The sequence below is a fragment of the Platichthys flesus genome, chromosome 3, assembly GCF_949316205.1.
Source record: "Platichthys flesus chromosome 3, fPlaFle2.1, whole genome shotgun sequence".
NCBI lineage: Eukaryota > Metazoa > Chordata > Actinopteri > Pleuronectiformes > Pleuronectidae > Platichthys > Platichthys flesus.
In genome coordinates this window covers 14348399-14420487 of record NC_084947.1, presented here as the reverse complement: position 1 = coordinate 14420487, position 72089 = coordinate 14348399, and the positions used below count along the sequence as shown (strand labels likewise).

The 72089-nt window shown below is 42.5% G+C and overlaps 2 protein-coding genes across 2 annotated transcripts; one reads left to right on the top strand and one right to left on the bottom strand.

Annotated features, from left to right (window-relative positions):
• Positions 1–15807: 15807 nt before the first annotated feature.
• On the top strand, positions 15808–24092 carry hapln1a (hyaluronan and proteoglycan link protein 1a). Its single transcript, XM_062379627.1, has 4 exons — positions 15808–16082; positions 20682–21026; positions 22135–22437; positions 22561–24092. Exons 1-4 carry the CDS (start codon positions 15992–15994, stop codon positions 22848–22850), a joined length of 1029 nt encoding a protein of 342 aa, XP_062235611.1. The 5' UTR covers positions 15808–15991; the 3' UTR covers positions 22851–24092.
• A 2221-nt stretch (positions 24093–26313) lies between these two features.
• LOC133933823 (versican core protein-like) lies at positions 26314–67430 on the bottom strand. The gene is made up of 12 exons (XM_062381060.1): positions 67382–67430; positions 65858–66241; positions 64606–64780; positions 64311–64438; positions 62157–62450; positions 33004–33117; positions 32750–32863; positions 31256–31414; positions 30945–31027; positions 28676–28820; positions 28371–28553; positions 26314–28264 (listed from the first exon to the last, which is right to left on the bottom strand). The coding sequence occupies exons 1-12, from the start codon at positions 67428–67430 to the stop codon at positions 28122–28124; spliced, it is 1971 nt and encodes a 656-aa protein (XP_062237044.1). The 3' UTR covers positions 26314–28121.
• Positions 67431–72089: the final 4659 nt, after the last annotated feature.

The following is a 72089-nucleotide window of genomic DNA, read 5'->3' as shown; positions in this document are numbered from 1 at the left end:
CAAAAGTTCAGTTCAGTGCAACATCTGCAGAGGATTTCTGTTTCTGTTGAGTCACAAGCAAAGAAAAGACAAGATTATACTGTGGATTCCAGTATGTGGCTCATCGCAGCATAGGAAGCTACAAAGACGGAAACTGCACAGGGTGTCAGCGATCACAACAATTAAAGTAAGCATCTACGCACAAACTGTGCGTAGTTACCTTGGCAATGGACTGAGGCCATTATTGCGCAGGGGGAGAGAGAGGCAACGAGCCAGGAGAACTGTTGTTGGATTGTGAGTTTTGTTTTCTTAGAACACATCAGAACCACTACAAACTGTGTATGACTGAACTGGATCTAAAAGCAGTGTTTGTACTGTTGTGTTTCTGAAAGCCCATCAGCTAAATATTCCCACAGTACATTATCAGATAAAGACCACTCTCAGGTGTCCCCCTGGAAGCCATAGACGCTTGAGGAAGCATATGGGACCCCTCAAAAATAAGTGGTACCAAATGTTTTTTCCCCGTTTTTTCCCCCAACAATGGGGTCAGTGTTGAGTGGAATCATTTGCAGCAGCGCAACAGAGCAGTGGTTGTTTATAAAAAAACACGGCTACAGCCAACAAATCTTAAAAAGCTAAAAGAGCCAGCCTCCCATCATCAATTAGTTGGCATCAATGGGCTTTCAAGACACTTCAAACACGGGATATGATGTAGAGAAACTAATAAATGTCTGTGTCAGCAGGTTTCATTTTCTCTTCTGCACATTGACTGTTTCCATTGCAGTTCTATAAAAGGATGTAACATCGCTCTACAGGCTTAAGAGACTGGGTATCTGTCATTATTTTATAGTCCATATCCATCATATTTATCATGTTCCTATATAGTCTCTATAGCAGAAACACAAAGTTAAGTTTTTTTATATATCTATCCACGTGTTACCTGTTAAATGTCCATCTCTCCTTCTGTATTGATATAGGAGATATACATTATAGCCCTCAGAGTAGAGGCCAGGACTGTTATGTTATGTAATTTCGCCTGGGGTCGGCTGGGATCCACTTGTTACTGGCAGCAAACCAGGGCCTCCCTCAAAGAGTGCTCACGCAGAGAGTGACTCAGAAAAGGCTTACACTGTTATGACCTCAGTCTCTGCTGAATCAGCTTTATGCTACAGAAAGGATACTAGGATCCAGGGTCCTGATGTCACCTGCTGAGCAAACGGCCCTCGCTGTGGGAGGTTGGGAAGTCAATCAAATCCTACGTGTGGTCAGTGTGTGGAGTTTTTTTTGTGATCTAACCAGAGCTGGGTTGCTTTTATATCAGCATATGAAAGGTGAATGTAAATAATGTACGAGCAGAGAGCAGCCAACACGGCCACTGGCTGGTTTCCATCAAATGAGTTAACTGAGCTCTCTGTGGTGATGTGGTTGAGACTGGGACTCACATAAAGTTGCAAAAAGGACCCAGACGTGTCACTGACAACTCTGAAAAATTCTGGGATCAAGGTAAAACTGCCTGGATAGTCCAGAATGAATAAACCTGACTGAAAAGTTACCACAGCCACTTGGCATTAATACTACTTTTAACACAGGAAATTGCTCATAATGCTCAATAATTTCATACTTACATTATGGTTTGTGACGTGTTACAACAATGTTTGTGTGTCTTATGTTGTGCACTCAACTTAACACACATCATTTGAAACCAACCTTACATAATACTAACATGTGAAGAAGTTGCAAAGTCCTGGTTGGAGAATTACTCGTCGAGTGCTGACATAAGAAGTAAGACATAGAAAATAATATTTTGTTCAAAAATGCTGTAGAGACAGTGAATCATCATTTCATGATTTACTGATGCTTTTTTAACATTAGGGTCCATGTTGTTGTTTTGCCTGATGCATTGAGCTATAAGTAACCTAATCAAAATGCGTACAGAGTTTTCACATTGTGTCAGAAGCCAAGATTACATAAAAAGATGGACCACATGTCAGAGAGTTAAGGACACAGTATGTTTCACTTGTTAAACCCCATGAGACAATTCGTGATTGTTTGTTGCCCAATTATATAGTGATTTATTGATTGACAATTTGCCTCATAGGGGTCAAAAAGATTAAATATCCTCTACCCTATTCTAGTGTGGAAAACCACCTGCTCATATATACACGCTTTACAAACAGTCAGCTGTCATGATGTTTCCTTCCGTTTTTATAGCATCAAATAAATTATTAAATCCAAATTAAGCAGATGAATGAACAGGTGAACATAGATGGTTATAGAACAACCTAAAATGACAGACACCATTTGTTCAAAGTATTTGGTTTATAGTTTGTCCTTTTGATTTGCTCTACATCCCATCTGTTAACATAGAGGAGGCAGGATTCATGACTTGTACTGCAGCCAGCCACCAGATGGCGATTGGGATACTTTGGCTTCGGTCTCGGAGCTGTCATCCATCTTTATTTACACTCTGTGGTCTGCCTCAATCCCCTCAGTGCTGCTACAAACTCACAGATTCTTACCATAACTAACGATGGGAAAAAAAACGGATGACATTAACAGCTTTTAACATGGTGCCTTTCGCTGTTTCTCCCAGCTTTTTTATAACTGCATCAATAATCTATTTAACATTGAGCCTGCACAGGTCTTCCAGGACTATACGTCTAAGCTACTTTACTGCCTGCTGATGGGAAAGGCAGAGGGATAAATTGGAAACAGCTTGATGTTCGGTAGTCGATGAGCTTTACTGCCCAAAAGGGAATACAACATGAACGTGCAGTCCGGGGGAACCACAGCATGCTCTGCAGAGTATAGAACCCATAATGGAAAATAATCATATTAACATGAAGACGATTGCCTTGTTTTTTTCCATGAGGTATAGAAACGTCATCTAGAGCAGCAGAAGCTGCAGAATCTGGGTTGTTACACAAAACAGATGAAAGATCTTTAATGTGATTTTTCATTATGAACTATGTGTGCAAAAATCCAACCACCACCCATTTGAAACACAAAAAAAGTTATGGTTTCAGGCTGGGTTCCTTTGAAATGAACTGTAGAGCTCTTACAAACTGAAGATGCCAGCATCCCATACACAGAGTGCTTCACTGGTCCACATGTTTCTTTAATTTTTTGTAGTTTCTTTACCTCATGCATGACAACATAGGTGAGGGGGAACCTGAAGATGAGACTCTGCTATGTCTGTATTTTTTTTTTTTTTTTAACTAGTCAACCTAATGATGATGGTGTGTTGACCTAAGCTTCAAGAAGAGTCCTGTAAAATGCACTGATGTGTTTTTTCTTTGAGGTAAATAAAAAGCATGCACTGTGTGTATGTGGTGTGATTGCATTTTCTTACCTTTGTTGCATGCAGCCAACTGAAGCAGTTGTCTTCGAGCGGTGCAGTTAAGTGTGGTTGGAACATTTTGAGCACAGATGGAAAGAAAAGAAGTGTGATTATGGTGCAGGAGTAGATCAGTGTAGACTCTTTCTCTCCTGTAGAAACTTTCTTTAGGTCTAGCTGACTGCTGTTGCCCTCAGTGAAAGAAAAACATTAGCTAAGTATTATAAGTGAGTAACTTTCTAGGGTAATTTGTCCCTCTTTATCTATCGCTCTATATGTATCTCTATCTATGGCCGTTTACAGACATGAACTCCTGATCTTCACAATGGATTAAGGACTTTCTTCAGAGTTTGCCTTTCACGAAGAACGCAGCATGAGATTTTCTGGCAGGAGGCGTTCACAATAACCCCTCTGCAGTATTTAGGTGAAGGGGTGCAGCAGCATGCAGGATGCAAGGTGTGATGTATAAATTCCGCTGCAGAGATCATGTGATTTTGTCATCAACCCCAACTTCAGCGTTTACGACCAAAAATGCTCGAATCTCAATGTCTTTCTAAGCTAAATCCTTGTTGGTGTTCTCTGTATGGGTCCTTTTTTCATTGTGAGATATTTGTATTCTTCTTGTTTTATTAAGTTTTGCATCCAGTCTGTTGCGTGTTAAAAACGTCATCAATGCAATTTGCATTATGTTATGTCTGTATCTCTTTTCATAATGTAAACATATCTGTGTATCTTATCTATCTTGTATGTCACTTTCTGTTGTCACCATTTCACAAATGAAGGGAGTTAATCAGACAATATGATGAGTTTATTCAAGAGGGTTGGCAGGAAAAACTCCGGAGATTATCCGGAGTTCAGTGCATTTCTGAAAGGTTTGAGAAAAAGCTATCTGTGATTCTTCTCGTCTTTTCTCCCCCTCCATTGTTCTCACAGTTCTCCTATGAAGACAATATGTGGAAGCTATCCTCATGTCGCAGTGTAGATCAGGGAACGGGGAGGCAGCTACAGGCAGCTGCACATCACGGTTAAAATGGCAGCACAATCAGCCAGGCTATATTCAGAACAGCGACATATTTGAAAAAAGCTGTAAATGGTTTCAAGGGCAGGACAGGAGAAAATGAAAAGACTCTTGTATTCAAGGTGACACAAGTCATAATATCCAATTTCATCTCTCGTGCAGCCGTGCATGACCTGTGAGAATTGCAGCCCATTTTATCATCAAATGAAGTTTTATTTTGTTATATTCATCGAGTTTGGTAGGGAGAAGGAGCAATGTTATGCCTGGTGATGGAGAAGAAAGGAGGTGCATACAGGGGCGAGAGTCGCCTGGCATCAATAGGGCTGGTTTCCAAGAGTGGACGGGAAACAGACTGGGAGGAGAATGAAAGGGAATGGGCATGAAGAGAGCATCACATAATCCCGCTATAAAAGAGAGTTACTTTGCCCAGTTCTGGAAAGCTAAGGCTGAAATCTGAATTCTCTTGGATCTGATTGCAGAACAAATTCTGGATCGTAGCTTCTGTGCTTTATATTACATTGCACTCTGGGACCATATATCCCTTTCTTGTCAGTGAGAACATATCCTGAGCTTTGCACACAGTCATGCATCTGCGATCTCTGACTTGGCACCAAACGCAGTCAAAGTCAATTCCAGCTGAAGGCCATACCAGTAAAATGTTTCACTCTGGAAAGAAGCAAATGCACAACATGCCCATGGACACTGAGCAGATAACCGTGACCTGATTTTCAAATCTCCATTAAACCCATATGTTTGTTGCTGCAACTCTAATGAACCACCGTGGTGAAAAGTAGCAAGCGGGCACTATACCATTACACTGCCCATTTGAGGTTGGGGGTTGTGGGGGGGCTGACCTTCCTGTCTATACAGAAGTTTGCGCAGTTTTGAAACCTGAATTCCCACAGCCCGCCCCTGTCCCCCCGCACTGAGGCTGCTGAAAGGCCTTTTAGCAGTGTTTAGATAAGGTAAGGAAAGAAAGCTAGAGTATTTTGTTCTCTGAGTGCAGACATGAAGGTTTGTGGCTACACCCGAATCACGAGGGAAATGTAGAGATTGATAACCACAAAAAATAATAATTCCCATTTCCTGATTAGTCATTCATTTAGTGGTAGTGTGCGTGAAGATATAGCTGTAAAAGACAACAGATTGTTCTCTGTTAATACTTTAATGGTCTGTCACGTTGTGTAATACACATCAAAGTCTATGACTCATTGACCTGAAACTATCATACTTAACCTTGGAGTGTGATCACAGCCGCTCTTATTTTTTACTGCAAGCACAGCACGGTGGGACACGTGCCCCCTCAGATGCTGGGAAAAGCTCCAGCACTTTTCCATAAAAGCAGTAATGAGAGAAAGTTTGTGGAAAACAGAGACAATAACAAAACAACCGAAGAATAGGATGGAGTCTGACCGAAAATGTGACAACGAAGGTTTTTCAACTCATCTCAACAGCAGCAAAACCAACAAAGTTTCAAAGTACTGTATATTTGTGTATTCAGTACAATAAAGCCAAGCCTGAGTAGTCAAATACAAAAAAAAATAACTAACTCGCCAAGGATCTAGTTTTTAAATAATCCGTTCAGGAGTTTTGGGGTAATGCTGTTAACTATCAGACAAATAATGTATAAACTGTCCTGCTATCAGGTCTCACTTTTAAATCTTTCTCCTGTTGTGTGTTGTATTCCCCTGTTTGGTCCTTGTCTGTGTGACGGCTTGCTGGACGTGGTGCTCTGGTTATTTGCCTTTGCTGGTTCTCGCCTGTTCCTGATCAAGAAAACGTTTCACTTGTTTCCTGTGTTCCAGGCTCTGCTGGATCATCAACTCAGTGGATACACTCTTGGCCGCTTAACAGTAACTTACTTAGAAGTTCCCTTGCTGTGTTTCTGCACAGGATCAGCAAGTCAACAACACATTATCAACGCGTTCAACTTGCTCAGTATTGCCTGATATACCTCCAACCGTTCCTGATCTTTTGTTTGGACTCTCATCTGTCAGTCCGTTCGGCTCTGGAATCTGGATTTCAGATGTGATAATCAACCTATCTGCACGTTCAACATCATTCCTGTCTCTGCATTCTTGTTTTAGAACCAGGGTCGAAAACCAAATTTTAAAGAGCTTACCAACCAATACTCTTATACTGTCTTAAGACAAAAAATAACCTGTGGTAAGAGTAACCTAACTACATTTCTTTTTAAATTATTCTCACATTTTCTCAGACAGTTCAACACCAGGTCGGAATGTTTTAACGATTTACAGTGGGAACGAAGTTTCCCTGCACAGTAACATATATCCACATCTGACTAAAGGTGAGAAAAGAACAAATGAACCAGAGAAGGGAATCTCCTGAAATGATTACCCCTGCAATGTTGAGGGATTGACAGTTTACAAAACCTTTACGCCATCTGAGGATCACTTCCTGTCAAACAGAGGTCCGTTCAGCAGGATCGAGAAGAGAAGAGAAGATGGAACACATCCATCCCTCTCCCATTTCTTCCCTCTTTTCTCACTGCTTCCTGTTACACAAAGGATCCTCTGTGAGAAGAGATGTTGTGTGGCAGACGAGGGGGGAGGGGGGAAGTGGGTTGGGGGCAAAAGGGGAAACTGCATTGGACGGCCTCAGACTCTTGGCTAAACATTCAGAAATAACTATTCTGCCCTTACGGATACGTCCGTAAGGGTATAGTCAAGTATAAGAAACATACAAACTAACATAGATTCTCGTGCACAATTAGTATTGGCTAGCATCTACTTGAGGTGAATTAGCATAGCAGCGAGTTAGCTAGTCACACTGATGGCTGTGATTTCAACGTTATGATGAACTACCTTTTAATGCTTTCAGATTGACTGTGATGTATACCATCAAACAAACTGAACAGTAGAATAGAGGAACAGTAAAGAAGCATCACATTCATCAATGCACTAAATTAACACGTCGACATTTGCATTGTGTTGTAGCTTCACTGCAGGAGATGTATCACATCATCTTTATAAACTGCTGACTCAACTTTACCTCTGTTACTCGGCCGAAATGATGAGAACCGCGCGCAGTAACTCATGAGAGTACCCCCATGGCGGAGCTCATTTTCCTCACGCTGCTGGAAGTTTAATGAAAATAAACTTCCAGCCAAAGTATACTCCTATCAACAATCCAAAGTGCCCTTTTTCACTGGTCAGGACTCAATTATTAATGTAACTAAGGGCTTGTTATTATTGCAGGCCAACCTATTAAACTCATATAAATTGACTTAATCTAATAAGTTGCTCAACATTTTTAACAGCACGTTTCTCTGCACATGCATCTGCCTCACGTGCAACTGTATTATTGTATGTTGCAGTATATGTTCGATTTCCACATTCGATATCAGATAATTGAAACCTTGATTTTATTCTCGAGTTATTTTGTTTTGTGAGAGAGTCCCTGGTGACTTATTGTGTAGTTTGGCATGTATCTTTGTTTGACGTGTTGATTTTATACATGCTATAAGTGAGTGACTTCTCTAAACATCTGCAGAGGCAGCCATCACCAGAGAACCAGGGGCCTCATCGGTCTTTCCCCTGTGTTTGTCTCACCAAATGGGTTTGTGTCTTTTTTATTATAAATGAAAACTGCTCTGAGGTAATTAGTGTTCTCCCTTAAACACAGGTCACGGTGTATCTTAAAATCATTTCTCATCATTCTCCACCATCAGAGCGATCGTTCTTTTTCATTTCATTACGCTCTTGCCATATTTACCACACTATACCAGCTCGACACAGAGCTTTATATTTTCACTCTTTTAAAGTAACTTATTGTTTGCATGTTGCCACGTGTGAGTTTGGACAACATCTGTTTCCAATCTGCAATTGAGTGGTAAAAGCCCACTTTTTTTTTTTTCAATTGGAAACAGATAACTGCATTCTGTACTAGTTTATCCACTTTCATAAAAGAGCACGATAATGCTGCTTGGTTTCAAGTAAAATCCAAATATTGTGCCTGAGAACTGATTAAAGATGATGTTTGCCTTCTATTCACAATGCCAGGTGGCTGAGCAGCCCCACCCCTGTCCTTGGACAGAGCTTCGGTTGGGACCCTGAAGTCCGGATCGTGTGATATTTTATGGCTCCTCACATCAATCAAAAATGAGAAGCACATGTGGCTGTTTGGCTGTTCGTGAATTTGTCATTAATCCATCCAAACTACACTACAGCCCTTAATAACTCAATTGTCATTTGAAACTGATTTTTTCCTCTCAGTGGAAGCGGTTCAGCCCGAGCCTGGCCTTCAGCCTCACTCTGATTCAGCATTCAGCAAGTTTCTCTCTTATTTCTTCTCCAACTCTTGAAACACTATCGTAAATGGAAATTGCATTAATAAAACTTCATAGCTGTATTTTCTTTTGAGACCCAACATGCCAACATTTTTCAGCTGTAGCTCCTTTTTACCGGCAGCGTTTTTTACACCACTTACAAACCTTTCAGCGAGTCTATGACTTATAGTTTAGGAAGATTTGACGAGTAATGACGAAAACAGCCGTCAGGATCCAGTGAAGCGAGAGGAAGCCAGAAATGGTGAAGATGTTGACACACACAGGTTACACCGTTTGTGATAACTTTATATTCCTGTACTTCTTGCTGAAAAAAAGTAAATGCAGATATTTGTTTTGTTATAAACGCTGTCTTTACCAAACACACTCATTTCCCGTGGCAGCTGTAAATTCCCTGACTGTGCCCATGTGGTCCATGAATGCCTGCCAGACACGCGTGATGACAAATGTTTGCGCTTCAACGACATACTGTAATTACGTCTACGTTTCATGGCTCCCTCTTGTTTTTCTTTACACTGCTCAATCAGTATGGAATTTATTGCTTTCCCTTCAAAATGTTTAGAGACCCACTTTTGTTTCTTTAAACGACCCAGCAGTGGTTTTGCATGATACAACCCCTATGCCACAGATCAGGTTACAGCTACATTGACATTTCATTCAGAACACAATGTACTTTATTATAGTTTTTCTGATTGTGCTCGTTCGACTTACTTGTTTCTCAATGAGCTGCATTAACTACAATACCACAATACTAATCATTCTAAACCTATGTTTTCATGTGTTTTTTATGTACAACACTTCCCTACAATGCAAAATTGTTATGAAGTCATTTTGGGGCTGATAAGTGGTGCAAAGAAAAACTACATATTACATAAATTAACTGCATACAATAACACCATTGTTAAAGTTGTGTTACAGTGGCTTTTGGCCATAGTGGTATTAAATCCTACGTTACTTTACAAACACGTCAATATTTCAAATATGACCAAAATAAAAGCATATGTGATGGTTACGATGATGGACTATCTGTCACAAGCAGCTTTCAAATCCCTGCAAGATTCTGCTGGAAACTATACACAACATAGGACATATAGGAAAAAAAACATTTAAAACCTCTGAATTAATTAATTAATACAAGAATGCAAATACTAATTCAAATTAGGTTAAATTCTCCACTGCTCAGAAAGCCCACTAACATCCTGCGCTTGTCTGCAATTGGAAAGGATACTTTGATTTTCCTATGTTAAATGGAGTTTTGAACAAAACCTAACAGAGACACATTTGAGCAACCTTCATGTGACAATGAAAAAAAAAAATTCCACTACAGGCTCCAATGCAGACTGTGAAACTGCAGTACTGATTCTAACTTACCATCCAGCATGAAGTGAAGAGGGGCTGAAGCTCTGGGAAAAAAGAAGAGAAAAGACAGGTACAAGGTCTCAGCTGCCTCGTGTATTTCTTCCTTTTTTGGGGTATAAAAACAGCAATACTCTTTCATACAGGTCTTGTCTGGCGAGGAAACACCTCTTTTCATCCGTTCCCAAGAGGCCGCCATGCCAAACCTTGCAGCCAGGCAACGGGAGGTGTGGTTAGCAGCATCGTCCAGGTGATGCCCTCCTTGTAAGGCGTTTGGAGAGCAATGTGTTGGACCCCCCCCCCCTCACACTTACGTGCACAGCTTTGAAGGCGGCTTTTTCCTCTTTCCCTTTTCCCTGTTCCTGGAAATGATGGAGATCTATATTTGAGTCTTGCTCTGTATGACTAAACATGGTAATGTCCACGTGTGAGTCATGTTGTGTTGGCAACTGCATTAGTTGATGTAAAACACAAGTAAAATGAAATTGATTACACTTCCAGTATTCAGACTATGGGACATCTGTTCTGTGAGGTATGACTCAGATATACAGTACGTACGCTGCTCTGAGTCATGAGCTCGGCTCCATACGTTCAAGTTTTTACAACAGATGACACGTGCAGAAAAGTTCAAGACTAATTTCTTCCAGTACAAGCATCTTCACCAGACTTCATCAGATCTATGGCTGGGATTTAATAACACCACCGACTTCAGTGATGGGTTTCATTCATCCATAGCAATTTGTATAAACGGTTTCTGTCAGAAAAGTTGCAGTTAATTAAGTTTGCCGATGGTAAAAAATCCCCCGGCCAATATCCAGACATTCACTGGTCGACAACCGCCCTTCATTCCATGAGTTACACTGCGAGCTGACGTAACGGGGTGTGATTGTTTAGGTTGTGTTGCTGCAGCGACTCTCCCACACTCCTCTGCAGCTGTTAGGAACACAGAGCCATACACCCACATGCCACCTGGTGAGAGACAGGAGAAAAAAGAAACAGAGCGAGCAGCACAAACAAATGGAACAGCAGTATATAAATAAACAGTTTCTTCGTCACGGAGATCCTTTAGTCAGTGAAGGAATAGGATTTGGTGGTGATTGTCAAGTATGTGATGCCAGCAAAGCCTTGAAAAAAGCTACAGTTTCATGTTTGCAGGTAAATGAAAGTGTGTGTGTGGGGGGGAGACTGACTGTTTTCTTACTCCATATGCAAGAGACAGAATATTTTCTCCTGCATTATTCATTGTTTATGGTTTTGCTCAAGAACGGAAGAGGCCGAACTGGGTATATTCATTGACGATGTCAATTTAAAAAAAAAATTTTACTCAGAAGACATTGGGTGGAATGCTGACAGAGTTTGATTTGAGATTTAATTGAGATTTATTAAACACGGATTACGGACTGTAGAAATCAATGCAGAACAAGTATATTTTTAAGTTTGGTCCTTTCTGAATATCATTGCTTCACCTTCAATGATCATTTGAGTTTTTAAGGGGAAATCACAGTTTTGGCAGAATCAGCTGAAAGAGCACTGGGATCAGTGATGAATCACGGAAATTGTTACAGACCTTGTTTTTTTAATCTTGACAAAACCTCAGTATTTAATGATTGGCTCAGTCGTCATCGTTTGCTGCAGAAATTTGGAGGTTTCCCGAGGATTACCCCGACAAGGACGCCATCCAGAACTGGGCCACGAGATGCTCTCTCATGGTGTATAAATTTACTGCTAAGTGGGCTACTGAAAGAGATATGGGATGGTAGCCATGTCTTTTAAAGCACTGAAGTGGATGTGTTCAGCTGCCAGAGGAATGTCTGAAAAAACATCTTTAACTTGGATAACGCAAATGCTTATGCTTGGTCATACATCACCACAGTATTTTACACTGCTAATCTGAATTTTATTCATAGCAATAACATGTGGTGTCAAATAAATACAATCAAACAAAAACCATAAGAGGTCTATAAAGAATGGAATACTTCCCCAACCATGGAAAGAAAATATAACACATTAAGATGATCACCCAGGGGCAGATTGCCAATGCATAGCAGGGCCAACATATAAAGACAAACAACCATTGACTCTCTCATGCACGCCTATTATCAATTTAGAGTCTCCACTTGCCCTAACCTCAGATGACTTTGGACTCTGGGGGGCCGAGTACCCGCAGAATGCCCCTCAAAACATGAAAACACAAAGGTCACTGCAGCCAAAAGTGGGGTTAAAACCACGAAACGTCTTGCTGTGAGGTGACTAGCTACTGTGTGCTAACCGCTGCTCCTCCATGCCTCACAAGGAATCACTTGCTTGACAAGAACAAGTCAAAGAATACTGAATTGTCTTGGTTGTCTGATGCTGATATATTGAGTTGGCTTTTTTTGGGAAAGACTTCTGATTTGGTGAGATTATCAGATTATTGTAAGATTCTCGACAGCTGAGACAGAGGAAAACAACTTAATATAACAACTAATAGTTTCTTTCGAATTTGTGGTCGTCCACAAATATAGTACTGTAAAAATGTATCACATTTCAAATGTAATAGAAGTGGAGGTAGCCGAAGCACTCAGGTTACGTTCAAGTTTTGTAATGTATTTAATCACATTCCAGTATGGTTAATGGCGGACACCATCTGCGCAGCACCAAAGACAAAAAGAGACAGAAAATACACAAAGAACATCCCAGGGAACAGGTCAAAAACGTTGTAAACATAGATTCTCATCACATCAGAAATGGAACTGCAAAAAGTTATGAAGGCGTCTGGCCAGGCAGCCCTATCAGACATCAATCATAAGTTTGATGGACTACATTTCATGTAACCTTTTCTGTTTGTTTTTTGATCTTTTGAGCCACTTGGCTGTGAAGAATCATTTCAACCTCCTGGGTTTTGCAACTGCTCTGTTGTGGTTTGTGTGTTTCCGTGTCATATCCAGCAGATGGATGAAATATCCCAACACCCGAGCACAGTGGCCCCAGCCACCATTCTGTCATCGCACACAGCGGCCAGAGAAAGCAAACAAAGGCCAGTGTGTGGCCACATTGTCTAATCAGGGTCTGATAACAGAGAATATACATTACAAACCACATTACGGTTATTTTGTTTGTTTCCCCTGGTCTGATGTGGAGGCAATGAGACTATGACACACCCGTCAGTGGCGTCACAGCTGCTCTGCTCACGTACGTACCCACTCAGCACATTCGCTTTCTCATCCCCCCCAGACACTTTCAAGCCCCAGTCTCTCGCCTCATTGTGTCATCACTGCCTTATTAACAGGAGCAAACGCTGTATTATCCCCACTTCATTTTCAGAAATGTTTCCAATTCTATTCACATGGTGTCCTGGTGCAGATAACGAGGAACACATGTTTGGCGGTGCCTAATGTGTATTAGGCTAACATGGGATAGCTGGTGCTTGTCCAGCTTTGACCTCTTCCTGTCTAGCCTAATGAGGTCTTTATATAAGAGACTCCCGAGAGTCCAGAGAGTCACTTCTTGGATGTTGCTCACTATCCTGCCTGCCCTCATGCTTCCGACCCTGTGAGCTGCTATATGTTAAAAGATTTGTACCACCCCAACCATGAGCTGGGAGCACAACCTACAGAAAGCCAGCTGTGGCTTCGCTCACGGCTCTGAGACTTGGCTCTGACACAGCAGAACTGTGAGGGATTCTTTGGGTGGGTCTCCAAATCTGCTCAGGCTCAAGACATTAAATATGCAGCACATCTAAACAGACCAGTACATTCTGTACTCTACAAATTTGCGCGTGACACAGATGCATAAGCTTGTACTGTATTAAGAATTCTGCAATAATGGATACACAGATGTTTACTAAAAAGGTATGTCTTGCATGAACTTACTCCTTTAAAGACATTGGCAATGACCAAAATGTTTTTTATGCAGATGCAAGTGACTTGCACTTTAACGGCCTCAATTCAGAAAAAAGAAACCAAACTTTTAATTGTTTTTATTTCAAAATGTGGGAATTTCAAATGTGTTTTCCAGGGGTCATTGGAGATTCAACATCAGTGTTTGTCAGACAGTTCCCTTTCTGGAAAAGTCATCAGAGCTGAAGCTCTCCAGACTTCACATTTACTTTCATTTAACGATTCAAGGAGGAAAATGTGGCAGCCAAACATATTTTTTTATTTATCTATCTATCTATCTATCTATCTATCTATCTATCTATCTATCTATCTATCTATCTATCTATCTATCTATCTATCTATCTATCTATCTATCTATCTATCTATCTTTCTATCTATCTATCTATCTAACTATAGGTCTGAGGTCAGGTCCTGTTTGCTTTTGATGCAGCAAACTGCTACAGTTCAGGAGCAAACCTTGATGTCCACAGAGTATCTCACAGACAGGGTCATGGTGCAGTAGGTGATTGCAGCTTGTGGTTTAAACTCACAGAGTGTGTCGGTAATATCTGTGCCCTCACACTGGGCCTGTGTATGTTTATAATTTCACTGTGTTCCCGGGGCCTTTTTTTTTCCATCTTATGTAACAGTCCCTCAGAACTTCAGAAGATTGGAGGGTCCATGGCAGAGGCAGAGAGGATGTGCCCGGGGCAAGCTTAGACTTTAGAGTATACAACTGAGGCCCACCATGTTCTCTGTTGTCGTCTCTGTGGGGTTTGAACGATTGACAGACGGGGCCGAGGAGAGAGAGGCGGAGAGGAAGAGGAGCGTTTTGACTGTCCCAGCTGTAACAACTCCAGTGACGGAGTGGTCCAGAGCAGCATCTGCAGCCTGCTGCTCCACTCCCAGCCTCGCCGTTTCTCAAAGACACTCCAGACGGCTGAGAAAACGTTTAGGGGAGACCACACAGGGCCCCTCTGCTCAAGGCTGGTCTCTCCTCTCAAGAGTTATACTCTGCTGTCTCTGCTCTGCTTTAGCATCGGAGGACACTAAGAGAAACACACTCACACACTTTACCGTAAGTGTTGTAATTGTTTAACTGTGCTGAGGCCCGGTTTTAGCCGACTTGATCCCTTACCTACTTAGTTAAAGGTGTTTATAACACAAATTTAAACACTTCCAAACAGGAAGAGATACAGAGGAAATGTAGCTTTGAATGAATAAATTACATTTGGGGGGGGGGGGGTAAATAGAGGGAGTAGGAGAATGTGGGGGGGACAATAAAGAAAGTGAAGGAAAATGAGTCAAAGCATGATTTGCAAGCAGAGCGTCAGTATACATCATTTTTATGAGACATTTACATTTAATGCTCTTGCATCAAATGTACATGTAAGCCAAGGAAGTGTGGGGGGAGGGGGGGCTAGAAAAGGGAATAGTTCAGGCCCATTACAGAGTTCAGAGTTACAACATTTAACTTACAAGCATTAAAACTGATTTGTTTATTTGAAGCCTAATAAAGATATTTTCAAAACAAAAAGAATTAAGTCGATCATAAAACCAGAATGAGTTCATGTTAATAGAGTGGAAACAGTTGATAAAACACTGGATGCGATGCACTCACTCATCTCTACTGAGAATAAATGTATAGCTGATTAATTTCAGTGATGTGACCTAAACTTTATTATTATTCCCTGTACAGCATTTCTCACTGGAACAATTAACTCAGGATAAGTATCTGCACGTTAACTGTCTGGGGCTTTGTCTCTGCACATATCCTTCGTTCTGCCCCAAAGGAGAGGAGGGCGTCTTTCCCCAATAATGTGGCAAACGGGAACCCAGTATAGAGATGGGAGCATGGTGATGGGCTGAGAGGAGGGGGAGTGGTCTCAGCCATGCAGGGCTTCAATAAAAGGCACTTGTCTGGACTTCTGAGGAACCCAAATTTTCCAGTAGCACCACAGGCGGCTGCTGCACAAAGACAGACAGAAGGACGGACAGCTAGATGACAAACAATTCAAAGACAAGAAATATAATTTGGGTTCTTTTTTTTTTTAAATCAAATTTTACATTTTAGATTGACATTTTTTTACTTTGTAAGTTTAACATTTATATTTTAGTGAAGACGGAAAAAAGAGAAAATGATGAGTCTGCTTTGCATCACAGTAATCGCCTTGACCCTGGCTGGCAGTGCGTTCGGTCAGGAGACCATCCCCTCCTTCGAACTAACAGGTAAGTTTGAATTTTCTCTTTAAAGAAATACTATGTGTATCACTTGCAAAAGTATATTTCAAAGTGCACTGTTGTATATTTTGTAAAATTCAGCTTTGTGTATTTTTCTAAGTGTGAATAAGTGAGTTTGTGCATGGGAAAATAAAGAGGATGATCTGTGTTAGGGCTTCTGATAAAAGTGCTACCGCAGCACCGGGTTGTGTAACAGCAGGCTCATTGTAGCAGTAGGTAGCAGAGTCGTCTCTGGGGCAACACACACAGGCACAGTGTGACCCACCGTTAGCTCATTGACTTGCTGCGTGCAGACCACCACAGCACGGCCCGGCCGCTGAATAAATCACACTGTCATTCACTGAGGCTCTCTGGACCACACCACTCCTGCTGCTGGTTCGACTCCTAACACGGGTCACAGGTGCCTCAGTGGCTGAAACTAGGCCAGTAGTGCTATTTCCTTTTCAGATGTAAATCCTTCAAGAATAGTCAGGAATTTCTCAGAGTCAATACGTTTTGTATCATTTTATCCATTTTCTGTCATGTTTTTGTTCCTCTTGCAAACAGAACATGAAACCTTTGATTTAAGGCTTATCATAGAGCACCTGCACTCAATCATGAGGCCGACATAATTCAAATTCATGCAGGCCATACAGGATGAGACACTGAGCCGGCTGCTGCAGCTGCGAGTTCTGAAATACTAGAATGGATCCACCGCTGTGCGAGAAGTAAAAGAGAGGTAGCTGGAAGCCTTCATGTTGCATCTACTGAGTGATATTTAATGTGTTCGCAGCAGCTGACTCAGTAGATGTCAAATTAGGGAGGCCTCAGATTCCTGTCCTCCAAGACGAGAGGAAATGGGTCGCCCGTGGGGAGAACCGTTTCTCTGGGGGACGAGATGATGCTTGAACAAACAGTGAAATTACTCCCATTTGCCAGTGATGTCATCGGTGTGTATGTAAAGTGCACGTATGTTTATACTGTGCCTGACCTCACCGTCTGCCTCATGTGAAAGCGTCGGCTCAGCTAAAGCCAAGTCTGTCCCTGTTGCATTGAGTGAAGCTTTTTATTGGCTCTGTGAGCGGTGGATTGCCCGTCTGCTGGCTGACTGTTGCCGCTCCCTATACCTCCTGACTCACTCTGCCACTGGGAGCTTTTTGGAAACTGGCCACAGTAGTGGGCAGCGTGACAGGCGCGAAAGTTAAGATTAACGACCCACAGCCAAACGTATAGAGCCCCATGCTAAACAACATCCAAATGACTTGGTCTTCCCCCGGGACGTAATAGCCTGTTAAGTCTAATGCTCGTGGTGGTTGTTAGTTACTGAGGCTTGGCCTTGTTGCTAGGGGCTGGGTGGGAAAAGGGGCCTGAGGCTGGGGGCCGAGTAGAAAATGTGACCGGGGTTCAGGCCCGAGACATTGACAGAGCCATTGAGTCCCAGTGCATGTGTGTTATGTAAAACTGAGGGAAATAAAATGACTCTGGTGTACACGTGTGCTGCAGATGTGGGATCATGTGAGCAGCACACACCCACTCTTTGTGTTTGTTCTGCAGGAGAGGAAAAGTTTATTGGAATTAGTGAGCAGGAGTTGGCCGGCTGAGCTTGTCCCAGCTGCGCTTGTTAATACCTTCTCCACATTGAGACAGGCTGGCCAGCAGCAGATCGACGGAGCTGCAGGATGTAAAGCAACACATGTCTGGCAGCTCTGTCAGAAGGTGTGGCACCTCGTGCATGCACTAAAATACACGTGCATGGACGACACTCTGCATTTAATTACTCTGCAACCTCTCATGCAAGGCAAAACATTAATAGGTTCAGAAAACCTCAAATTAGAAGGCAATTTCCTGCATAAAATTTTACATTTTTAATGAATTTTTAACACAATATTCAAGGTTTTGAGGGAAATTCACAACTTTTTTGCCAAATATTATTTTATTATGATCATTTACTTTTCAGAATTATACAAATATTTTTTTTAAATTATAAATACTAAGAATTATAGAATAAACTTAATTAAGTTTAATTGAGATAATACTTTTTAGTTAAAAACTCATGCCAACCAAGTTCAAGTTTTTTATTTTTGACAGCGATGGATGAGAAATATGAGCAAATAAGGCTTTTTTTAATTAACTGAAGCACAAATTATTTTAGGGAATTAAATATATAGGTCACTGATATGTAATTTTCAGTTTGCGGCATGTCACAGCGAAGCAGATGTTTCCGATCACATGCTAATGCAACCTTTTATAGAGTGAGAGAGAATTGTGCTGTGTCATAAACTGGCAGTAGGTCTTGGCTGCAGCTGTGGAGTCTTTTTATTGTCATGCACATGTGTTCATTTATCTAATACTGTGTTGTCATTCCCAGCTGCACTCCTCGCCCAAATCTCAGGAAGAGCCCATTCACAACCCATTTTAATGTTAAACGTGACAATTGGCCCAACCTCTGACCTCAGGGAGTCTCAAATAAATAGGATGCTGTTTGAGGTGCGACAGAGAATGGAAGGGCTTTCTCTCTCTTCCTGAAAGGCTAAGTACACACACCAGGCTGTTGCTTTATGGGAGTAGTGTGCCCTAAAATGGTTGGGGCTACATCCTCCTGTGGGACGTGTATCTGCTGGAAACTGCAGGAGCTGGAAAGAGCATTGTCATTATTTCACCACCACCGTCTCTCTGCCTGCTATTGTCTCTAAGGCATCATTATGCTAAAGGTTGCTTCAGAATATATGAGTGCTTTATTAAGCTTTCATTTAGTGATCTATTAGTAATGAGGCTGGCTAGACCACCCTAATTTATTCCAAGCGCCTTTCTCAGCATTAGGTCGGCACACCCCTCCTTCTGTCTTACATTTCAGGGTTTTAAACCACATCGGTATTTGTTTCTTAACAGAACAATGTTTCTATAAAGCAGAACAATGAACCCTTTTATTGAATCGACTATATTCTCCTAAGCAAGGTTGGAAATGTGGAAAATAGACGTCCGTTGCTGGGGCTGACGTCGCCTTCACCTTTGCCAGAGCTTTTGATTAGTAGCAGTTTAGTCATTCTGGATCCTTCAGGTTTTAATCACACTTAATGCAAACTGCTACCCGTGGAGAGAATTTACGAGGCACAGCCCAGCAGTGAGTCATTGCTCACTGACAGGGCGGTCAGAGAGGAATCTTGCCCAGACATCTTTTAAAACCTGTGCTGCTTTCAATGACATTAGTGAATAGCAGCGGCAAGACGATCTATAGCTGACCAGAGAGGCCAGTGAGGCTACTGGGTGTGGCCACTGTGTAACAGAAGTAGTCTCTGGCACATGCAGCCTGTGTTTGTATGTGTGTGTGCAGCCTATGGGTTGATCAGAACAAAAGGCGCCAAGCCAGTGGCTCCTATTATTTCCCACATCGCCCATGTGGGAAACATTTCCCAGCAAGGAGCCAGTAGCGCAGTATTCCAGTCTTGGCTCTGCTTTAAGTTAGGCGCCTCAACACAAACTCCTCAGTCAGAGAGAGGAGACAGATAGATCTAGACACAGATCATACATACTGAGTCGCTGGGCGAAAAATAAATCACACAGGATTCTCTTTTTTTATTGTAGACATGGCAACAGATATGTAATGGACCATGTGTTAAGCATTGGACATGGATCCAGCCAAAAACTACTCAGTTGAACAAGATGGATATGTAATGTCTGCAGACCATTTGCAGCTATGGAAAACCAAAGCTGTAGAAGTTGATAGACCGGGGTTATGTAATCACCGTTTTATGTCATACACAATATTAGGTGCAGAGCTTCACTCCCCTTGAAAAGGTTGATTGTTCAAGGGTGGCTCTGTGGTGGTGGGGTCAGGGGTCCTGTATATTCCTACATCTGGTGCTTGTTATTGCCTGGCACAGGCCACCCCCTGGCTGGTAGGGGTCTTCTTAACTAAGCAAGCCCTGGGAGGTCTAAACGTGGACGTGCAAACCCGCGGTGAGACACAGATGGCCTTCCTTTTTCAGATAAAGGTTGGCCTAGTTTGTACGGGGAGGGAAGAAATGGAGGATACAGAGGAAACAAGCTAAATGAAAATTAAATAAGGATTCTGTGTATCAATAACGATAATCAGCCACTAAACTAAAGCCAGTTTGGTTTACTGGTGATATAGTTTACAAATGAATGATACGCACCTTTGGGGTTAATTCATGGGAACCAAATGTTTCTAAGTGCCAGTGCTGTCAAAGGCAGGAAGGAGACTGAAGAGGATAACTGGCTCCAGGGGCAGAAGGTTGGCTTGTCTCCAACACTGTATCTAATAAACCAAACAGGATCCCCCCAGACTCTTTGATACTTGAGTGTTAGAGAACACTTTGACCGTAAGCACATGTGTGTCCATGTGTACTTTCGGATAATAAATACAGTATACACATGCTAAATCATGCTGTGAACAATTATGAAGAAAAAGAAAGACCAACAAGAGCTCACATCTTTGTCATGCCAAGCTCAAAAATCAAAGCAAAAAAAGATCTGGATCCAATCGTCAGGGATAATTATGTAATCATTTGCAGTTCAAGTTCAAGAGTCATGAAGGTACAATCACGACCAAACTGCAGGTGAAGTTATGTTATGTCTTCCTCTTTCCAGTCAAGGTGTACGCTGAGCTGGGAGCCAACGTCACCCTTCCCTGCAGGCCCTTGTCCAGTAACGGACCTTCCTTCGGTAACGTCGGCATGCGAGTCAAATGGACGAAGGTGGCAGAGGACGAGTCACTGAATGAGGACGTGCTGCTCTCCATGGGATTCCACAGGAAGTCCTACGGAAGCTTTGAGGGCCGCGTCTTCTTGGAGGAGATCGACAACAATGATGCCTCCCTCACTATAAACGATATGTCCATGGAAGACACAGGAAAGTACCGCTGTGAGATCATCAACGGGATGGTAGACACCATGCAGGAGGTCAGCTTGGAGGTGCTAATCGGTTTCACTGAAGGTAAATCCAGTTTTTCTATGTCTAGCTTGACATCCAGCTCAGGCACAGGCCTCATCTACTCTCATATAATCGGTGTAGGTTTTAATTCCAATTGGGGAGACACAGATGTTTACTCAGTCATTTTAAATGTGTCCTTTCTGTTAAAAATGCATGATTCAATGTTTTAATATCTAGCTATTGAAAACATCCACGTCTCTTCTTGAGGAAAATGAAAAAAGCTGTGCGGATTTATATAAAACCTCTGTAATGATTCGGTCATGATTACATTTTAATACTGTTCAACATCAGTCAACAGAAACACATAAAGCATCTTTTGGTTCATATCCTCGTGCATCTGACTTACTCATCACATTTCATTAAAATCGTGTCCTGTGGAGCACAAACGTCACTTCAAAGTATATTTCAACAAAAGAAGAATCTTGCATGGTGACAGATTAAATATTTACAGTATGTCACAGATCCTCAGACCCAAGAAGCAGCTCCCACCCACATTCTGTTGATAGTCTTACACATGTGTGAGGGATCATTGTGGGTGGAGGCATGGAGATAAAAAGAACTCAAACAGAAACTTCTGCTTCTCCGATAAAATAAATGATTGGTTAAAAATTTGATAATTTATTAAGGTAGAACTTGGCATAAAGACAGCTACAGCTTCATGTTTCACTAGAATCAAGTTTTACTGTTGCAAAGATTCACTTTTGAATTATGACTTTACAAGTAGCCTCTATCTTTAATGCAGCAGAACCTAAACAGGTTTGATAGAATGATCGTTTTTAAATCTTGGCTCATTTTTAAGCAGCTGGACCTGAATGACTAACACATGTAAGCCCTGAATCACCAACATAAAACTAAACACATCGAATGTGAGCTAAGCCAGCTTCCCTAGAGAAATTGCAGTGGTCTGCGAGACCACACACACTCAAGTGACACTGAAGTGGATAAATGAAAGATTTAAGTGCACTGAGGCAATGCTAACACGCATGCTAACAATTGTGTGACAACCTGCTGTGTTGTACATTGCCATTTTATGAGACTTTGCACCAGATATAAAGATGTTTAAGAAAGATATAACCTATTCTTATTGTATTCATTCAATCTCCTCCTTAAGGTGTTGTGTTCCCGTACCACCCCAATCTGGGCCGGTACAACATGAACTTCAACGTGGCCACGCAGGCCTGTCTGGACCAGGATGCCGAGGTCGCCACCCCTGAGCAGCTGCATGAGGCCTGGAAGGGAGGTCTGGACTGGTGCAATGCTGGCTGGCTGAGCGATGGCACAGTGCAGTACCCCATCAACAATCCCAGAGAGCTTTGTGGTGGCGCCAACAATGGTCCCGGCATTAGAACCTATGGCCGCCGCAACAAAACAGTCAACTATTACGACGTTTTCTGCTACACTTCTGCACTCAAGGGTGAGGATTTGTTTGTATAGGTTCGGTGCTTCCACCAAGAAACACAATGACGCGGCAAAATAAATGCATATAACAAAAATTTTAAATATTCAAATTATTCATGAATTGTGTCTCTGTCACCAGGGCGTTTCTATTGGCTGGTGCAGCCCGACAGGCTGACCTTCGATGAGGCCGTGCAGGCGTGTTTAGATGACGGTGCTGAGATCGCCAAGGTGGGCCACATCTATGCCGCCTGGAAGGTCGAGAACTACGACCGCTGCGATGCTGGCTGGTTGGCCGACGGAAGCGTCCGCTACCCCATCTCCAGGCCACGCAAGAACTGCAGCCCCGAAGAGGCTGCGGTGCGGCTCCTTGGGTTCCCAGACAAGAGCCAGAAGTCTCACGGGGTCTACTGCTACAAGGCCGAGCAGTGAGAGGGTAGACAGGAGTAGGGAAGCCATAACCACCAAAGAGCAGCAACAACCACAACAATTAAAATCAACAATAAAGCAAATAAGCTTTGGATTTTAACTAGCATGAACCCAATACCTTTCTGAAGCTGTGATAACATTTTTTAATTCCTAAAAAATACTGTTGATCCAATATTTTAAAGCCATTCCTTTTTTTTTATCTGTAACTCTGGATTTGTTAATTTTACAGACATTCCGGTGAAGAGCAACAGAGTTAATGTACGATTGATGTGACAGAGACAAGAACTTAATGGTCTTGAAACATCACCTAAGTTCGGTTTGTCCTCCACAGAATGATTAGATACGTGATGTATGAACATGTCTTAAGAACAAACCATGAGTTATTTCATTTTATTAACCATCGCATCAGTGAAAGATCTGAAATTGATGATCATACGTGGCTGCCACTACTGAGCTGTAGGTATCAACATGTTATATTGCAGTAAGTAATTGCAGATTTCCACTATTTTCACGATCAAATTGACTGTTTATCAAAAAAATGAATGTAAATGTCGTGGTCTGTGACCCATTCTCCATGAATTAACTGCTCCCATTTGATCAACACAATTACACGTTTTTTTTACATTTTGACTAATGTAACCTCATAGAGTCGGTTGTTTCTAACAAAACGTTTTACTGTCGTAACATCCTCTTCTTTACATTGTTGATAATGTCTGCCTCACACTTACAGATTTGTTTGTGAAGTGGAGTTTGTAGATGATTTACAACAAAAAACATTTCAGTAAGATAGTGAAAACACAACAAGACCAGATCTTCCCTATTTGCCCCTAAATGTGGATGGTTTGATAGTCAAACATGTTGTGATGACGGGATCTGAATGTGTTTCAGAATAAAGTGAAAACCAGCAAAAATTTAACGGAAATTGTCTCTAACAATGTCGTGTGGGTGTGTTTCTGGTAATGGTGGGCCACCATCAGAAGATGGCACACTTTTTAGATACCCTGTCAGCTAAAAAAACAACACTATTTTGATATTTCATGATTAATTTTTTGCTACTGTATTCTTACTGTTTCTAACATATGGTACTTACTGCAGGTTACATGTGGTATTATGGCGATGTATTTTACTTCAAAACGTCTGTCAAACATGCATGAAAAAGAAAACGTTAAGGTATTCTTGTTTCTTATCGCAATGTACCTTTTTCAACAAAACAGTTTCAAATAAAAAATATAACTCAAAATGAAATGGTTGAAATTGCTCTTTTTTCTTTAATGAACCTTTTTATTTCCACCGAAACCAAACCTGCGTGTGTTATGAGCTCATTATGGGCTGATACTGAGGTTTAAGCTGAGATTCTAAAAGCAGCATTGTTTATGTTGCCAAATTAGTGAGGCCATGTATCTGGATTGAGTCCATGTCCTCGAGAGGACTTGAGATTAAACTCTCCTCACTTTTATTTGTTCTTTGGCATTTTTTTTAACTCAGTGCCAGGCTACCAGCCCACCACTAAGTTAGACAAAGGAACACAGTCTGTAAGAGGGAGTGCATGGGAATGGGGTCAGATTTAGGTAGGTACAGCAGAGTAATGCCAGACCAATGGAAATGTGTGTTGGATTTTTTTCCTACATGGAAACCGCAGAGCCTAGAAACAAGAGAAAAGGAGAGAATTTATGAAAAATAGAAAATGTTAATGTTAATTAAATGTGTTTTTTATAAAATGAAAAACCTAAATGAGTATTAAAAAAAGTGAGATTTTTGGAACCAACTCCTAATGTTATGAGAATAAAGTTATAACACTACTAGAAGAAACTGCAAGTTTAGAAGAAAGTCGTAATATGAAAAGATACAAGTCGTGCTGATGTGTCAAAAGATTAAAATATAATGCTATTTTTGTAGTTATCACAATGAAACACATTCCCAATTTAAACTGAGACAAAAAGGCTAAGCCTCTGATAGTCACCCTGTCAAATGACACAGCCAAAGATTACGAACTAATTCTTGGAACATTATGACTTAATTCTTCAGATATCAGATTTTTCTTTCTTCAAAAAGAAAACTTAACTACGATTGCATCTTTAGTGGATCCAAATGTCATGCGGTCTTTCAGCAAATCAGAGGACGCCTCATCCAAATTGCTTGTCGCTCACAGGTAACCAGATTCCTTTATGTGTGTCAGGAAAAGCGCAGCGTGATGGGTGGATGATGGACACTCTGGATTTGACTGAACAGTCTGAGCGGCCTGTCAGGCTTAGGAAATCGTAAGGAGCTGTGGTGCCTTTCCATTCCAAAACAAACCTCAAGAGCTTGTTAAATACCACAGGGACCAGCATGGGCTGAGGGGGTCTGTGGGTTTTCCGCTGATCACCCATGAGACATCTGCATTTCATGAGGCCAGATTGTAGGTTTTACTCCAAGGTCGGCCTTTAATCACAAGTTAAGTCCTCTCTAATGACAGAGTGGCCAGTCGCAGTGAAAACCACAGCAACACAAACCATCACAAATCAACCGACCTGATGTAATGACCTGGGCCGAGGTGCTTTGTGCTTTCAGGCAGTACAACTGTGGACATCAAGGCATTGCTGTGCGAGAGGCTGATCTGGGAATAGTGAAGGATAACATACTCAAAAAGCTTCTGTTTCTTATACAACGTAACTAATCTGCTCACTATGCACATGTGAGAAGTGTTTGGAAGTCAAGAAGATCCGCTTTCAGCCATGCTTTTCACTGTGTGGATTCTATGCAGATATACAGTTCTGCAGCATTGGCCATTTCAGCACAAGTGTCACTTTGCCTTAATCCAGGTCTTTTTGCTGTAATTCACACTGCTGCGTCCTCCCTGCTCCTCCTGGATGTGGTCTATGGAGCACGTCTGAAAGGTTTTTCACAAATATATTATGTCTACACAAGACGCCGCAAGACATTGAGTTGAGACATTGATTCTCAAGGGTGAGATTCAAATCATTGAGTTTACTTCACTTCATGTTGAGTATTTGTTTGAGATGTGCGAGCGCTGTGAGAACAGAAGTGAAATAACTTTGCTTTATTCAATGGCGCTGAACAGACAAAAACTCAGGTTTGTGGTTTAGTCTGATAGCGCAACCTGCTGGCGAAACCTCTCTTTACTCCTCGCACAGTTTACCTTTCTTTAAGAAGAACCAAAACTGTTATTGGTTCTTTACCTTTTGGGACATGCATCAAAGAAATCCTGTTAAAATCTTGCCACTACATCCCAGCAACACAAAGCAGAAGGACGAGCTACAGACTCTCTACTGCACCAAACTTGTGTGTCTTTGGAAACTGAGAGGAAACCTCAACATCTGGAGAAAACCTAAACAAACAAGAAGCCTTTATCTTTAATGCATCAGCACTTAAACACAAAACCACGCAGCGTTCCCAATACCTTTCCCAGTATGTCTTTACAAAAAAAAGTCCAAATGAAATGTTATTTTTATTTATAATATCCATATATTTTATTTGGTTTCTCTGGTGATTTAAAGCAGGAAAAAAAAAACAGTTTCATTTTCGTTTAAAGAAAAAAAAAATTCACAAGCATCCCAGACATTCACATTTTAAAATACAAAATAAAAAACTGTTATAAATATGATATTATGTGCACATTAAAGCTGGAATACACACAGAGATATTCACAGACAGACAAAACAACTTTTCTCTATTAAAAAATTCGTCTGAAGACACAAACAACCATCAACACAGACAAATAGTGTGTTAATGTTACAAAATAACATTATTGCAGCCGATGGGGCCCTCCATACTCTTCTGTCCACTGTTGGCATTAAAGATGTAAAAAGAAATCAATCGTATTGTTAGGACACTTCTTCAATGCATCTCATGTAGACAAGTCTGTGACTGTGGCTGGTCTCCTGTTGAACGTACAATGAAAAACATATGAAGCGCTCTGCTGGCGGGACGACAGCATCGTGTTTTACTCGTCAGTACAAACCAAGTCAGGAGGTCGTGAGCAGCTTGAAAATATAAATTACATGTATCTGTGCCTAAACAGCCGTTACGTTCAAGTCTTTTTTGAGTGTTTCACAAAATACATTCTCTCAATGGCTGATTGTCAGTCGACCACGAAAACAGAAACAAAAAGTGTGCAGAATAAAACAAAATGACCAGGAAAACTCTGAGCTACAGCACAGCAGCAACAGATGAGTGATTAAGAACAGTAAACATGCAGTAGCAACTTATCGTAGGTGATGCATTTGACATACACAAGCAGAAAATACAGGTTACTTGAGCCACACTTCCCTTCTTTCCATTTGAAACTGGTGATGGACATTGATTTCCATCCGTGGATAAAGGCTTTGTCGATGGGTTCGTAAAAAGTAATTGCAAGGAATCAAAAAGAAATATAAAATTCTCTGTATAAAATCTATCAATAAACATTTATCTTGACAAGACATCCATGACACACCGTGAAGGCTGCTAATGAAAGGTGGATACTCGGTATTTTGAAAGCTGCCGCCACAAAGAGGATCTCCAGCAGTTAACTGAGTAATTTGGTGAAATTTCCCCAGATCGCGGTGTATTATAAACCTGGAATCTGAAAAACTACCAATAGCAAAGCTGTAGAACCATGTTTCAGAACATGATGTGTGCCTCTGGATCTGAAGACAGACTCTTTATAAAGGCTTATTATTATATTTATGTGATACAAAACTCCACTAAGGGTCCTTGGCATGGAGGGTCCTCATGCCGATTCCTCATAGTTTTTCTGAGAAGTTACAGGTTGAGGGCAGCACAACAACATAATCAAGTCCTTTACATAACATAAGCGCTATAATTTCACAAAAGCGTTTTTTTTTTTTGTAGGAATAAGGAACACTTATGGTGATTTTAAATAGCACATTTGGTGTACAAAGGTATTAGACAACATTTATGGATGTATTATTTGATAAACTATGTCAAGAGAAAAAAACATCCACAGTTTAAAAAATAATGATGAGAATACTTTTTTGCTTTTCCAGTAGCCAGCTGAAAGTGTTAATTATCCACATTGTTGTGAAGCAGCGCGCCCTTGATAAGAAACATTGTCTTTCAACATCTCTTTCAAAAAAGGCACTTCAATAGATTCCATCGTCGGCGTAAAATTCCAACAAAACTGCAGATTTTCCTCTTGTTTTTTTTGATGAGTTTTGTCTCTCTTCTCTTTTCCTTTAGAGAATCCTTTTCCTCCTTTTACACACACGTCATCCGTGTGTTCTCTTCTCCAGGAGGCTGCGCCATCTTGCATGGCGATCACTGTCTCTTCAGCTAATGTTCAGTCCTCTCCCTCCTTCCCCGGTAGAGCTGATTGTGAAAGCCGAGGGCCTCATCCGGCCGTCTTCTGAAGTTGTTGACGCTGTAGAGACTGCTGTGTTGATGTCTTCTGTGAAAGGACCTCTGGTAGCTGGAGGCTGTCAGGGGGAAAAACAAGAGCTCTCAAGCAATGGTAATGTTGGAAAAGTCCTGCACAGTACAAGACACCCAGGACAATCTGGATCTATTGAGAGCAATACTTACGGTTATTGCAGGTGATTTTAGGGAGGTCCCATCGTCCATCCCCACGACAACGGATAGTCGGGACGTGCCTCTGAATAAAGCCTGTCCTGCACTGGTACCTCACCAGAGAGTTGATCTCATACCTCTCAAGCTTTTTGCCAAAGGTTCGTGCATTCTCCACCAGAGGGGGCTGATTACAGGCCACTGAGAAACACAAGTGAGGACAACCGTAAAGTGCGGGATTTTACAGTGAAAGGAGTCTCCTTTCTGATTGGTAAAGTTCTTTATAGAATGTGTTCATTCAGGAATGAAAGAGATGTTGTTACCTGTGCCCTTCTTGCATGTGTAGGTGAGGTGGTAGTTGCAAGGAACGTCGTTCCACTGGCCGTCCTCATGCCAGATCATCACTACGCAGTCCTCGCCCGAGGAGAAGAAGCTGTCGGGCTGGTTGGGCCTCCAGTTTTCATATTGCTGGAATAAGAGCAGAGTGCAAGAAGTTAAACATTCTGACGAGTTCTGGGAATCTTTACAGGTTCACAATTTTTGTCAACAAGATCCCCTTGTGTATTTCCCTTTGAATAATTTGACAAAGTCTATATTTTCTACACTTTGACTTAGTTCTGTGAAAGAAGAACACAGGAGAAATATCTTAGAAAAATATTACACGTGTTTTCAAAGAGTATTGTTACCATGTCAACACAGATGATCCATATATCATGATGTTTTTAATGGATAATCGTGGAAACTACTTTAAATTGACCATCTTGCCAGGATCACCATTTGAGAACCACTGCTTTAAAGGACCTTTTATTTTATCTTATTAAAGTCATCATAAAATCCAACTACTCTACACCTAACAAACATGTACATTTTGGCCTGAAAAGGTGCAAAATTATCTAGTACATGTTTTATTCTCAGTCTACTGATGTGATCGCAACAGTAGACAGCCTGGGCTACTGTGGCAGGGGTTTTCCATCAGTGTGATTTTATTTAATGGCCACAAGAGGGAGGAGCTGTGTCTTTCAGGAGCCAACATAAACTCAGCAACTATGACATCATTGTATTTCTAAGGGACCCATAAAGGGTCTGTATTATTAACAAAAGACAGAGAAACCAACAAATAAATATAATGGGCTATAAAACCATTCTTATATTGTATATTATATATATCAGTATGGATCTCTTCAGGTTTCTGAAACAAAATTCATTTCACACACTGATGTTACTTTATATACCTGGCATGATTGGTATTCACGTTACATGCATTTTAGATAATAAATGGCCTTGTGATAATAGACATACATAAGTATTACTTCATATCATCAAACACTCTACAGTACATACGTAGAACGTATTTCTGCGTGCAAAAAAATGCCAGACAAACAGATGCACATTTACCACACGTGTACAGTATACACACAGCTGTATTCCTGGAATTGATGCTACCTGTAGTCTTTCAGCGCATTCTAGGTTCAAACAGTTTCTTCAAAGCTGCCCCCCCCCCCTACCCGAACTCCTCCAATCATGGCCGAGGGCTCTGCTACCCTGTCATTATGCGTAACAAACACACACACGCTGACTTCCTGCACTGCTCACTTCAAGTTAACAAATAGGTGACCCATGAGCTGCACAGCAGGCACCATAATAATCAATCAAACTTTCATCACCCACAGAAACAACTTGGGTGTTTCCGGCCTCTATTGTTGTTAAAAGCAATTACTTCATGATTATGAAACTAAACCTCAGAATGAATTCTTATGCTATCAATATCACACACAATGTAGTCTTATTTATTATAGTCCAATCAACTGGTGGTGATCACCCACCCGGACCCCCTTGGATGCTTCCATGCAGTTTGTTTCTCTTTCTGAAGCTGAACACAGGTGCTGTCCATTTGTGTCCTCCTGCCTGATGGGTCTTCAGCCGGGTGTCAGCCTGCTGGCTGAGCCTCCTGATGTGTGTCGGGTCAAAGGGGGTCCATACCTGTCTACGCCTGCCAAACTCCCCTCGACACAGCATAGCTCACAACCCCATCACCCCTCAATCTCTCACCTGAGCAAGGATCTCCATAGGCGGTCTGAGCTTATCTTTTTACCCTGAGGCTGTCTCTATGCTTCACATGTCTCTAGTCCTGGAAGGATTATCTTTGAAGTGAGGACATCAGTCCGTACAACATGGGTGCAAATAGCAATTAGCTACTTCCCTGTCTTATGAGGAAGTCCTCGGCAGCTACAACAACTATACCAATCACACCCTTGTGTGTTGTTGTATAAATACGACAATCGTGAACAGTTCTTTCTCCCGGGCATACTCTTCTACATCAGAATGTCGTCTTCTTTGTTGCGGCTCACAGTGACTACAAGGATTCAGCGGCACCTTACATCATGTTCCATATCAGATTTATTGGCACAGCAGTCACCCAGCAGTTTGCATGAGAGGAGACTAGAGTGCGTCATGAGAAAACCAACACAGGCCTCAAAAAGAACGACTCTCCTAAGACGCCTGTATCTGTCATCAGCATCATTCCAAATATTTACTCTGTCTCTGTGCCATGTTTGTTGAGACAAAAATATGTGAGAAAGCAACCTATCTTACCATGGGCCGGCCGTCAGTCCAGCGGAAGTCGCTGTCAAACATCTTATCATTCAGGCCAATCCACTGGTAGTCCTGTCCAAGACCTGCCAGACAGAGTAGAGTGAGACACAGCAGATTACGGTTCCCTGTTGCCATATGTCCTTTTTAGGAGGAAACAGGAGATTTCCAACGTCTAAATCATTCCCCCGCTTTAACAGTTCACTGCGTATCCACCAATGAGTATTTGATGTGACTTTGCTAAAGAACTATATTGTTATTTCAATCCTGTCATATGTAGTTTTATAAAATAGTTACTGTGATCTTTAACTTACGGTTGACATACTGTTGCTCCTCGTGGGACATGATGCTGGTGAGATGAGCCCCGTGCATGCGGCACTCTCTCTCTGCTGTGTCCCAGTTTCTCCTCTGGGGGAAGTACTTGTAGCAGTGGCCCTGAAACTTGTGCCAGCCATATTCACAGATTTCTGTATCTGATGGACGAGAAAGCGAGAGAGAATGAGACATGAAAAGCATTAACATATTTAAAGGACAATAAGCTTTTAGCTGTTTCTTTCATTATGCATCTATTTACCTCAACTATTTAATATTAAACCTCATTATCTCATTTACTGCCTCTACAGTACTTTTAACACCAGATCATATAGACCCCTAAACCCTGCTGTTAAGTCGGACTACTGTGTCTGATCAAGATGAAACAATCCCTGACTGATTAGTTTCTATAGTCTCTGACACCGGCACTATAATACAGTGGAAGCAATACAAGAAGGAAACCTACTAAGTACCAATTAAAACCTAAAGGTATGATTATTATGCTTCAGTAGACAATTCTTCTCAGATTATACTCATACATGCAAAATCTGATTAGTATTTCAAATTAAAATGCACGTAGCCTGAGCCATGGAGGTGTAAACAGGTCGTGTTTAAGTCAAGCCCTAAAGTCCTTTCTCATCCACACTTAACTGTCATTTTCACCCATTTGATAGTGGCTGTGGGACCTAACTTTAATAACTTTATAAATAACTTGTGTGAAAATACTGTTTTCCCTCCCTCCCCTCTTTGATCCTTGATCAGAAAACAGATAGAAACAGAGGTTGAATCTGTCTTTGAGTTGTTCCTCTTCAAGTTACTTTTTCTCCTTTTGCGTTGCCAAAGTTTCTAAGAAGGCAGCTGGGTCTGCGTACACAGAATGGGTGTGAGTCACTGATGAGGGATCCTGACAACATTTAGGGTGTAGACACTGAGAAATCAGCCAAGGCAGATGATGCCCTGAGCTCCACCCACTTGGGATGAAAGTAGGGTGCAACTCCAAAACTAAGGTTAAATTATACGGGTATGGGAACTTCCCAATAATTTCTTCCACTGTATACCGTTAATGGCTGATGTACAGTAGAGTAGTCAGTAAATACTCAGGAACTCATGTGATTTCTAATCTGTTTATCTTATAGTGGATGGAAATGTCAAGAGTGCTCGGGAAATTCAAATATTAGCAAACATTACAGACCTCTAGGAAACACTAAATAGAGACAGTAAAAACGGAAAATGCTAAGACTTGGCTGTAAATAGCAGAACTTAATTGTATATGTGATATATATTCCCTTTCTATCTTATTTTCCAGGAAATAGGGTGATTTCAATGATTACACTGTGTTCATATATCTTGTATAAAACTACTTTAAGCTCTATATACCAAATGTAGACGAATGGTTAGAACCTTTTACAACACTTATGTAATAAAAAGCTCTTATTTTTCAAAGAAAGAACATTCAAATAATTTATAAGAATCCAACAAATTAATCACAAACATACCCTCTTCACAATGCAGCCCGGAGTAGCTTGGGAGGCACACACACGAAAAGGAAGCCAGACAGTCTATACATGTGCCTCCGTTGAGGCAAGGATTCGATTGGCACTCATCAATATCTGGAAAAGAACCACATGCAATGAAAAATCAGACATAGGCAAAACAACTGTGTGTCCCTAAGACAGTAAAATCAATATTTTATTGCTTCTTGGGAGAAATTTTAATACAGCGTGAGGTATTCTTGATGCATATGTCCTACCTGTCTCACAGCGATCACCACTGTAACCAGGAGGACAGCTACACGTGTAGAGGCTTCCAATGTTGTGGCAAGATCCTCCATTCAGACAAATATCCTTTGTACATGAGTGAATTCCTGTTAAGAGATTTAAAGAGGCAAAATAAAAGTTTTATTAAAAAAAAAAAAAACATTTCGAGCTGATGCATTTATCTGTATTTGAATGAAAGCCATTTTGAAAAAAACTTACCTGGGATCTCAACAGTCTCGCCGACAACAGTGTGTCCAAAATCGAGTCTTGCATCTGGCTCGGCGGTTGATTCTTCCTGTTTTAGAGGCTCTTTCGAAGAGGTCTCATTAACATTCCCAGAATCCACCTTTGATACAGTAGTAGCATTTACCTTGAATACAGTCTGGATTTTATCTGGGGACAGAGACTGTTCCTCTATACTGTCAACCTTTGGTTTATTTGTAGTCTCTAGTAACCCTTCAGACGCACTGTCAGGTTTGCCGGAGACATTTTCAGTCACATTGCTGAGGACGGATGGTGATTTAGTTATGGCGGATAGAAGGCTACCATCCATCGTGATGGTGCTTTCTGTGGTGATGTTTTCTTCTGAGCTGCTGCTGCTTTCTGAACTCTCAGAACTAGAGTATGATGCTGCACTGATAGGTCCTGTTGCAGATGGCAAGACAGTGATAGCTGCTGCTACTATAGAGGATTGAGTTGCCTTTTCTCTTGAGCTACTTTCAGTACTGCTCCCTGAGTCAACAAGTGTACTCTCAGGTAGTTGAGAAACAGACGGTGGTTTAGTAATGAACGTTGCTACTTCTTCTGTTGTTGCAGTTTTATTGTGTTGTGGAACAGATTCAACAAAGTTGGGGTCTTCTACATCATAATCTGGGTCTGGGTAAACATAATCTGGAGTAGGTGCTACTTGGACATCAGGTTTTTGAGATGGTTCTGTCTTTGCATCAATTGAGACCTGTTCAGGAGTGGGTTCAACTGTTCCTTTTTCATCTTCAGCCACTGAGGAAGTTGTTTCACGACTTTCAAAAATAGGGTGCGTGGTGGTCAGTGACAAATCCACGGAGGAAAGATCAGTGCTAGGTCGGTGTGTCAGTGTGATCTCTGACTTGACTTGTTCAAATGAATCCTGAAGAGTTGTTAGGTGCTGTACAGGGGAAACTGTTGTAGCAAAGTGGACCATAACATCAGGCTGTGATGGTGTTGATGCTGAAAGGACATTTGAAGTAGGTTCAATTAAGATGTGTTCAGCGGAGATTGTGGCAGCGAGTACTTCAGTGTCTGGACTTGTAGATATTTCAGCAACATGTGTAACATCAGTCGGTAGAGGTTTTGTTGTTAGGTCTGAATCTCGTGTCTTCTCATGTTCAGGACCTGTTGATACCGACATCTCTGATGTTAAATTACTGGTGGTACTGTCTATCTTGGTAGTAGCAGACAGGAATGACACAGTTGGAGTGACAGAATCAGAATCAAAGCTACCGGGGGTCTTGTCACCTGAACCATCTTCTGGTGAAAGGATAATTTTCGTTTCTGTTGATGCAGAGCTCTCCTCACTCTCTGATGACGTCTTTTCATTACTTGAGTCAGCAGTTGTTTCCTTAATGACTGGTTGGGGAGAGGCAGTCTGTTCCCTGTCTCCTGTCACCATTTTTGGTGATACTGATGATGTCAATTCAGAGACCGTTTTATCGGTAACATCTGATATGGATGCCACTAATGGAGATTCCGTGCTGAAAAGTGAAGAGGTAGTTTGGGATAGTGTCTTTTTTGTTTGCTTTGATATTGAAACAGTTGAACTTGCTGATATTTCTTCTTCTGGTTTTGCAGATTCGTCTGTTGCAGTTTCCGGAGTCATGGATTCAATCCCAGAAGGTACTGTCCCTGTAGAAAGTAATATTTCATTTGTAGACGGAGAAGTTGTAACAGAATAAGTAGATGTTTCCTTGACTTCGGTGACTTTATCTGAGCTCCCTTCAGCATCAGTTGGAACTTCTTCAGCTACAGGTGCTTGGCTTGGTGGTTCAGCTGACTTAACTTCCAGTGATGTGGCTGTAGTTCCAGTCTGGAGAGTTCCATCACTAGATTCAAAGAGCTGGCTAGACTGCTGAGTGGGTAATAATGGGCTGCTTGTGGTCAGCTCAGTTTCCCCAGAGGATTTGTCGGTGTGGGGAAGATGAATGAATGCGACCTCAGACCTTGCCTGTTCGAAGGACACCTCGGGTGTTGTTGTATCTGGATCTGGGACAAAGGTGGTGACAAACCGAATCATCACATCAGGCTCTGAAGTGCTCTGTAAAGAAGAAACTGTGGATGTAGAAACTGATTCATTTGTATGCACAGAGGTGATGTGATCTCTTGTGCTTTCTTCATTTCCTGGGGTTGATCTTACTCCATCGATTGGTTTCTCTGTGCTGATCATAGGGAATATTGGGGTGCCGACCATTTTTTCACCCTCAGATGTCATTGCCTTAGGTGAAGCAGTCGTGGCATCTAAAATCTTTACCCCGGAGCTCACCAAATCTGCCCCCTCTGTTGTGAGCACTGATGTATCAGTGCTGTGGGGAGGAGGTAATGTTGCTGTGGATAGCATTTGGCCCATTCGTATTGTACTGTGCAGAGCAACATCTGAGACAGAAGTGACGGATGTTTTTTCTGTGCTGTAAAGGGATGAGGAACTACTTGCTGTCGGCTCTGCAACCTCTCCTGTCTCTGTTCCAGGTGAAGTTGGAGAGATTTGTTCTGCCTTAACTGTTGTTATAATACCATCACCTGAAATCTCCTCATCCACATCAGAGGCAACAGTTGCTCTCTCAGTGCTGAACAGGGAGGACACAGTTGATGTCACTAGTGTTTTAGATGTTGTCCATTCAGTCGCAGCAGAGCCTTCCTCAGAATCATCACTACTTGAAGATGTATCATCAGCTGCTTTACTGGTTGTTTTGACAGCACCAGGTTTGGTGGAGACTGGTGTGTGTGGCATGACAGTCACTGAAGATACAGTGGCTTGTGTTGGAATGGCTGAGCTTAAAGATTCAACAGTCATATTGGTACTCATGGCTGTTATTGTTAAGGGTGATGTGGGCACAGTCTGTGGTTTTTGATCTGTGCTGACCATATACTCCTCACTGGATGCTGGAGTGACGCTGATGTCTGTTGAATCAGGTAAAGTTTGAAAGGGCAAAGATGAGGATGTGGCAATCTCTGTTATAGAATCTGTGACAGTATCAGCATTGTCCTCCCTTGATATATCTTCTTCCAACAGCTCTGTAACTGGTTTGGTGTGAGTCTCAATGGGGAAAACAGTTTGTGGTGTCGTTAAATCATGTGTTTCTTCAGGGCTTGTGAACACAGTGGTAGCTGGGGTAGCAGGTAGTGATAAAGTGAGTGTCTCATTGGGCGATGTCTCCATAGCAGAAACATGTTCCGTGGATGTTGGCTTTGAAGTCGACTGTGAGTATTCAAAAGATGTTGAATCTAATGACAAACCAGTGGCTGAGGTTGCATGTAGTGTAACTGGTGAAGAGGTAAAGAAAGTGGCACCATCAGTCCCTGAACCCTCCGTTTCTACTGTTACCTCCAGGGTTTGTGTCATTGTAACTGCTGTGACACCTCCAGCTTCCTCTGTCTGGATGGTTGGGTAGGCTGAGGAGGAGGGTACAATGGAGATTGTATCTACATCAATGATAGTGTCATCTGTGATGAGCTCAGGAGTGGGGGTGTCTTCCTTCATACTGTCTGTCACTGTAGAGAGCAGCTCATCTTCATTTGTTATATCCTCTGTGAATATGATGGTTGTGCTGGTTGATGGTTTAGACACATGCAAGACCATCGTAGGTGTTTGCTCAGTGAAGTCAGTCTGGGGTTGGCTGCTACTGGGCGTGATGATCACCACCTGTTGGTCTGTAATGTTCTGATACATAATAGAGGGAATTGGGGAAGACACCGCTGTGGGTCCATCTTGCTCCTGTTCACTGCTGGATCTTACTGTGGGGGAGTCAACTGTGGTATGATCACTAACTAAGACTCCAATTGTGTGAGGGGATATAGTTGTATAGGAAGATGCAGGAGGCTCTGTTGCTTGAGAAGTGTGGGAGGTATCCGTCGTGATTTTGGCCTCCTGTGAGGAAACCTGTACATCAGAGGTTGGTGTGACTGAAACAAAGGTTTCAGTTTCACCTGTTGCTTCTCCAAACGTGATGCTCTCAATCCCTGATGGCTTTACTGTGAACACCTCAGTGGTTTTGTCACCAGAAGACCCCTCTTCTGTCTCAGGAAAATCTGGAGTTTGTTTTGATTCATCAGTTGTAGAGGGAGACGTTTCGGCTGACTGGGCAGGTCTGATAGTAAATGCTGTTGTAATATTCCGATTCTCAATGCTGTAGAGAGAAGTTATTGTTGTAGGTTTCTCTGTGCTAAACAGGGAAGAGGATGTTCTAGTTGTACTATCAGGAGACTCTGTGTTATAAACAGCTGAAGATGATATTGAAGATGTCTCAGAGAACATATCAGTTGAACTGCTCTGGACAGTTGAAGTTGGCTTTTCCGTGCTGTAAAGAGAAGAGGCTGTAGTGCCATTAAGTGTTTGTGTAATAGCATCATCCCCGGATGTATTTTTTGTTTGGTCGCTTGAGCTCTCCTCTGTGACAGCAACAGCACTAGAGGACACTGAAATTCCCTTTGTAGCTGGTACTGTAATTGGAATGTGTGGAGTTTGGGTCGATGACATGATTTCTTCAGTAAGCTGTGTGCTGGAGGGATTTGAGGGTTCAGCACCTGATATGTCCGATGTGCTCTCAGGTTCTTCTGTTTCAGTCTCGTCTGTGGCCCATGTAAATTCAACCTGGGGTTTTAAAGTAGTCTTAGGGGATGGTGGTTCTTCACCAGACCCATCTGCACTGAACTCCAAATCGCCCCCCCCAGAAGAACCACTAGAATCCTCACTATCAATGTAGATAGACATTCCGTTTGAGGGAAGCGTAGTGATGCTGGGGATTGCTAATGGCTGAGAAGTTTCAAGTGTATAGGGACTTGTTGTGACAGTACTGAATGTGGTTGTTGCATAGGTTTGTGGCACAGATGGTTGCCCAGCCGCTGTTGGTGTTTCTAGATGAGTTTTATCTGTGGTTACAGATGTTTCGTCGCCAGAGCTCTCTACTTCAGTAAACTCACCAAGTGGCAGTTTGCTTTGTGATTCACTGGAGTCAGTAGGGGTCACAGACACAGAGATCGCAGTTACTGCAGCTGTAATGGGCATTTCATTTGTGTCAGTGCTCTTTGTTGTTTGAACATGATTAACAGGAGTAACACCAAATTCACCTGAGGCCTCTTTGTCATTGAATAATGACTCTGAGTCTGTGCCAGAAGCAGTGCTGGAAGGTTTGACAGTTGTTTTCACAAAGCTAGGTAAAGATTCAACTAGAGTGAAGTCTTCGTTGTAGTCCACTTCTTCACTGAGGGGTACTGAGAAAATATCAGTTGGGGACTCTGTGCCAAGAACAAAAGTTGTGTCAGATTGAACTGTGGTAGAAATATCCAGGGATTTAGTTAAGTCTGGTGTATGTTTATCAGTGATTAAAAGGGAAGCAGCATCAACAGTGACCTTCTCTTTGGTGATAACGTCGGTCTCTCGTCTTTCAGGTGACAATGATGATGGAATCTCTGTGCTGTACAATGAGGACACAGACAGGCTTTCTGCATTACTTGTTGAAATATTACCTTGTGTAACTGGCAATACTGATGATCTTTCTGTGCTGAACATTGATGAAGCTGTAACACCTGCTGTGTATTTGGTAGACATATCAATTGTCTGTTCACCTGAACCCTCTTCGTCAGTTGTTGGGAAAGTAGAACTTTTCTCAGGTGTTACTGATTCCTGCTCTGCCTGACTTGTGGTAACAGTCTCCTGTGCTTCAGTTGACTGTGATGTTGGTTTGTCAGTACTGTAGAGTGATGATACTCTGGTAACAGCAGCTGATGAAGTTTCACTTGTTTCAAATGCAGGTGATGCAGTGACTGATGGTGATTTTGTAGTCAACAGTGAAGGGACAGTAGATGCAGTGAAGACTGACTCCTCAGTGAACTCAGTAGTGTCGTCTCCAGAACTCTCTGTAGATGTTGTAACGAGGATTGTTGATGTTTCTAGACTTTCTTGCATTCCAGGTGCTGTTGGGGCCACAGTGCTGAATAAAGATGAAACTGCAGCTTTGACAACAGGGGTTAAAAAGAAAATGTCTGGAGTCAGATCTCCTGAACCCTCTTCATCTATTGTGGTGGCGACAGAAAATGTCTCTGTTGGACTTGATGACTTTTCAGTCTGAACTGTGACAGCACTGTGATGCACCTCAATTGCCAAAGCAGTTGGTTTCTCTGTGCTGAACATCAATGAATCTGTTGGAGCTGCAGTGTTTTCACTTGATATATCAGTTGTCTGTTCTCCTGAACTCTCTACTTCAGTAGTTGGGGAAGTAGAAATGTTATCAATTGTGACTGAATCCTCCTCTTCCTGACTAGTGCCGACAGTTACAGTTATTGAGCTTGTTGATGATCCATCAGAAACTTGAGAAACTGAGGATTCCGTTGTTAATGTTGACATTTTAGTCTTATCAATCCCAATACTCTCTAATGTTCCAGGTGCTGTTGGGGCCACAGTGCTAAATAAAGATGAAACTGCAGCTTTGACAACAGGGGTTGAAGCAAACATGTCTGGAGTTCGATCCCCTGAACCTTCTTCAGTTGTTGGGAAAACAGAACTTTTCTCAGTTGTTACTGATTCCTGCTCTGCCTGACTTGTGGTAACACTCTCCTGTGTTTCAGGCAGCTGTAATGTTGGTTTGTCAGTGCTGTAGAGTGATGACACTCTGGTAACAGTAGCTGTCGAAGTTTCACTTGTTTCAAATGCCCATGATGCAGTGACTGATGGTGAATGTGTTGTCAACAGTGAAGGGACAGTAGATGCAGTGAAGACTGACTCCTCAGTGAACTCAGTAGTGTCGTCTCCAGAACTCTCTGTAGAAGTTGTAATGAGGAATGTTGATGTTTCTAGACTTTCTTGCGTTCCAGGTGCTGTTGGGGCCACAGAGCTGAATAAAGAAGATGATGTGCCATTGACAACAGAGGTCGAAGAGAACATGTCTGGAGTCCCATCTCCTGAACCCTCTTCATCTATTGCGGTGGCGACAGAAAATGTCTCTGTTGGACTTGATGACATTTCAGTCTGAACTGTGACAGCACTGTAATGTACCTCAATTGCCAAAGCAGTTGGTTTCTCTGTGCTGAACATCGATGAAGCTGTTGGAGCTGCAGTGTGTTCACTAGATATATCAGTTGTCTGTTCTCCTGAACTTTCTTCTTCTGTTGTTGGGAAAGTGGAAATGTTCTGAGGTGTGACGGAATCCTCCTCTTCCTGACTTGTGCCGACAGTTACAGTTATTGAGCTTGTTGATGATCCATCAGAAACTGGAGAAACTGAGGATTCTGGTGTTAATGTTGACATTTTAGTCTTATCAGTCCCAATACTCTCTAGTGTTCCAGGTGCTGTTGGGGCCACAGTGCTAAATAAAGATGAAACTGCAGCTTTGACAACAGGGGTTGAAGCGAACATGTCTGGAGTTCGATCTCCTGAACCTTCTTCTTCAGTTGTTGGGAAAACAGAATTTTTCTCAGTTGTTACTGATTCCTGCTCTGCCTGACTTGTGGTAACAGTCTCCTGTTTTTCAGGCGACTGTGATGTTGGTCTGTCAGTACTGTAGAGTGATGACACTCTGGTAACAGTAGCTGATGCATTTTCACTTGTTTCAAATGCCTGTGATGCAGTGACTGATGATGATTCTGTTGTCAACAGTGAAGGGATAGTAGATGCAGTGAAGACTGACTCCTCAGTGAACTCAGTAGTGTCGTCTCCAGAACTCTCTGTAGATGCTGTAATGAGGATTGTTGATGATTCATATTTCATGGTTGATTCAATAATAGAAGGAAGGGACTGCACTGTCTTAATGTCACTGCTAATACCGTCATCCTCAATGCCTGGAACAGCAGATGATGTAAAAGAGGTCAAACTTGGAGTGACTGTTGTTGAGCTTGTTAGTGACTCTTTAGAAACTGGAGAAACTGATGATTCTGTTGTAAGTGATAGCATTGTTGTCTTCTCTGTTTCAAGACTGTCTTTGGTTGCAGGTGATAATGCTGTTGGTGCAACAATGCTGAATAAAAATGAAGATGTGTCTGTGACAACAGAGGTTGAAGTAAACATGTCTGGAGTTCGATCACCTGAGCCCTCTTCATCCACTTCAGGGGATATCTCTGTCGGATGTGATGACTTTTCAATCTGAACTGTAACAGCACTGTATTGTACCTCAATTGCCAAAGCAGTTGGTTTCTCTGTGCTGTACATTGACAAAGCTGTCGGAGCTGCAGTGTGTTCACTGGATATATCAGTTGTATGTTCTCCTGAACTCTCTTCTTCAGTTGTTGGGGTAGTAGAAATTTTCTCAGGTGTGACGGAATCCTCCTCTCCCTGACTAGTGCTGACAGTTATAGTTATTGAGCTTGTTGATGATCCATCAGAAACTGGAGAAACTGAAGATTCTGGTGTTAATGTTGACATTTTAGTATCATCAGTCCCAATACTCTCTTGCATTCCAAGTGCTGTTGGGGCCACAGTGCTGAATAAAGATGAAACTGCAGCTTTGACAACAGGGGTTGAAGTGAACATGTCTGGAGTTCGATCTCCTGAACCCTCTTCGTCAGTTGTTGGGAAAGTAGAACTTTTCTCAGGTGTTACTGATTCCTGCTCTGCCTGACTTGTGGTAACAGTCTCCTGTGCTTCAGTTGACTGTGATGTTGGTTTGTCAGTACTGTAGAGTGATGATACTCTGGTAACAGCAGCTGATGAAGTTTCACTTGTTTCAAATGCAGGTGATGCAGTGACTGATGGTGATTCTGTTGTCAACAGTGAAGGGACATTAGATGCAGTGAAGACTGACTCCTCAGTGAACTCAGTAGTGTCATCTCCAGAACTCTCTGTAGATGTTGTAATGAGGATTGTTGATGTTTCTAGAATTTCTTGCATTCCAGGTGGTGTTGGGGCCACAGTGCTGAATAAAGATGATGATGTACCATTGACAACAGAGGTTGAAGAGAACATGTCTGGAGTTCGATCTCCTGAACCCTCTTCATCTATTGCGGTGGCGACAGAAAATGTCTTTGTTGGACTTGATAACTTTTCAGTCTGAACTGTGACAGCACTGTAATGTACCTCAATTAACAAAGCAGTTGGTTTCTCTGTGCTGAACATCGACGAAGCAGTCGGAGCTGCAGTGTGTTCACTGGATAAATCAGTTGTCTGTTCTCCTGAATTCTCTTCTTCAGTTGTTGGGGAAGTAGACATTTTCTCAGTTGTGAGTGAATCCTCCTCTCCCTGACTAGTGCCGACAGTTACAGTTATTGAACTTGTTGATGATCCATCAGAAACCGGAGAAACTGAGGATTCAGGTGTTAATGTTGATATTTTAGTCATATCGGTCCCAATACTGTCTTGTGTTCCAGGTGCTGTTGGGGCCACAGTGCTGAATAAAGATGAAACTGCAGCTTTGACAACAGGGGTTGAAGCGAACATGTCTGGAGTTCGATCTCCTGAACCTTCTTCTTCATTTGTTGGGAGAACATAACTTTTCTCAGGTGTTACTGACTCCTGCTCTGCCTGAATTGTGGTAACTGTCTCTTGTGTTTCAGGCAACTGTGATGTTGGTTTGTCACTACTGTAGAGTGATGACACTCTGGTAACAGTAGCTGTAGAAGTTTCACTTGTTTCAAATGCCCGTGATCCAGTGACTGATGGTGATTCTGTTGTCAAAAGTGAAGGGACAGTAGATGCAGTGAAGACTGACTCCTCAGTGAACTCAGTAGTGTCGTCTCCAGAACTCTCTGTAGATGTTGTAATGAGGATTGTTGATGTTTCAAGACTTTCTTGTGTTCCAGGTGCTGTTGGGGCCACAGTGCTGAATAAAGATGAAACTGCAGCTTTGACAACAGGGGTTGAAGCGAACATGTCTGGAGTTAGACCTCCTGAACCTTCTTCTTCAGTTGTTGGGAAAACAGAACTTTTCTCAGGTGTTACTGACTCCTGTTCTGCCTGACTTGTGGTAACTGTCTCTTGTGTTTCAGGCGACTGTGATGTTGGTTTGTCAGTACTGTAGAGTGATGACACTCTGGTAACAGTAGCTGTCGAAGTTTCACTTGTTTCAAATGCCTGTGATGCAGTGACTGATGGTGATTCTGTAGTCAACAGTGAAGGGACAGTAGATGCAGTGAAGACTGACTCCTCAGTGAACTCAGTAGTGTCGTCTCCAGAACTCTGTGTAGATGTTGTAATGAGGATTGTTGATGTTTCTAGACTTTCTTGCGTTCCAGGTGCTGTTGGGGCCACAGTGCTGAATAAAGATGATGTACCATTGACAACAGAGGTTGAAGAGAACATGTCTGGAGTTCGATCTCCTGAACCCTCTTCATCTATTGGGGTGGCAACAGAAAATGTCTCTGTTGGACTTGATGACTTTTCAGTCTGAACTGTGACAGCACTGTAATGTACCTCAATTAACAAAGCAGTTGGTTTCTCTGTGCTGAACATCGACGAAGCAGTCGGAGCTGCAGTGTGTTCACTGGATAAATCAGTTGTCTGTTCTCCTGAATTCTCTTCTTCAGTTGTTGGGGAAGTAGACATTTTCTCAGTTGTGAGTGAATCCTCCTCTCCCTGACTAGTGCCGACAGTTACAGTTATTGAACTTGTTGATGATCCATCAGAAACCGGAGAAACTGAGGATTCAGGTGTTAATGTTGATATTTTAGTCATATCGGTCCCAATACTGTCTTGTGTTCCAGGTGCTGTTGGGGCCACAGTGCTGAATAAAGATGAAACTGCAGCTTTGACAACAGGGGTTGAAGCGAACATGTCTGGAGTTCGATCTCCTGAACCTTCTTCTTCATTTGTTGGGAGAACATAACTTTTCTCAGGTGTTACTGACTCCTGCTCTGCCTGAATTGTGGTAACTGTCTCTTGTGTTTCAGGCAACTGTGATGTTGGTTTGTCACTACTGTAGAGTGATGACACTCTGGTAACAGTAGCTGTAGAAGTTTCACTTGTTTCAAATGCCCGTGATCCAGTGACTGATGGTGATTCTGTTGTCAAAAGTGAAGGGACAGTAGATGCAGTGAAGACTGACTCCTCAGTGAACTCAGTAGTGTCGTCTCCAGAACTCTCTGTAGATGTTGTAATGAGGATTGTTGATGTTTCAAGACTTTCTTGTGTTCCAGGTGCTGTTGGGGCCACAGTGCTGAATAAAGATGAAACTGCAGCTTTGACAACAGGGGTTGAAGCGAACATGTCTGGAGTTAGACCTCCTGAACCTTCTTCTTCAGTTGTTGGGAAAACAGAACTTTTCTCAGGTGTTACTGACTCCTGTTCTGCCTGACTTGTGGTAACTGTCTCTTGTGTTTCAGGCGACTGTGATGTTGGTTTGTCAGTACTGTAGAGTGATGACACTCTGGTAACAGTAGCTGTCGAAGTTTCACTTGTTTCAAATGCCTGTGATGCAGTGACTGATGGTGATTCTGTAGTCAACAGTGAAGGGACAGTAGATGCAGTGAAGACTGACTCCTCAGTGAACTCAGTAGTGTCGTCTCCAGAACTCTGTGTAGATGTTGTAATGAGGATTGTTGATGTTTCTAGACTTTCTTGCGTTCCAGGTGCTGTTGGGGCCACAGTGCTGATTAAAGATGATGTACCATTGACAACAGAGGTTGAAGAGAACATGTCTGGAGTTCGATCTCCTGAACCCTCTTCATCTATTGCGGTGGCGACAGAAAATGTCTTTGTTGGACTTGATAACTTTTCAGTCTGAACTGTGACAGCACTGTCATGTACCTCAATTAACAAAGCAGTTGGTTTCTCTGTGCTGAACATCGACGAAGCAGTCGGAGCTGCAGTTGGTTCATTTGATACATCGGTAGTCTGTTCTCCTGAACTCTCTTCTTCAGTTGTTGGGGAAGTAGACATTTTCTCAGTTGTGAGTGAATCCTCCTCTCCCTGACTAGTGCCGACAGTTACAGTTATTGAACTTGTTGATGATCCATCAGAAACTGGAGAAACTGAGGATTCAGGTGTTAATGTTGACATTTTAGTCATATCGGTCCCAATACTGTCTTGTGTTCCAGGTGCTGTTGGGGCCACAGTGCTGAATAAAGATGAAACTGCAGCTTTGACAACAGGGGTTGAAGCGAACATGTCTGGAGTTCGATCTCCTGAACCTTCTTCTTCATTTGTTGGGAGAACATAACTTTTCTCAGGTGTTACTGACTCCTGCTCTGCCTGAATTGTGGTAACTGTCTCTTGTGTTTCAGGCGACTGTGATGTTGGTTTGTCACTACTGTAGAGTGATGACACTCTGGTAACAGTAGCTGTCGAAGTTTCACTTGTTTCAAATGCCCGTGATGCAGTGACTGATGGTGATTCTGTCGTCAACAGTGAAGGGACAGTAGATGCAGTGAAGAGTGACTCCTCATTGAACTCAGTAGTGTCGTCTCCAGAACTCTCTGTAGATGTTGTAATGAGGATTGTTGATGTTTTAAGACTTTCTTGTGTTCCACTCGCTGTTGGGGCCACAGTGCTGAATAAAGATGAAACTGCAGCTTTGACAACAGGGGTTGAAGCGAACATGTCTGGAGTTCGACCTCCTGAACCTTCTTCTTCAGTTGTTGGGAAAACAGAACTTTTCTCAGTTGTTACTGATTTCTGGTCTGTCTGAATTGTGGTAACAGTCTCCTGTGTTTCAGGCGACTGTGATGTTGGTTTGTCAGTACTGTAGAGTGATGACACTCTGGTAACAGTAGCTGTCGAAGTTTCACTTGTTTCAAATGCCCGTAATCCAGTGACTGATGGCGATTCTGTTGCCAAAAGTGAAGGGACAGTAGATGCAGTGAAGACTGACTCCTCAGTGAACTCAGTAGTGTCGTTTCCAGAACTCTCTGTAGATGTTGTAATGAGGATTGTTGATGTTTCAAGACTTTCTTGTGTTCCAGGTGCTGTTGGGGCCACAGTGCTGAATAAAGATGAAACTGCAGCTTTGACAACAGGGGTTGAAGCAAACATGTCTGGAGTTCGAGCTCCTGAACCTTCTTCGTCAGTTGTTGGGAAAACAGAACTTTTCTCAGTTGTTACTGACTCCTGCTCTGCCTGACTTGTGGTAACTGTCTCTTGTGTGTCAGGCGACTGTGATGTTGGTTTGTCAGTACTGTAGAGTGATGACACTCTGGTAACAGTAGCTGTCGAAGTTTTACTTGTTTCAAATGCCCGTGATCCAGTGACTGATGGTGATTCTGTTGTCAAACGTGAAGGGACAGTAGATGCAGTGAAGACTGACTCCTCAGTGAACTCAGTAGTGTCGTCTCCAGAACTCTCTGTAGATGTTGTAATGAGGATTGTTGATGTTTCAAGACTTTCTTGTGTTCCAGATGCTGTTGGGGCCACAGTGCTGAATAAAGATGAAACTGCAGCTTTGACAACAGGGGTTGAAGCAAACATGTCTGGAGTTCGACCTCCTGAACCTTCTTCTTCAGTTGTTGGGAAAACAGAACTTTTCTCAGTTGTTACTGACTCCTGCTCTGCCTGACTTGTGGTAACTGTCTCTTGTGTGTCAGGCAACTGTGATGTTGGTTTGTCAGTACTGTAGAGTGATGACACTCTGGTAACAGTAGCTGTCAAAGTTTTACTTGTTTCAAATGCCCGTGATCCAGTGACTGATGGTGATTCTGTCGTCAACAGTGAAGGGACAGTAGATGCAGTGAAGACTGACTCCTCAGTGAACTCAGTAGTGTCGTCTCCAGAACTCTCTGTAGATGTTGTAATGAGGATTGTTGATGTTTCAAGACTTTCTTGTGTTCCAGGTGCTGTTGGGGCCACAGAGCTGAATAAAGATGATGATGTACCATTGACAACAGAGGTTGAAGAGAACACGTCAGGAGTCCGATCTCCTGAACCCTCTTCATCTATTGCGGTGGCGACAGAAAATGTCTCTGTTGGACTTGATGCCTTTTCAGTCTGAACTGTGACAGCACTGGAATGTACCTCAATTGCCAAAGCAGTTGGTTTCTCTGTGCTGAACATCGGTGAAGCTGTTGGAGCTGCAGTGTGTTCACTGGATAAATCAGTTGTCTGTTCTCCTGAATTCTCTTCTTCAGTTGTTGGGGAAGTAGACATTTTCTCAGTTGTGAGTGAATCCTCCTCTCCCTGACTACTGCCGACAGTTACAGTTATTGAGCTTGTTGATGATCCATCAGAAACTGGAGAAACTGAGGATTCGGGTGTTAATGTTGACATTTTAATCGTATCAGACCCAATACTCTCTTGTGTTCCAGGTGCTGTTGGGGCCACAGTGCTGATTAAAGATGAAACTGCAGCTTTGACAACAGGGGTTGAAGCGAACATGTCTGGAGTTCGATCTCCTGAACCTTCTTCTTCACTTGTTGGGAAAACAGAACTTTTCTCAGGTGTTACCGATTCCTGCTCTGCCTGACTTGTGGTAACTGTCTCTTGTGTTTCAGGCGACTGTGATGTTGGTATGTCAGTACTGTAGAGTGATGACACTCTGGTAACAGTAGCTGATGCATTTTCACTTGTTTCAAATGCCCATGATGCAGTGACTGATGGTGATTCTGTTGTCAACAGTGAAGGGACAGTAGATGCAGTGAAGACTGACTCCTCAGTGAACTCAGTAGTGACGTCTCCAGAACTCTCTGTAGATGTTGTAATGAGGATTGTTGATGTTTCTAGACTTTCTTCCTTTCCAGGTGCTCTTTGGGCCACAGTGCTGAATAAAGATGATGATGTACCATTGACAATAGAGGTTGAAGAGAACATGTCTGGAGTTCGATCTCCTGAACCCTCTTCATCTATTGGGGTGGCAACAGAAAATGTCTCTGTTGGACTTGATGACTTTTCAGTCTGAACTGTGACAGCACTGGAATGTACCTCAATTGCCAAAGCAGTTGGTTTCTCTGTGCTAAACATCGATGAAGCTGTTGGAGCTGCAGTGTGTTCACTGGATAAATCAGTTGTCTGTTCTCCTGAATTCTCTTCTTCAGTTGTTGGGGAAGTAGACATTTTCTCAGTTGTGAGTGAATCCTCCTCTCCCTGACTACTGCCGACAGTTACAGTTATTGAGCTTGTTAATGATCCATCAGAAACTGGAGAAACTGAGGATTCGGGTGTTAATGTTGACATTTTAATCGTATCAGTCCCAATACTCTCTTGTGTTCCACTCGCTGTTGGGGCCACAGTGCTGATTAAAGATGAAACTGCACTTTTGACAACTGGGGTTGAAGCAAACATGTCTGGAGTTCGACCTCCTGAACCTTCTTCAGTTGTTGGGAAAACAGAACTTTTCTCAGTTGTTACTGACTCTTGCTCTGCCTGACTTGTGGTAACTGTCTCTTGTGTGTCAGGCGACTGTGATGTTGGGTTGTCAGTACTGTAGAGTGATGACACTCTGGTAACAGTAGCTGTCGAAGTTTCACTTGTTTCAAATGCCCGAGATCCAGTGACTGATGGTGATTCTGTTGTCAAAAGTGAAGGGACAGTAGATGCAGTGAAGACTGACTCCTCAGTGAACTCAGAAGTGTCGTCTCCAGAACTCTCTGTAGATGTTGTAATGAGGATTGTTGATGTTTCAAGACTTTCTTGTGTTCCAGGTGCTGTTGGGGCCACAGTGCTGAATAAAGATGATGATGTACCACTGACAACAGAGGTTGAAGAGAACATGTCTGGAGTTCGATCACCTGAACCCTCTTCATCTATTGCGGTGGCGACAGAAAATGTCTCTGTTGGACTTGATGACATTTCAGTCTGAACTGTGACAGCACTGTAATGTACCTCAATTGCCAAAGCAGTTGGTTTCTCTGTGCTGAACATCGATGAAGCTGTTGGAGCTGCAATGTGTTCACTAGATATATCAGTTGTCTGTTCTCCTGAACTTTCTTCTTCTGTTGTTGGGAAAGTGGAAATGTTCTGAGGTGTGACGGAATCCTCCTCTTCCTGACTTGTGCCGACAGTTACAGTTATTGAGCTTGTTGATGATCCATCAGAAACTGGAGAAACTGAGGATTCGGGTGTTAATGTTGACATTTTAGTCGTATCAGTCCCAATACTGTCTTGTGTTCCAGGTGCTGTTGGGGCCACAGTGCTGAATAAAGATGAAACTGCAGCTTTGACAACAGGGGTTGAAGCGAACATGTCTGGAGTTCGATCTCCTGAACCTTCTTCTTCAGTTGTTGGGAAAACAGAACTTTTCTCAGGTGTAACTGACTCCTGCTCTGCCTGACTTGTGGTAACTGTCTCTTGTGTTTCAGGCGACTGTGATGTTGGTTTGTCAGTACTGTAGAGTGATGACACTCTGGTAACAGTAGCTGTCGAAGTTTCACTTGTTTCAAATGCCTGTGATGCAGTGACTGATGGTGATTCTGTAGTCAACAGTGAAGGGACAGTAGATGCAGTGAAGACTGACTCCTCAGTGAAGTCAGTAGTGTCGTCTCCAGAAATCTCTGTAGATGTTGTAACGAGGATTGTTGATGTTTCTAGACTTTCTTGCGTTCCAGGTGCTGTTGGGGCCACAGAGCTGAATAAAGAAGATGATGTGCCATTGACAACAGAGGTCGAAGAGAACATGTCTGGAGTCCCATCTCCTGAACCCTCTTCATCTATTGTGGTGGCGACAGAAAATGTCTCTGTTGGACTTGATGACTTTTCAGTCTGAACTGTGACAGCACTGTGATGCACCTCAATTGCCAAAGCAGTTGGTTTCTCTGTGCTGAACATCGATGAAGCTGTTGGAGCTGCAGTGTGTTCACTGGATATATCAGTTGTTTGTTCTCCTGAATTCTCTTCTTCAGTTGTTGGGGAAGTAGAAATGTTCTCAGGTGTGAGTGAATCCTCCTCTCCCTGACTAGTGCCGACAGTTACAGTTATTGAGCTTGTAGATGATCCATCCGAAACTGGAGAAACTGAGGATTCTGGTGTTAATTTTGACAGTTGAGTCTTATCGGTTTCTAGGCTTTCTTGTGTTCCAGGTGCTGTTGGGGCCAAAGTGCTGAATAAAGAAGAAGGTGCACTGGTAACAACAGAGGTTGAAGTAATCTTGTCTGGAGTTCGATCACCTGAACTCTCCTCTTCACTTGTTGGGAAAACAAACATTTTCTCAGGTGTTACTGAATCCAGCCCTACTTGACTTGTGGTAACAGTATTCTGTGCTTCCAGCGTCTGAGATGTTGGTTTGTCAGTACTGTACAGTGATGAAGTTGCAGTACCGTTAGCTGATAAAGACATTGATGATTGTTCCATTTTTTCTTTTGTCACATCACTCCCTGTATTAAATGCAGATGAGCGAGTTGGAGTCACATTGATGTCAGATGGAACAGTTGTCCTTGTTTCTTCTGTTTTTGATATTTCAGCTGATGTTGCCTGACCTTTATAAGTCACCTCATCTCTGGATGTGAAATTTGAACTAATTTCAGATGTATTTGATATTCTTTCAGTGGTTGTGAGCAGAGGAGTTACAGTGCCAAGTGTGCTTGAACCATGAGTTGTTTCATATTGTGTTTGGACTGTTGCACCTCTCTCTGTGCTGAGCATGGTGGCCACCACTGTAGCTTTTGTCGATGTCGTATTAGATGTTTGGTTATCTGCACTCTCTCCTGCAGCGCTAGGAAACAGTGAATCGGTCTCTGTTATGCTACTCACTTGGGTCACAGTTGAGTATTGTGTTTGAGTTGTGTCTTCAGTTTTTTCAGAAATTGTGGTTGAAACAGACTCACTTGTTTTGATTGGGGAAGTTGGGGTGGCCACAGTTGCAGAAGTTTGCTGAACTGAAGCCCCTTTATCTGTGACACTAGTGGTAGTTTCCACTTCTCCTTCAGGTAAATCAGTCATTGCTGATGCACTTTCTGTTGTATACTGACTGAAAATTCCTGTGAATGAAGCCAAAGTTGTCCTTATAATTTCAATAGCACTGTATAATGGGGAAGCAGTGGTTGTAATGGAATCATGAGAGGGCGGAGCAGTTTCATTTTTTTTTTTCTCTTCGTGTAGAGTGGTTGGTGCAGAAGATTTTACTGATTCACCAGTGGCAGAAGTGGATGTTTTTTCTGTGCCTGCTGTTTGTACTGTTTGTGATGTTACTTCAGTCTCTTGCTCTGCATGACTTGTGGTAACAGTCTCCTGTGTTTCAGGTGACTGTGATGTTGGTCTGTCAGTACTGTAGAGTGATGACACTCTGGTAACAGTAGCTGATGAAGTTTCACTTGTTTCATATGCCCGTGATGCAGTGCCTGATGGTGACTCTGTTGTCAAAAGTGAAGGGACAGTTGATGCCGTGAAGACTGACTCCTCAGAGAACTCAGTAGTGTTGTCTCCAGAACTCTCTGTAGATGCTGTAATGAGGATTGTTGATGTTTCAGATTCCATGTTTGATTCAAAAATGGAAGGAAGGGACTGCACTGTCTTAATCTCACTGCTAATACCGTCATCCTCAATGCCTGGAACAGCAGATGATATAAATGATGTCAAACTTGGAGTGACTGTTGTTGAGCTTGTTAGTGCCTCATCAGAAACTTGAGAAACTGATGATTCTGCTTTAAGTGATGGCATTGTTGTCTTCTCTGTTTCAAGAGTTTCTTTGGTTGCAGGTGATAATGCTGTTGGGGTCACAGTGCTGAATAAAGATGAAGATGTACCAGTAACAACAGAGGTTGAAGTGAACATGTCTGGAGTTTGATCTCCTGAGCCCTCTTCATCCACTGCAGTTGATATCTTTGTCGGATTTGATGACTTTTCAGTCTGAACTGTGACAGCACTTTCTACTTCCTCAATTGCTGAAGCAGTTGGTTTCTCTGTGCTGAACATCGATGAAGCTTTTGGAGCTGCAGTGTGTTCACTGGATATATCAGTTGTCTGTTCACCTGAACATTCTTCTTCAGTTGTTGGGGAAGTAGAAATGTTCTCAGATGTGACTGAATCCTCCTCTGCCTGACTTGTGCTGACAGTCACAGTTATTGAGCTTGTTGATGATCCATCAGAAACTGGAGAAACTGAGGATTCTGGTGTTAGTGTTGACATTTCTGTCTTATCAGTTTTTAGACTTTCCTGTGTTCCTGGTGCTGTTGGGGCCACAGTGCTGAATAAAGATGAAGATATACCGGTGACCACAGAGGTTGAAGAGAACATGTCTTGAGTTCCATCAATGATCTGATCTGTGACAGCACTTTCTCGTTCCTCGATTGCCAAAGTAGTTGGCTTTTCTGTGCTGAACAGAGATGAAGCTGTAGGAGCGCCAGTATCTTTGGTGGACGGGTCAGTCGGTTCACCTGAACTCTCTCCCTGAGTTGTGTAGAAAGTAGAACTTTTCCCAGGTGTTACTGAATCTTCCTCTGAACTCCCTCCTGCAGTGCTAGGAAACAGTGAATCTGTCTCTGTTATGCTACTCACTTGGGTCACAGTTGAGGATTTTGTTTGAGTTGTGTCTTCAGTTATATCGGCAATCTTGGTCGAACCAGACTCACTTTTTTTGATTGGGGAAGTTGGGGGGGCTACAGTTGCAGAGGTTTGCTGAACTGAAGCCCCTTTATCTGTGACACTAGTGGCAGTTTCCACTTTTCCTTCGGGTAAATGAGTCATTGCTGATGCACTTTCTGTTGTATACTGACTGATTCCTGTGAATGAAGCCACAGTTGTCTTGATCATTTCAATAGCACTGTATAATGGGGTAGCAGTAGTTGTAATGGATTCATGAGAGGGTGGAGCAGTTTCATTTTGTATCTTCTCCTCGTGTACAGTGGTTGGTGCAGAGGATTTTACTGAGACAGTTTTTTCTGTGCCTGCTGTTTGTGAAATTACTTTACTCTCTCCAGTTTCTTGTCCTGTCGCATGTGTAGGGCTTAAGCTTGAAGACAATGTTGCAGTCCCCGCAGAGCTACTTGATGGAGGGCCGGTTGTAAATATGTTTACTAGTTGGACTCCTGAACTCACCTCCTCTGATGTAGACATTACATCAGACGCAGCTCTCTCACTAGGTGAAATGGAGGGTATTTGGCTGACAGTACTTTCCCCCTGACTTATGACTGCCCCGTCTGAGGTTTGTGCCAGGGTAGGTGCAACAGGTGATGATTCAGTGCTGCTTACGTCTCTAGGTGGTGTTATCTCCGTCTTGGCTGTTGGTTCATTAGGGGCTGAGCTACTGGATACTAAAGGAGCCCTTGTGCTGAAGGCAAATTCTTTTGGGGTTTCGGTCACTTTCCCTCCCTCCACATCTTGAGTGGAGCTCTCTGAATCACTATTTGTTGATGTTGGTGTGCTCCCATCAGCGTCATCTGAAGAGGGAGTGGACGCAGACTTCAGTGTAGACTGAATGTCATCTGCTGCAGCTGGACTGGCAGAAGTGTTGTGTGTTTCCTCTGGGATTTCAGCTTTGGATGTCGCTGTTTGAGGTTCCGTTGATGAAGTAATAGGGAGCTTGTCTTCAGCCTTCAGTGTCTGAGTCACTGTTGCGTCACTTTTCACATAATTGGGAGTCACCCCCGATTCATCTACCTCTTTTTGAACAGATGCGGTGATGACAGTGGTGCTTTCTTTATCACCCTTTGTTGTTTTGCTTTCTTCAGTTGCTTTGGTGATCTGTGGCTCGGCTGGTAGTACACTAGGAACTAGGTCAGCTGAGGTAACTGTGACATCATTCATCCCCTCTGTGGCAATTGGAGCAGCTGGACCAGATTCAGTTTTCTGTGTAGTTTTTGATGGACTTGTGCCCCCCATTGTTGAGGCTGAAAATAAGGTTGAGTGTATCTGAGGGACTATGTGAGGAGGTGTTGATTCAACTAATGGGATTACATCGGTGTCATATATATCAACATCTGGGATCTCTGTGGGTTCCTCCATAGAATCAGTGGAGCTACCTACAGGGAGATTGGTCCAACTATAATCAAACACAGTGCTCGTTTCATCACTTGCTCCCAGACTTGTCACATTTGCTGAAATCTGGGTACCCTTGGCCTCTGCTTCTCCTGGGCTCTGTGGCTCCAATGTGATCTCTTGTTTACCATTTACAAAACGAATAGCTGGAGTGAGAGTTACAGCAGCTTGAGAGAAAAGGTCTGGGTCTCCACTCTGCTGAATAGGCTCACCATCAGCCACGGAGGGGGTGGGCTGGTCAGGCACAACTGGGATGGCAGAAGACTGTGAATCTTGTGGTTGTAGAGCCTGGGCAACTAAAAAGAAAAAAAAAGACGGTGACGATTTGATTGCTGAAAGTTGGTTTAAGAAACACTCAACATCAGCATGTTTTCTTAAAATCCTGGGAGAGACATTGCATAGACAAACAATCACACACATCCCTCTTAAGAGCTGCTGTTTTCAATATGAGAGAAAGAGACAAACATATTTACAATCTTGGAAAATTTTCATTTAAACATATATTTTATAAGGCAACCCCACAATATTAACACATCAAATTAAGTTAGAAAAGATAGATCTCTAGACCAGCAAGTTAATGAATATAGCCAGGAAGATGTGATGTTGGTACAATGAGCCAGTGGAGTAGTGATACCAAAAGCAGACACACATATTTGAAAGCCTTGACCAAATAAGTGTCTGAACTTCTTCCACACAAATAGAAAAAAAAGATATTCTCTAGATCCATGTGAGAATAAACATTTCCTGCTGTGTGTGACACATTAGACACAGATAATATGATTCATAGTATATCAGTATGTTGAAAAGTATTTGTCAAACGCAACTGCTCAGCTTTTGTCGAGACATTTCAGAACATATTCCCATGTATGAGGGATAGTCATGAAAACTGTGTATGATATCCAAAACAACATCTTGACTATTTACAGCTCAAAATAATAAAGGAGAGTTTAATCAAAGCAATTGTGTTCAGCTCTTCATAAAAAATAAAACATTTAAACTGATATTATAATATATAACTGTATAATTCACATTAATATGGATACCATTAGGTTTTCATGTTATTGTTCCTGCTCCCTGGATTTGATTTCAGATGTCAGCAGCTCTCTGCAGCTAACTTTAATTCTAACCCAGAAGCAGTCTTTGATTCCCTGTACAGCACGCAGCAGGTTATCATCATCTACATACACTATGTTGCCTTGGATGGGTTTATGTATTCATATAAATTGACAAGGTTGACTGTTTAATAAAGAACCCACCTCCTCTAAAAGATAGTCGCCTTAAATCACTGACAAATATCAAACTATCAAAATAGATCAGCCGTTATATTAAAGTTAAATTCAGTGAACTAATATCTTAACCTTTGAAGCTAAGAAATTCCTTGAGTCCATGTCCTTCTCTCCCTCTCCCTGATGACCGATGACACCCACTGAATGTGACACGCCCATAGAAAGAAACATTACACACGATGACTGGCCCAAACTTTTTATAAGTTCTATTACAACGCATGAGACTGTTATCACAAGAATATGCATATCTGGTTTTGTTTTGCATGCTCATAATTAATGCAAAGAGAAGTGTGGAGAGTGTGACATAGCGTCAAGCCTTTGAAGAACGTGGAACTCTACATTTAGCGGGCGGCAATAAGAGAAAAGAGATGAGGTCAATCCTGTAACGAGCGGTTCGGTTCTGTTTAGCATGAACTGTTTACCAGTGTTTGCAAAATGTAGTGCAAGCAAAGAGGAGGAAAAGATTATCCACACACTGCCACTTGAAATCCTCTAGTATACAAACTTTGGTCTACTCTTCTTCTTCTCTCTCTCTCTCTCTCTCTCTCTCTCTCCATCCCCCTTGTTTCCTACAAATGGTGATTCAAAAAGATTATTGGTTGCAACCAAACACCTGGCCAGCTATGCTCTGCAGAAACACCCCCGTTGAAAACTCAAGTAAAGCCTGGCAATGGACCCATGTAGCTGACCTTCATAGAATACACAATCACACACAGCACACACACATATTTAGAGAGCGAGAGAGCGCTAACCCAAACTCTAACCCTAACCCACAAGTACAAATTAATAGGTAATCTGTGCAAGTGGCTTAATTGGACTCATAGTTTTGTTTAAGTGGCAACCTAATAGTCAGATGTTAGGTTATGAGTGTGCGTTAATATAACTTTAACCCTGACCCTGACCCTGATCCTGACCCTGACCCTGAACCTAACCTAACCTTGGTCATCAGGACAATGATAACCCTAAAGTAAGTGTTATTCTAAAACAAACCTTGATTATTTTTTCTAAACCTAACTATTTTTATACAAGCCAACCACCGATTTTGCCTGCCGTCAATGCACACCAATATGGGTCATATCTGATAATTTGGAGAACTGTTGCTATCATTTCTCTCATTTGACCCCGACAGAAAACAAATAAACACAATTCCCTGAGTCAAGCATCACTTTTGCAAGTGACAGTGAATGTCAAACATATGTTTTGTTGGAGTTAGAATGTTCTGTGCATTGCTTTGAGTCATTTGTGGTTGGCACGCCTCAGAGTATCGATCATCAAGTCAATTGGTAAAGAGTCAATTTAATTGTCTTGAATTAATCAGAGACAAATGGGCACCGCTCACATGGCTGTAGCACTGACAGGTTTTGGGCAAAAACAACCTGATATTACTGAGCACTTTGCTACCATGCAGCCAGACTCTGCCACAATATTTTCCACAAGGTTCTCCCACACAAGCCGGGAGGGCAGACAGAGACGTCAGGGGCCTCAGCTGAGCCACATCACATGCTGCTGCAGTAAAAGTAGCTACAATCACACGCTTCAGGCAGCCACCAGCTGTCCGCACAGTGAGGGGGGACTGTGCGAGCAATGACATCACCTCTTCGGGGGCATCTGTGCTTACTCAGGTAGACTGCCTACACACCTCTGTTGACTGTAAGGCCGGCTGTACAAGCTATGCAATGACTACTTTTGAGGGTGGATTCGATTCAGCTTTTTATTATGCATTACATACATTATCCCAAGGGACTTTGCAGAATAAGGTCAAGACCTTACATTACTAGAAAGAGAAACCCAACAGTTGCTACCATGAGCAAGCACTTTTCAACATTAGAGAAAAAACTCCTTGAAACATGGAGTACAGACTGCAGCTCTCCCAGGCACACTCTGTACCTACCACAAAGCCAGAGAAGATCTACAAAGGTCAAATGGCTAATTCATTCCCTTTGAATCCTCTCCAATTCACCAGATCCCTTCACTCCAACACAGGCTGCTCTTCAGGGACGAGGAGTGAGTCAACACGGCAATGTTTGCAGCTCAGATGGAGAGCAAATTAAAGGAGGGAAAAAGGATGCAGCTGTTGTTTGAATGCGAGATCATGTCCTGTAGATCTACAAGTCATTGCCAAAATATTCACTTAAATTTTCTCAGACAGAAATTCAGACACCATAACTTCACTAATATATCAAAATCACAGCATGGGCATAAGCATTTGTTGGAGGTGCAAACAACACTTTGAAAAATAGATATTTTTCAAAGTTTGGTATGCAAACCTTATTTGCATACCAACCTAATGCAATAATTATATCGATTACATATATACACAAAAAAACACACATCTGAGTTAAAATATGAACGTAAAAAAAAATTGCACTGCTAAACAGCATGTCGCCTACGCCAGGTTTGCTTCAGCTCAATTTACTTCACCAATCTGTAAAATCGAACCACCGATCAAAAGCAGACTTTCTCTCGACTTCAGCACCTTGGACAGCACAACCTCCCAGAATCCTCAGTAATAATATCATTATAAATCAGCCAAAAACACTGCACAACATAATTATTGAAACATCCCAAAATATGTTTTCATTATTTCGGCATAATAAAGATCATGTTATGGCATTTCCTATTGGGAGATGTATCTACATTTAAATTAAAACAATCAATTATATCAAGTCAAACTTGTCAAGTGTAGCTTTAAAGGTTTAAGGTATTGAGGTTGTTACCTGACACATTCTGCCTCGGCATGGCGGTGGTCACTTGGATGGATTGCTCCTCAGTGGCCGCTGTGCTTGGACTGCTGGTTGTGTCGGCAGCTGCTGAGGTCATGGAAGCAAATGTAAAGAACTCTGCGCCAATCTCTGATGAGGAGTTTTCCTCTGTCACGATGTCACCGCTGTGCTCCGACACCGGGGTGATGGACTCATCAAAAACAATCACTGACGAGTCTACACTTTCGGCCGAGGTTCCACTGTCTGTCAGGACGGCAGCGGATGCCACAGATACAGGAGTGGTCTTGTCTTTGTAAGGGACAGCCGTCGTCTCTGCATCCTGGCTTTGAGTTGTGGTTTGTGTTGTCTCTGGTGGTCCTGTGGTCGGGGGGCTCACCTCTTCACTGGGTTTGGTGTTACACATAATGGTGGTGTCAGTGGGTATCGCAGTGGGGATCGTTGTTCTATCAATGCTAGTAGGGCTGTCTGAAGGGCTGGATGATGTGCTCTGTTGTGGTAGCTGAGGAGGTGGAGGTGCCTCTACAGACAAACCAACATCAATATCATCCATGCTGGGATCGTAATCTGGGTACAGTGTTGTTGAATGAAGCTCGGAGGGTGGGGGTGTTGATTCTGAGGAGCTGAACACTTCCTTGCTGGTCAGTTCGGTTGATTCTGTGGGAGTTTCTGTGAGGTCAGAGGTCCACGCTGAGGTTATCGCAGCACCCAGAATAGTCTCCTCAGTCTCGCCTTCTGCAGACATGGGCTCCGTGCTGGGAGAGGCTTCGGTTATGGCGACATCGGGCTGGATTTGGCCGACCACAATCACTGAGTTATCATCAGGCTCCACAGTGGGTTCAGAGACGGATTCTGTGGTATCACTGCTTTCGATTGTGTGCTGAATTTCTGGCTCAGGTGTAGTGTCATCGTGTTCTTCTCTGATGGTGGGTGCGACTGTGGTGATTAACTCTTCTTCTTCTCTTGCGGGAGTGGAACGCGGTGGAGCCATACTGGTAGAGAACATAGATGGAGCATTTGAAGGATCTGGAGATTCATCCGCCTCTGATACAGTTACAGACTTTGTGGGTTGCGTAGGGGCGCTGCTCTCTAGTAAAGGGATGGAGGTAGTCGAGCTGATGGTGGTTGTCCCTACCACAATCATATCAACAAACGTCATCTGGTTGATCACCGCTCTCCTTCCTACAAAACACACATAAGCGAACACACATAAGTACTGGACTCCATGTTAAACATGTTGTATGTGATGAGTGAAAATCCAACTCAGTCTTAACAAGATCATTTCAAACAAAGCAGTAGTATGTGGAATAAGCTTTATCTACAGTGGTCGAGGCGTCTCTAGCGCATAAACGGAAAACAGGAATGCCTCCACGATGGAAGAGAGCGACAGCGGATGTTGACTATGAAACAAGCAGAGTTACTTACTGTGGTCATGTGAACCATTGTTTGTAAAAACCAGGACTAGCAAGTCACTGCCTAAATTGCGATGTTTGTCCTTTTAAGGTGTTAGAGTAAAGGTGCATTCTTCTTCTTGGGCTCGTCCACCTCTTGTTCAGGTTTTCACAAACGAGTCACTCGACTCGATTGGGTAACTCTGCTTGTTTGTTTGTCAACATCCGTTGTAGCTCACCTCTGTTTTGGTTTTGGTAGGTTTTCTTGTTACGTTTGCATTTATGTTTTCAGTTCATGTATGAGTCAAATAGTGGTCAGGGAGCAATGTGCCAAAGCTGCAGTAACTGTGTTTTATTTAGTTTGTTCTAGTTTCCTAGAAACCTTAAGGTGAAGGACTTCCTATCCTTACTCTTCATTTTGTTTATAACCAGAACCAATATGAATTCAGACAGTGTTTTCAAAGACAGAGTGGAACCATCCTTGTGTAACCTTACATAAAGTCAGAGATCCAATTTCTAATGTGCATTAGAGGGGTTGGCAAATAACCTCAATCATCTTGAAGTGCTGGTGAGGCAAATAATATAATGTTGACTTAATAGTCTTACTCTTGTACATGATTAATTGACTATTTAGTGATTATCTTACTGCAGATGAGGTCATTTTTAAAGTTCTTTTTCTAGGAATGCTTCAGAGGTTTATCTCAACATTTTCAGATTTGCCTGAAAAGATTCATGTGATTCTAACAGATGAATTAAACAGTATATAAACTTAAATATAGTAATGTTTTGGTTTTGTTTGAGTTGCCCTGACTATTTCTGTCCTCTGTCGTGCACTCTGCACTCTCTGTCCTCCCAACAGTTGTTTTACTTTGACTATTCTTGTTCTAGCATCACTCTCCGGTCCTCAAATGCTCGCTAATGAACCAGTCTACTTAACTCTTAAGGTTTTATTGAGTATTTACGTTTTGTCTTATTCGTCTCCTCCTCCCTGCCCCTCTGTCCTCCAATAAGCTCTCATTTACTCGCTCCCATAAAAAGTAGTGTAGCGGCTCTAGAGAGCTTTCCTCTGTGACGCAGACAGATTGTGTAAATCCAGCTGTTGACCATTATGCACTAACCCTCTTTCTTCATCAAACTGTTTCTGATGAGAGGTATGACACGTTTTTCCCTAACAGGAAAATAGGGCCTCTTCTCAGAGGGAGTACATTATCTCACTGATGCATTTGAAATGTTGCTCTTACTGAACTCTTTGTTTTCTTCCCGGCCAATGCAGACACCAATAAGACCAATTATCCCCCATTTCCCTTTGCACCGACCTCCTATCTCCCTGTCTTACTGTGTAGTCTAACTGACATAGGTTTACATCATATTTCTTTTTGGAGATTTTACTGGGAGTGGGAAAGCCGGAAATGATGGAGTGAGTCCTGCCAAACATGGGTACTTGAAAAGCACTTAGACCGGGGCGTAAATACAACATGAGTGAGAGGGCTGACACGGAATACACAGAGCAGGAGGTGAGGGTGGCCTGTTTGCCTGCCCTCTGAACTCCATGGGGACTTATCACTGCGAGAGTTAGCATTGCTCAGGGGCAGGGGGCGGCTTATCTATCCAACCCCTCATTTGTAAAGATGGAAAGGCCAGGTCAGGGGTCGCCAAGGATGACTGAATTTAGAAGTCCAGCAGTAGCTTTGTCCATTATCCAAATGTCTGCTCTGATAAGTACAAGTGAGAATGACGAAGGACAAACTTCTGACAGCGGAAATGAGAGGAGAAAGGTGAACAGGGAGTAAGATAGTGAGACTAAAAAGGCTGACAGGTGTGGTATTAGTTATTTTTGTTGTATCTCTAAAGGGCGGCTATCATCGGCCAATGGGTTTTGCCCTCAGGACACTGGCTAGCTAAGAACACTTCACATTTTGAGAGATTAGCCTGAATCTGATTACTGCCAGTGAGCCATAAAGTATCTTTATTTATAGAGATCCATTGCGATGCAATAGTTTCTCCCTAAGGTTACCAATCACTAAATCTCTATATTGTGTAAAATAGTTAAGTACTGTTTTAGTTTATTTTACAGCAGTGAGGTTGTATAAGTGAGGTCACAAACTCAGAAGGAAAAAAATGTATTATAATTCTCCTTATTATTCTTATTCGCCCCATTAGAATTGAACTGTTGTTTCTATTGCCTTCAAAGTAAACAAAAATTATAAGTATGATTTTGTCCTCTTGGCTAATTTTGTGGCCTCAGGCAGGAAAGTAAATGTGAGAAAGTGAGGTCAACTGGACGCTGCGAGACTAGTCTGACACATAATTAAGATACATCATTCCTCTTCTTTTATAGTGTTGTTGTTGTTGCCTTTGAAAGTATGAATATAGCAAGAAGCAGGGACATAAAGTGAACTGAACACTGGACATACAGGAGATATTAAAAAAAAAGATTCCCAAAAAATGTTGGTCTAGTTTATTTGCGGGAATGTGTACAGTTATGCAAAGACGCAGGGTGGGGGATCTGAAGTGAGTTCACAGGATGAGATCATAGCTTTTTAAATCCCAGGCCAGCTTGACAAGGAAAAGCTTGTGCTTTCAATTACTGTATGTTTTTCATAAACCAAAAACAAAATATGTATATATATATATATATATATATATACTCGCATAAAAATTGCCCAAACATGTGCAGGAAACCCCTTCAACGATTAACTGTTAATCTACTCAACAATAACAACAAGAGCCTAGGAGTGAGCTTACCTTTAAAACAGTAAGCCCCAAGCTTCGTAGATGGTTCTGGGAAGCCGGTCTGGTTTCTGTAGCGATACATGGTCCTGACGCCGAGCAGGCCCCCCCCACACTTCATTCTGGGTACTGCAACAGGATGTCGCACGCTGCCATCGGAGAGCCAGCCATAGTCACATTTGTCCAGGCCCTGTCGCCAAGCAGCATGGAGCTGGCCAGGGGTCGCCAAAGAAGATTTCCTCCTCCTGCACTCTGCACTGGCCTCCCCTAAAGTCATCTTGTGGGTCACAGGAGCATAAAACACCTCACCTGCAAAGAAGGCAAACGATATGACAAATGGTCAGTGATCACAAAAACAAAATCTCATTACAGTTGTTTCACATCTCATTTTAGTTTATTTGAAATGAAACCCAGACAAAAAGCCTACCAGTTTGAGTAATCTCAAATTGCAGATTTTTGACCTTTCAGAGGAGACATAGCCCAAAAACAGCTGACAAAAGTCGCAGCTGTGCAGGGCACGGACCCAAAACATCTCCCACCGATCATGTTCAGGACAACAGTAGTTCATTCATTACAATAGTGTGAGGTGGGATAACAATGCAGATAATGTGCCTGGCCTGTCAATGAACGTGTCTGTACTTCAGTACATTAGGGTTTCCCCTCAGGAGGGAGTGAGCTGGATTACACCTTCAATTTTTCCTTCCTTCATATTATCCAAGTCAGGGTCTCACCCTCAGAAAAGGTCACTGCGCTATGAAATTTGCACTTGCATATTTTATAACCTGTCTTTTCTACAGGAATAACATAAATGAAACACTATAGAAAAGCAACATCTCAGTTGAAGCCAGACATGACAAGCGAGGATGACTATGTGTTTTCAGTTAGTCTTGGGTGTAACATTTTGAATATCCCTTGTTGGTTACATCCCATTGATTTACAATGGCATTGAGATTAGAATGTTTTCCACCCAGAAATCGACTTGCTCTTTAAAAGCAGACAGGAGACATCTTATCGCCAACATACAGTCACTTTCAAAACTAAACTTCCCTATTTTAAGAAGGAATTTTACTTTTACATTGTTTGATGACACCAGTAAGTTATTGGTTGCCACAAGTTCTATTTTACAAAAAACATCTTGTATGTTTATCTCAAACTCTTCAAGGAAAGAGGAGACATTATATATATTATTATTATTATTAATAATTTATTATTATTATTATTATGAGAGTAATAGAATATTCTAAAAGCATTCCGATGTAACCACAGTGTCCCCCAAAAATAGTTTTATGCTACTTTCTTTCACCAATTACGCATGTAACTAGTTGAAGGAGTCACCATCTAAATCAAAGCAATGAACCCTTGAGTTGAGTATTGTGGGAAACACATCCCATCATATCCAACCGTTACAGAATGCACTGAGGTCTTGGATACAAGTTAGGTTTCTTGCAGAGATAAGTCAGATATATACTCGATGTGTATGTCCCTGGTGGTTTTACGACAGTGGGACAGGGGGACTCAATATTGTGCCTCTGCTCATAACTCTGATCAAACAAATATCACAATACTCACTAAATACTACACATACACAATTGGTTTGCAGCCTGTGGCCCGGGCTGCGCAGCACACATCCCAACTACAGAGGACTGACTCGAGTAGCTGTGTCAAGAGGGAATGGTAACACTCGTAAAACTCTGAGTGCAGTTGAGTCCATCAGCAGGAACAGCCTGGATAATGAACAGCTTGAAAAGGACTGCTGGCTGCGAGGGGAAACTTCCCATTAGCAGTGCCAAAGACACTTAAAACACCCATTATCACATATTTTGGTGAGTTTTATAAAAAACACTATGGTGGAGAATAAAATGTCAGTTTCTGCATCATAATCTGGTAGTTGGAAGCTTCTCTATAACCCCAGTTTTCTTTTTTGCAAAACCTGGAACAGTTTGGGAAAACAAAATATATAAAAGATCTCACATTGTCACCAGTGATATTTTCAAACAAAAACAATCAAGTGTATTTCCCCAGCGGTGGTCAAATAAGCTGTAAAAGTAATTTGATTTGGCACTGTGATGGTTTGGAGGTTTTGTCATTTTGGCCAAAGGGTGTGTCCGTGCCTCTAAACAACACCTCATCTCTTAGAGGGAAAAGGCTTAAATTGGTGGCTTAACTTACCATGAAGTTTATCTACGTAACAATATACATCATAGGTCTCCGTTGGTTTCCTGATGCCATATGTCCTAATGCCAGGTTTGGTCTTCAGGTTGCCAAAGCAGCCGTTCCTTGGCTTGATAATTGGGTATCTATCCAGGGAGAGAAAAGAAGAAGCTTTATAGCACGTGAGTTAAACCCCTCTTCTCCGTGTGCCAAAGTATTCTATGTCACATCAGAATATAAGCAAAAATACATTGTGTTATAGTAGTGTTTGTTTTTTTAATGACTTTTGAAAAAGAATTTGAATGCAGCTGACCTCACTGACTGATCGGCGATCCAGCCGGCATCACATTGGTCAAAGCCGTCCTCATAGGCTGCTCTCAGTTGGTCATATGTGGCAATGGTTGCTCCAACATTTTGGCAAGTCCTGACAGCGTTCTGGTAGTTTAGTGTATATCTGCTGATGCTCGCCCGGTAGTGAAAGACGACACCTGAAAACAAATAGTAAAAAAAAAAAAGAAGAGGGAAATGAAGCATAATCTGGATTTGTATACAAACATTGTCATCTGGAATTCATCGGCATAATGTCAGCTACATGAATTATGGCAAACGTCTCATAAAGCACATAACATCGGCGAAATGATTGCGTCTCTCAGCTTCTTTGGGAAGGAGGAGCTTTGCAATAAACCAATCTGGTAAAATACAGTGGAGATGATGCCATGGCCCTGAAATCCCCATACTTGTGGACAGTAAACAGACGCGGAGGACATGATTGATAGTGCTAATTAACATTGCAGATATTTGGGAAAGAGGTTGGGAAGATCGTTAACCAGTGGAAAGCAAAACTATCCCGGGATACCCCCACTCCGCCCATGTTTTCTACATCCCAAAAACATGAGTTATATTTCCCAGAGTGCTTATCAAGTGAGAAAATGTAGAAAGCACGTAATGACACGAGGTTTCCCCTAGAAAACGAGAGCGTGACATCTGACTAAGTGGATCTGCAATAGTGTTGCATTCTAATAGACATAACCTAAACCTTGTGTGAAGTTCATATTGGGGAATTCCGTCCTGTCTCACTGAAGGCAAAGTGAAAACTAAAAGCTGAGTAACAGCCACTGAGGGCCGCACCAGAGAGAAAAACCTCCACTGACCAGGTGGGACCCGAGATGACAAGAACGCATGAGGCTATGCAGCTTTTGCTTTGTCCGGACAAACATCTGGAATGTAATCCACATAGTTACACGGATGCACAGTGGGATTAAAGTGTTGCAGTACTTGGTATGGACAGGGTCCCGCAGGCTCATCAAGACTCTTTTCTTCAACAATGCATTGACTCTAAAATAAGAACAACTAAAAACTGTGGTTACTCTGTGTAACTACTGGGTAGGGGCTGCTATCAAAGTAGGCAGAAGGGCGTCCCTAGTTGTCTCATTCCGTTTACATTTCTATCACCACTTGTATTCCATTTCACTATTATTAAACCCTCGCAGCAACATTCAGGGCAAGTGTGGGGCAAAGTTATTTCCAGTGTTGTGTCTGTGGGAAGGGTGACATGGACTTCTTACCGTTGACGTCTAGGTTCACTGTATCCTGGGTGTCTTCAATGCCGTACATGACCTCACAGCGGTAAGTGCCCGTGTCACTGGCACGCAGCTTCACCATCGTCAGTGAGGCGTCACCGACGTCCTCCGGGTGACTGGGCACTGACACGCGGTTCCTGTAGATGGAACCGATCTTGATGAAGCCATTTTGTGCCACCAGCACTGTGGATTCCACTTCCCCGTCTATTTTGGTCCATTTGATCCGTAGGTAATCTCTGCTATAAATGGCCGTTCCGTTGGGGCTGATGACCGGCGCTGAGGTTGGGATGGTGGAGAAGAAGCAGGGAAGATTGACCTTCCCTGAGAGGGAGCCAGTGACCGGTCGGATTATCGTTAGCGAGTTGGAGGCTGGAAGGCAAGAGCACAGAATGGTTAAATGCAACTTTAAAATATTTGACTTCACTCACTGATGTTTTTCCGCTGAGATTCACGTGTCTTTATTACTTTAATAAATCACTTGTCTACTTTCACCCTAGCGGATATAATATATACTATTAACTGCTCGGGTCATGTGTAACAACTACACCCAACATGCATCATGCCCTGAAATGGCTCTTGGAAAGTCAAACTTCATCCCTAAAGTGAGGGGTGTGGGAACACACTGACTGCAGTGTGTGTAGCATGTTTGTTATAAGTTGGGGGGGAAAATGGAAGATAATTGGTTAAATAGGGGAGTTATGGTTGCATTACTTCATGTTATAGCACTGCTGCGTTCTGTGCATGTTAGTTTTTCTTCTCTGCTTCATCAAAACACAGGAGGACTAAGTGATGGTGACAGGTAGACGCACACTAAACAAAGTGAAGTGTGTCTTCAGAATAATGTGCCCTGGGCAGTGTGATGTATGTCCCCTCTTGTGACCCTCTCTTCTGTTCCCAGCTGAAAACCACTTCTCTCAGGGGTAAGGATATTTCATCTTATCTGACATCTTGGATATTCTGGTGCAATAACCCCTCTGCTGTTTCACTGCCCCCAGACCAAGCAAGGTTAACAATTACTCCTAATCTCTCCCCCCCCCCCCGAGCGCCGTCCACATTTAAAACAGCTCCTCGGTCTCATTCCATTTCTGTGAGAAGCATGTGATAAAGCAAAGGGGACGTCAGACAGGACGCCAGACACAAATGAATGGTAACAGGCTGAATCACACCACAGCCCTGTGAGAGGAGAGATTTTTTTCTTTTTTTTTTAAAGGAGGGGGGGGGGGGGGGGTCACAGGAACAATGTGGGCAATCGTCTGGAAACAGCGCTGGGATAGCCCCAGAGGCATGAGTGTGTGCTTTAACAGAGGGTCTTATTAGGGACGAGGGGTGAAACCAGCTGTTATTCCCAGACTGGGAGCAGAATCTAATTGAAAGGTGTCCACTCATACCCACAGACAGAGCCAGGGACTGGGGGGCCGCAGCAAAGCCAGGTGGGCCAGGGGGGCCGGAGAGGCAGAGCTCTGTGGTTATGTCACCTTCAACTTTGAATAACGACTCAGAGGTTTTCACAGGCGGAGGACTGGAGGCGCCTCAACTCAGGCTCCAACTCAAAGACCATAGTGAGGCGTTTGGCACATCAGTTTGCTGCTGATAAGATGTATGGAACGGATTTCAGCTGAACGTGCCCATGTCATACTATTTTATGTTTGGTGAGGCCAACATCTGGAGTGATGGGTGGGGAGAGGGGGGGAGGAGATAAAGAAAAAAACAGAGGGAGGTAGTTAAGTAGAAAGAGGGCGGCCTAAAGGACCGACTGGTAAAAGAGGGAATTTACTTAAATGGGACTTACCTGAGGCAGCCGCAGCTTCCCAGAGGAAACATAACCACAGGATATGTTTTATATTAAGTGTCATCTGTTGGAAGAATAAAAAGGCGTCATTTAGAAACAATTCATACTTGTTCTTTTCTTTTCTTTTCTGTTTTCATAAGGACACTGGCCAATTCATTGTTGAGTAATATTATAGATATGTGTCATGGCTTTCAGAAATTGCTCTGTATTAGGTATTCATCATCTAAATTTGCTAAGTATCAAGTGTGCAATATGAGCGCTGTCTAAACATTTTATGTACTGAGCAGGATTAAAACACACATACATATATAAACAAACTTTTATAAATATGAATCAATAATGAAAAGTCCTTATAACACACATCACATTCACATGACATATCACGCTTCCTGGAAGAATACTTTCATTTGCACCAGGTACATTTTGTAGGATTTTGTAGGATTTTGACGCAAATACGGTATTTCACAACTAATAGAGTTTTCAGTGAATTTGTGGGTGGCAGAGGTGAAAAGTAAAACTTCCTGTGGGGTCAAACTGCAGAGAGTTTGGAGACAGGAGGACAGAAGTACAGTGAGCCCCCTGTCCTCATATGCACCCCACTGTATAAACACAAGCAGCGGCTCTCGGTGGGAACGGAAGCTGCTATTCTCTTAAATACAGAGAGGGAGAGAGAGAGAGAGAGAGAGAGAGAGAGAGAGAGAGAGAGAGAGAGAGAGAGAGAGAGAGAGAGAGAGAGAGAGAGAGAGAGAAAGAGAGAGAGAGAGAGACTAATGTCAAAAGCTCATCATCTATAATATTTCAGGGTGGGCAAAGCCTGTTATTGGGACATGATGCCAGTTCTCTGACACTTTAGTCTAGCCTGTCCCGGTTCAGACCCACCCGAATGGAAACTAAATGAAATAAGAGTTTGGCAAGACAACAACAGCGAATCCAGGTCTTAAATAAACGTGTTAGGTCCAGGTTTACAATTCTTTCCGATTAACGCATGTTGGATTTTAAAATGTTTGCAGAGTGATGCAAGACTCTGGGCTAGGCTAACTAGGCTACAGGCTGATGCAGAAGGTTTTCTAGGAAATCGGAAAAAAAGAGTCATTCAGAGGAAGAAGTGCTCCGGCATCACGTAGATGAATAATGGTTTGCAGATTTTGGGGAGCCAGTGGCAATTAATATGATGCTCCCTGCCATAAAACACAGATATTTGTTACTGGGAGCAGAGATTAATAAAAAACTTTGAGTTTTTATTTTGTGATGTTTCTACAGCAATGCTCTTTTTTTCTGTATCCTCCTAGTAACACCTGTTGCTTGTGGTTGCTCAGCGGAAATCATGACATGATAAAAAAGCATTAATTATTATATATTTGAACTGGATAGACGTGAATACATGAGGCGTAAAATCCAGTCTGCAGCGCTGAGTTTAGAAATGTGCCTGCGCGCAGTAGCGGGGCGCACCAGTGTAGGTTATCTGAGGACAACACGGCATCACTGGGTTCGTTCCCGTTTAGACTGAATCCACGGTGTTAAGTTAACTTTGATGACTGATTTCGTTTTTAAAACATTGTCTCGATAACATGATAAAACATGATAAACGCAGAAACAGCTGAATTCAGATTAAATCGTATGGTTTAGTGCAAATTCCTCTCATCATATCTTAGTTCGCAGAAAGTTATAAGGAAATATACTTACGTTTAAGGAGGTTTTATTCCATAAAATGAACATTTGTCTGTTTATGCCTTTAAATCCAGTTAGTCCCAGTGCGCAACATGCGTGCGTAAAAAGTGCCCAAATATGTCCACTACACAGCGGCGCAGCAGCACTTATCTCCCGTTGCGCCTCTCTCTTCCCTGTGATGCTCCAGAGCTGCGGGGTCCCAATCCCGGATGATCCTGGTTCTGAGCAGAGCGACAGAACCCGTCAAGTGCTGGCAAGCAACAAGTAAGCAATTTTGCTTAACGCACACTGTTATTTTGTCAGTGTCAGAGAGGAGGGGCAGAGTGCCCACTGAAAAGTGAGTGAGACACCTTGGGGAGGAGGGACACAATACTTAATTTGGCCCTGTGCCTGAGAGGTGCATCCTCATCCAATCAGACTCTCCCAGCATCAGGCGGGTTTTCTTTCCCCCAGGTAACGCTGTTATTTCAGATTGACTTGATTTCCACAGAGGAGGACCACTTCTGAGGTTTTCTCAATAACTGTGTCCAAATGTGAAATAACTGACACCAAATATAAAAGTATATGACAGGTATGTTTATATCGCTGGATTCACTGTCTAAGTGATGGATATAACGTGACACCTTTCTGATGAGGTCTCACATCGATGCCATGAGCAGAGCGCAAGAAGCGCACCATTCACATCACCAGTCACATCACCAGTCACATCACCAGTCAGTCCCATTGCGCGATGGAAACAGGGTGGTGCAGACATGACTCGGGTTGACATTGAGTCACAATCTACACTTTATTTCAACAACACATTTCTGTGAGTATAGTGAGGGAGCTCTTCCCATCCATCCCACTTCAGACACTCACACCAACCGAGTTTGTTGGAGCCAGTTGCTCAGTATGGTTTTAGATATATTTTAATTGCAGCCTATTGTCTTGTTGTCTTGATGTGTATATATATATATATATATATGAATTCAGTGAACTGGGTGTGTGAGGGAGAAACAGAAATAGATAATCTCAAGTTGAAATGGGTTATCTCTGATTACCATGACTGTCTGAGTGAAGTGACAGTGTGAACTGGATCCTCTGTGCCTGGCTATTCCACAGGGGGGAGAGGCTGGACCACAGTCTATCAGCTCTTGCCTAATGATCACCATCATTGGCTACTGCTAGATAAGTGGGAGGGATTAGCTGTGTGTGCGTGGGTGCTTGTGCGTGCGTGTGAGCGTGTGTGTGTGTGTGTGTGTGTGTGTGTGTGTGTGCGTGTGTGTGTGTGTGTGTGTGTGTGTGTGTGTGGTGGTAGTCTGGCAGTGATTACAAGTCCCTGCAGTATATGGGGTAAAACGTGTCTTTTCCAGTTGGTCTTGACAGGAGATCAAATATTATCTTGCTCCTGGATGAATCGCTTTGTTATCAGCTTCCTCTAAAAGATCACATTTTTTACAGGCTCAGTGTTCTGCATAACAAATCTCTGAGCCAATTAAACTCTATTAACCTGATGTGGACACGCCTCAAATTTAGATCAGAACACCGTTCATTTAGTGATCTCTAAAAGCAATGTCTTAAACATGATCGAGTTAGTTAGATCTGATAGAGTTTGCTGAAATTTTGCTTTCAAATTGAAAAATCTAGGTTGATTTTAGCAGCGGGGTCAAGGGAAGCTGTGGTGTCATGTCAACTGTGTTTGGTAATTAGAGCCTCTAAAAGATAAGGCCTCTGCACATGAATCACAGCTGACGGGTATAGGTCTGGATGCTGACTCTGTTGGGGCGGACTGATTGTTGAAAAGCATTGCGTTGACTTCTAAAGCCAACCGAGAGCCGGCGGAGAGGTGATAAGCCCCTGACAGAGACCACCGCCTGAGGGCCCTTGTAAAAAAAAAAGGCCCATACCTGTGTGCATTGTAATCATCTCAGGGCTCAGCAACAGTTACCCACAATTCACCTCTCCTCTGCAAGGCCTGGACTGGACAGCCGGACACTTAGAAAAAGAGGAGAAGGAAAAAAGAAAGGCTGGAGTTAACTGTTTGTCAACTTTTACTATTTTCAATTAAAATATACTAAATCAGAAAATGACAAGTACATTTTAAACCCCAGCGGTTTGAGGCATGTTTGAACTCTGAACTTACACAGAGGAGAAAGGTGCATGCTCTGCCAGAGATGATCCAGCTCCAGGAAACAGGTTTTGTAACTTAACTGAACTGAAACAGAGCTCACGCTGACCTGACTCTGGGTGGAATCTCTCTGACTCTGGCCCCCGAGCATTATAACATCTAGTCAGTGTTACAGGAATCGTGTTTTACTGCTCCACCATCTTCACTGAGTCATCGTTAACTTAAAAGTTGCAAGTCACTTATTGCCGCGTAAAAGGTCTCTGTACTGTACGTGTAACCAGAGAGGTCCTGTTGCCTTGCAGTATCCATAAATCAATGGGTCAGCGAGCCAATCAAAGAGCGTTTGATCCTGGCGATCCGCTGTGCAGGGCCCCAAGATGACCAGCATATCACATGACCTATAAAGATGGTCTACCTCCGGCCCCATGCCACCTCAGACAGCATGAAGAGGGGCATTAAATGTCTTCGACCCCGAGGGATCCGTCCTAATGAAACTCACAACGTTGAAGACCAAAGCTGCTCTGATTGGAACTTGTTGTATCGCTTACACCCGGCAGCTTCTCCCAAAATCTGGATTTCTGTGAGGTTCTAAAAGGAAAATATTCGCTATCTCAGTGTAGAAAAATCTGGAATGAGTGGGAAGTCACGATATC

What these genes read in the sequence shown, in the direction of transcription:
- hapln1a (XM_062379627.1), top strand. Translation starts at nt 15,992, where the DNA reads ATGATGAGTCTGCTTTGCATCACAGTAATCGCCTTGACCCTGGCTGGC. An exon ending in CCCCTCCTTCGAACTAACAG is followed by an intron (nt 16,083 to 20,681) that starts GTAAGTTTGAAT and finishes TCCTCTTTCCAG; the next exon opens with TCAAGGTGTACGCTGAGCTG. An exon ending in CTACACTTCTGCACTCAAGG is followed by an intron (nt 22,438 to 22,560) that starts GTGAGGATTTGT and finishes CTCTGTCACCAG; the next exon opens with GGCGTTTCTATTGGCTGGTG.
- LOC133933823 (XM_062381060.1), bottom strand. Translation starts at nt 67,430, where the DNA reads ATGGTCTTTGAGTTGGAGCCTGAGTTGAGGCGCCTCCAGTCCTCCGCC. An exon ending in GCGCCTCCAGTCCTCCGCCT is followed by an intron (nt 66,242 to 67,381) that starts GTGAAAACCTCT and finishes CTTGCCTTCCAG; the next exon opens with CCTCCAACTCGCTAACGATA. An exon ending in TGGTGATCGCTGTGAGACAG is followed by an intron (nt 32,864 to 33,003) that starts GTAGGACATATG and finishes GTTCTTTTCCAG; the next exon opens with ATATTGATGAGTGCCAATCG.